Source organism: Hyaena hyaena, unplaced genomic scaffold (genome assembly GCF_003009895.1).
Source record: "Hyaena hyaena isolate Hyena2069 unplaced genomic scaffold, ASM300989v1 scaffold_1089, whole genome shotgun sequence".
NCBI lineage: Eukaryota > Metazoa > Chordata > Mammalia > Carnivora > Hyaenidae > Hyaena > Hyaena hyaena.
This window is the reverse complement of record NW_024081721.1, coordinates 468,908-540,996: the sequence shown is the minus strand read 5'-3', so window position 1 is coordinate 540,996 and position 72,089 is coordinate 468,908. Positions and strand designations below refer to the sequence as shown.

Sequence of the window (72,089 nt, the reverse complement as noted above, 5' to 3'; positions counted from 1 at the left end):
CACACCTTGAAGATTTCAGTCTTTTTAAATTTATGAAGACCTTTCTTACAACTTAGAATATTGTTAGTAACATATTGTTAGTAAATGAGTAATGTATACTTTAAAAAATATATATATTCTGTTAGAAGAGCAGAATGGTTAATGGCAAAATTTCTGGAGGTAGGTGCTGGTACATCTGCACTTTATGGCTTTCTTTCTTTTTAATTTTTTAAAATATATATTTATTTTTGAGAGACAGAGAGAGAGACACACACAGAGTGTGAGTGGGGAGGGGCAGAGAGACAGAGACAGAATCTGAAGCAGGCTCCAGGCTCTGAGCTGTCAGCACAGAGCCCAGTGTGGGGCTTGAACCCACAAACTGTGAGATCATGACCTGAGCTGAAGTCGGACGCTTAACCGACTGAGCCACCCAAGGCGTCCCAAAGTAAGTGTCTTAGCCACATATCTTAAATATTTAANGAATCTGAAGCAGGCTCCAGGCTCTGAGCTGTCAGCACAGAGCCCAGTGTGGGGCTTGAACCCACAAACTGTGAGATCATGACCTGAGCTGAAGTCAGAGGCCTAACCGACTGATCCACCCAGATGCCCCTGCACTTAACTGCTTTCTAATGTGTAATCATAAAAAAAAATACTTAACCTCACTGTGATGTAGTTGTTTTTGTCTGTGAAATGGAAATAAACTGAAGATACCTACTCTATTAGTGTGGTTATAAAGATTAATTTTTTTCATTCATATAAACCTTTGATCACTTTTTACATGCCATATATGTTACCTGCCATCATTTGTATTATGATTATCATGACATTTGTCTTTTTCATTATCATCTGCAGCAGCAACAATTGTGTCAAATAAATTTGAAAAACATATTGATGGGGCTCCTGCGTGACTCAGTTAAGCATTTGACTTTATTTTAGCTCAGGTCCTGATATCATGGTTAATGAGATATAGCCCCACATTGGGGGGATCTGTGCTAACAGTGTGGAGCCTGCTTGGGATTCTCTCTCTCTCTCTCTCTGTCTCTGCTCATCCCCCACTTATGTGCACTCTCTTTCTCTCTCAAAACATATAAATAAACATTTAAAAAAAAAGAAAAACATATTGAGAGGCAATAGGTAATATGTAGACAGAAAGTGAGAAGTTTATAACAGAAGGAGTCTATCATAAACAGAAGAAGTGGATGAATGGAGAAGACATATGACATCAGGACATCATTTCAAAGGTAATCTCTTTTCATGCTATACTTCCTCTATAGCCAATCTCCTCCACATAAATTTATGTAGAACTTCATGCACCATATATACATTTGCTTATGATTCCCAAATGCATAACTTTGAGCCAAATCTCGTTGAACTTCAGCTGTCTTTAGCTACTGTTTGCTAAAAACTATTGCTTAGATCTCTGAAAGTGTCTTCAAGATCAACACATCTATGCTTAATTTCATAACTTTTGCCCTGAAATTGTTTTCCTCCAAAGTTTGTGACAGTATTGAACCATTCACCTTCTTGCAAAGGCCAAGATTTCCAATTTTAAATGTATCCGGAAGTCCCATTAACTTTCCCTTTTAAGTAGTGTTAAATTTAAGTATTGTTACATTTGTACATTACTCTCTTTCCTTAGCATCATCACTTTAGATCAAGAAAGCATTTATCGTGTGGCCAGTTATGGACTCTTAACCAATCTGTCATTCATCTCCTCACTTCCAATTCCATACCTATATTTTAGCCAAATTGGTCATTACAAAATGCAAATGTGATCATATTACCCCAACACAACCACCTCCATTATTTAAAAAGTATTTGGCTTTCAATTTCTTTTAAAGATCTTGGTCCATTTCCCATTCATATTTGTTATCACGCTTTCTCCTTTTCTCCACATCTCAGTCACACCAGCTTTCTGGCACTCAGTCAATGTTTTCCACTCCTTCTAGCCAAAGTACCTTCGCATACTATATCCTGTGCCTAGGCTCTGTCTTACTTTTCTTCAAATCAGACTTCAGCTCAAATGGTCCACCGTCAGGGAGACTTTCCTGACCATGATTCGATGTCTGTGTTCCCATTGTTTCTATTAGATAGGTATATTTATGCATGTGATTTGTGATTAATGCCCTATACTTTAAGTGCAAATGAGTAGGGACAATGTTATTGTTTACTACCATATCACCAGTAACCTGCAAATGGCTGATTGCCATAATAGCCATAAAATCATATTTTTAATGTCTAAAAAGAATATAAAGGAATAAGATTCCAGTTGAGAGTGGCATAAATGAGAAGAATCAAGCCTTACTTAAAAAGAAAATTAGCAAACTATTAGCATTGCAAGACTACTTGTAAGAAGAGCAAGGTTCTTATCATATAATTTTATCTTTGAATTAACATTTTTTATTATGAACACAAAACTCTTTTCCTTAAAAAAAAAAACCACTATATTATAGTGAAAAGAAGTCTAGACAAGAAAAGATAATAGAAAAATCAGGCTCTGGTCCTGACTTTTGACAAAGGAATCATACAGTAGAGTTGCACACAACTCTCATAAACTGAAAAGAGGCACTTCTGGAATGTATCTCCTATCTCGGTACCAGTTTCCTATTAACCTATAACAAATTACTTCAAATAATTAAGTATTTTTTTTTGTTTGTGTTCCACTTGTAGAAAATCCAGAAATAAAATTTTAATAATAAAATCATTTGGGAGATGGAACCACAGAACATCTGAGAGAAAATGTGGAGGTAAGGTAGAGGGAATCTGCAAGTCAGTGCTGATTGTGTACTTCAAAATGATGTTTCCCACAGATTAAGGCACCCGGGGTATTTGTACAAGTTCTGTCAGTCATTGGTGGACTGTTATTCCTGGGGTGGATGTTAATTCCTAGTAATTCTTTTCTGCCTGGCAAGTGGACACTGTGGAGTCCAATCATAAGGAATCTTGAGTAATTAATTGGAAGATAAACCAGAGTGTATTGCCCTGGAAGCTCAAAAGGATATGGATAGAGTATAAAAACTATCAGCTATTGTGTACTCCTTGCACTGTAAAGGCTCACTCGTGTCCCATGAAAATACATTCTTATAGCTCCCAGACCACCCATTCAACATGCACTTCATCCATGGCCAACACGTCCCTTGCCCTAAGTTTATTGCCCAGTGGAGTAACTCAGACCTTAATTTCTAAGAGGAACAACCACTGGTTATGATGTCCTTTCAAGCCACTGTTCCTAAAATTGCCCATTATAGGGCATGGACAAAGAAGCCACAGTGAATTCTCTGATTTCCAGATATACTCTTACTGGTCCTCACTATGTAACATCAACTCTATCTCTTATGATAATACAATTTTCCCTATCAGTATAGTATTCCAGGAGAGTACTATATTCTTTGTCTCCCTGTCTCCTATGAAACACTTGCTGTATCTCTTGATAGATGCTCATGTGTGTGTCTCTGTAAGGGCCCAGCCAGAAGCTGGGCTCTGAATGATAAGTAGATTCTGGCTTCAGAGAACATGGTTTTGAAGCAGTAACCTAAGTGTCTTTGCTGCTAGATTCTTAGACTTTTCTGTGGGACTTGTCAGAAATGAAACTTGGTATTCTCATTATATCGCATGTCATTCATTCCAAAGCCTGAATCTGTGCAGAGCTCTCTCTTGCTCTCTTTTCTACTCTCTACTAGTGGTCTTCTGAGTCATTAAATGTGTTACTGATGTCCCCAATATCCCAAGAGGCCCACCTAGCACTGTGTATCTTCCTTAGAGATGGGAATTACAAGACGCCATGATTTGCTCTTTATCTTCAGTGGGATATGCTAGATCATTGTATTCCTACAATATTCACTAATAAGGTAGTCCCCTGTATCTCTGCAGGCTTTATTTTATAACCTCTGGTACTCATGTCTCCTACTTTCCCATAGTTCTTTCCATTCCTTGCTTCCCGAATATGATTAAAATAAACTCCTCAATATAAGAGAACAAAGTGAGGTTTACTAGAATGTCCAGATGATCAAGTTTACGTTGGACTATATAGTGACAAAGGGCAAGAACACAATTAAAGTTATGGCATAACACAATGAAGATGTATTGTTGTCCATTTCAAGAGAATACAAATTGTTCTCTCCCTCTTCCTTTATAGGGATGAAAACAACACATTCACCAAATCAATAGCTACATAAAAGTGCCAGAGGCTTGTTGATTTGTCCTAGTACCAAATCCATATTCAGCATATCAGCTGGGAGTGGGGCTATCACTTGTTTACCTTAATACAGTCTTCTATTATTTGCACATCTTAAGGATTTTTGGTGAAATAAACAGTAGTATGATAAGACTACCACACCTAAGTCTTCTTCGAGAGTAGCACTAATCGCTACCATTCAACTTGAGATACTGTATTGCTTCTGATTTACTATGTGGGTCAAGGATGTATGTAGTTTCAAAGAATTCCACCTGGCCTCCCTACAGTAAAATCTTGGTTCTTACTCCACAGCTACCTAATGTGAAGGTTCTGTAAGTTGCTAAATGTGTTCATCATAATTACAAACCCATGACTAGAAAAATGACCAGTGTTTGGTACTCATACCCTTTGGATTCACTATGAAGCAAACTTAGGGAAAGAATGCATTTATCATCTGACCTGTGTGTTCCTTGCCTCTAATGGAGGGCCATAATGGTGTTTTATGTTCCTCAGTAGTGCTTAACTTCCTAATATATCTATTAGCCCTTGGAAGATATATTGCAAGTCAGGGAACTGGATTATGATTTTCTACTGTGGTAACTGACATCAGCATTCTGCTCACCAACTGTTTATTCTTTCTGATATTTAGTCAAATAATAACCTCATTGGCTAACCATCTTCTTATCCTTAATAACATACTGGTTTATTCATCCTCATCACATATTCCTGTGTGTCGATAGCCTCCTGCTGGCCATTCGAATCTTGCTACTCATTACAGTAATTGCATACACCTTGCTCTTGACAATTATGTGCTGCTATCTGGCTTCTGCTATTCTTGAATCCAGTCATCTCCATTGATGCTATAGTTCAAATTGCTGTATCTGCCTGGAATGACCTCTTTTGAACCCTGTTCTTTTCTTCCCACAAATCCATCCTAAGCACATAACCTTCTATGTCCACATTAAAATCTCATCTTTGTCATAAAGGTTCCTCAGATTCCCCCAGCCAGAATTTGTTACTTCTATATTTTTCTCATTTTTAGTTTATGTATTAGAGGACTGTGTATTTCACTCGAGTATAGAATCCTTTAGAACAGAAATTTTGTCTAGTTTATCATTATGTACCTTGAAGTACTCTTCCCTGATTTGAGAAAATATGAAATGTATATATAGTATAAAGATTATGATTGTTTATATATTTCAATAATTAATCTTTAAAAGTTTGTTAACACTAGAAATGGAGCATTAAGAACAATTCAGGGTTGTGATTTTTTAAACGTATGTAAGGCAGGTGAATAAGATATATTCTATAAAAATGTATTTATTATATATGAGAATCTCATCCCTAAAGAATGACAGGTAAGATAGGAATTTATTCATTTTAATGAGAATTGATATGTATTACACCAAAACCATTCTACATCTAGTATATTTTCCAGTGACTAATTTAAATAAAGTAACATGGATGAAGTATTTGTAATGATACATGTGTATATATATAGATCTATGAATCTACCTATATTTCTTGAAATGATTAGGGGAAGAAACATAACAATAGTGATTTCTTTATGTTAGCAATTCTGTGCTAGTTTACTTTATCTAAAGATCTCAAAGGCTTTACAAAGATTAACATCTCCCTCTTATCCAGTGAGATAAGTATCATTATCCAAGTTTTATAGTGAAGTGATGGAGGCACAAAGAGATTAAGTGATTTCCTCAAGGTTACTGCCAGTTATGACAAAGAAAAGGATAGAAGTTAGATTTATGAATCTCAGTCTTATGCTTTAACTATCTTTGGGCTCTGTGTATTTGTCACCAAAGACATCCAGATTAAAAAAAAAATTGACACAGTAAACAAAGACCATATAGGTACAAAATAAATATTTGGATATTCGACAACAAATTGATTAAACAGTTAAAAGCATTAAATACAAATCTGGAAAGGTAACTTTATTAAAAAGAAGGAGGTCATAGTTTATAATTAAATGAGACTGGAAGAGATTGTATTGCTTTACATGTCAGTCAATTGGTATATAAAATTATACCATTGTGTCTTGAGAAAAGTCTAAAAATATATGTTTCTATGTTTACATCATCTGAAACTTATTAACATGGCCAGTGGCAACTTATAGACCTAATAACTACATTTGGGTAACATGTTTTCTTTGCTCTTTGTTTTTAACAATCTGTCCTGTCAGATTATAAAGGTTAAATTATTTTTCTAAGTGACCTCTATGTGAAATAAGAACTGCATTGTGAAAGCAAAACAGAATTTATTCTTTTATTCTGGTAAGTCAGGCAAAAGAATTATCATTGTACAGTTTGTTTAAGTATTCATAAATCTACACCTGCAGTATGTATTTATTTATCTACTGATTGTTTAAGAGAAATAACAGTGATGTCAGGTAACTGCTACAAAATTCTGGGCATTCTTTTTTGTTGAAACTGTGTTTCTGAGTCTTTTGAAGACCATCTGGTGGTATTAGTAGAAAATGAAGTCAAGTCATCTGACATTTCTTCACTCTGAGCCAAAGTCCACTTTTGTTAATGGAGGGTGTCTGCAGGTTCCTTGATATTTAAAGTTAGGAATTCCATATCCTCGAATTGATTTTCTTTTCACTCATATGCCAATAACCTCATCTATTCATAGTCAAATGTGAAAGGAAAATAAAAGGAAGAAAGGTCATTTGCACCATGGATCATGGATTACCCAATTTCTCACGAACTGTTTTCCTTCAATCCCTTTGACCCATATCCCTCTGCCAGTGACATATAATGAACTGCACATATTTGAGGTGTATATTTTGATAAATTTTGGCATATGTAAACACCCTTGAAATCACTGCCACTGTCAAAATAGTGAAACTGTCCACTGTGCCCAAAGCTGCTCTGCTGTGATTCTCCCATTCTCCCCTCTGACTCTGCCCTAGCCCCACCTTCTACCCCCACCCCCAAGCAATCACAGATCTGCCTTCTCTCACTACAGCCTAGTTTTCATTTTCTGGAATTTTGCATAAATGGGACCATACAACATGTACTCTTTTTCATGATTTATTTTAGTCCACATAATTATTTTGTTATTAACCTATGAAGTATATATAAAAGGATCTTTTTTTTTGTATTACTGGATAATAGTTCATTGCATAAGTATACTACATTTTTAAATATTCATTCAAATTTTGATAACCATTTGAGTTAATTTCAGTTACAAATAAACCTCCCTTGAACATTTGAAGTATTTGCATGTACATACATTGTCATTTCTCTAGGTAAATACCTGCCGATGAAAAGTCCACATCATATACTAGGTGTATGTTTAAGGTTTTCTTTTTTCTTAATTTTTTAAAGATATTTTTCATTTATTTTGAGAGAGAGAAAGGCAGAGTGCAAGCAGGCGGTGGGGAAGGCAGAGAGAGAGGGAGACAGAATCTGAAGAGGCTCCAGGCTCTGAGTTGTTAGCACAGAGCTCGATGCAGGGCTCATACCCATGAACCATGAAATCATGACCTAAGCCAAAGTTGGACACTCGACCGACTGAGCCACCCAGGTGCCCCAAGTGTAAGTTTAACATTTTAAAAGACTATCAAATTGTTTTCAAAAGTAGTTGCACATTTTTTACCTTCCATCGACCATGTTCAAGAGATCCAGTTTCTCTACATGTTTGCCAATTTTTCATATGACAATTATTAATTTTGGGCATTATAATACATGTGTAGTGATATCTCATTGTGACTATAATTTGCACTCTCTTAATAACTGATGACATTCAGCATCTTTTCATGTGCTTATTGCTATCCATCTATCTTTAGTGAAATGTCTGGTCAAAATTTTTGCCCATTAATTTGATTTAATTAACATCTACTCTAAGCAAATCTGAAAGATGCTATAACTAAAATCTCCTTGAATGGTGTGAGTCCAGATTTTTGAAACATGATGTGCTTACACAATACTTTTACACTATCTAATGACTTTGCAATCATGAGAACAAACAGTTGTTTGGGAATCATATAAACAAATGAATGGCTCTCCATATTTTTATTGAAGCCATTAGCTGGTTAACTTGGTCTTATAGAAAAATATACTACAATCTCTATAATATTGTTTGCTTCTTTAATGCAATAACCATCAGCTCTGTATATTTGTTATTCCAGCAATGAATAGAAAAGCTGGCATTATTTTTTTAAATAAGAAAATAGCTTATTTTCATGTAATTAAAAAAGTAATTGACTAAATAAATTTTAAGACATCTTTTGTGATTGTCTAGTATTCCTAAGGTATTTTTTATGTTATGATAAAAACTGGAAATAAATGCTTGTTATCTGGATATAGATGCAAATCACAAAAGCCAGATAACCAAAATATGTATGCATCAAAAGTAGTTCTTCTAACTTTTCTTATGTTTTCAAAATGTTGTATTTGTGCCAATTCATGCCCAAAGCTTTAGTGCATTATTTTTGGGTAGGCATTATTTAAAGTTATTTATTTATTTAATTTGAGAGAGAGAGCATGCAGAGGAGGGGCAAGACAGAGGGAGAAAGAGAATCCCAAACAGGCTCTGCTGTACCAGCACAGAGCCAGATTTGGGGCTTGAACCCATAAAACTATGAGATCATGACCTGAGCCAATACCAACAGTCGGATGCTCAACTGTCTGAGCCCCCAGGTGCACCAAGTTTTGTTTTAATATGCAAGAATCTGAGTGTGTATGTGTTTCTCTGTGCACACATGCTGGTGATATGTGTATATATACAATTATACATATACGTGTATAAGTTCTTTCACTCTCTCTGTATACATATATATACACACACATATATATACATCATACATATACATACTATATGTAGTATACATACATATATATACACGTCATACATATATATACACATAGTATATATATAATATAATATAATTAATATAATATAATATAATATAAAGTGTATGTATATGTATATATGTATGTATACTATATATAGTGTATGTATATATAGTATACATAGTATCTATAGTATATGTAGTGTAGTATATATATATACACACATATGTATAATTTCCCTCTCTATATACACATATATATACATCATACATACATATATACTATGTATACTATACATACATATATATACATCAGACATGTATAAATATATATACTATGTATACACATATACATAGTATATATAATATAATATATATTATATATGGTGTATGTATAATATATAGTATCTATAATATATAGCATATAATATAAAACAATATATGTGTATATTACATATATAAAGTTGTATCTATTCCCTGAAACTCTTCTCTTTGAACTCTCAAGAAAGGAAATGTAGTATATTTGAAATTCACAAGTTCCAATTCAAAATTCACAAGTTTTTGTGAATTGATAATTTCTCTTTTTCAAATTTTGACAAATTGTTTTTTAAACAAATTTCTCTAGGGAGCAAGGATGATATTATTATTCAATAATCTTCAGAAACTTGACAGAGAATAATACCTACGTAGCATAACCTCATTGATGACCAGGGTTGAATCTGATGATTTGATCAAGTAAATGGAGTTTGTCTTCATCTCTTCACTAGAGGACACACACATTGATGCCTTCTTCTACTTATTCTACCTATCAAACTCCTACTCCACTTCAAGATAAGGTCCAGATTCCACCCATTTTCTTAAACCTTCCTTAACTTCTTAGAATGTACTCTCCATTAATACATACTGCATTATTATCTATCTTCTTCTCCAACAGACTTCTATAAATTTCCTTATTTCAAGTATGGTGCCTTTTTCATATCTATACAGGCATACCTCAAAGCTATCACAGTTTGGTTCCACATTACTGCAATAAAGTGAATATCACAATAAAGTGAGTCAAGTGATGTTTTTGTTTCCCTGTGTATATATGTTTATGCTAAACTGTACTATAATCTATTAAGGGTTTAATAGCATTATGTCTAAAAATATATGTATTTTAATTAAAAATAGTTTATTGCTTAAAAATACTAAGCATCATCTGAGCTTTCAGCAAGTCATAATTTTTCTACTGGTGAAGGCTCTCACCTCTGTGCTGATGGCTGCTGATCAGGGTGGTAGCTACTGAAGGCTGGGGTGGCTATGGCAATTTCTTAAAATAAGACAAAGAAGTTTCCCACATCAGTTGAATCTTCTTTTAATGAGTGATGACTCTGTACATATGATGCTATCTGACAGCATTTCATCCACAGTAGAACTCTCTCCAAATTGGAGGCAATCCTCTCAAACTCTATCCACTGCTTTATGACTAAATTTATAGAATATTCTAAATCCTTTCAACACTTTCACAGATTCTTCACCAGGAGTAGATTCCAACTCAAGAAACCACTTTTGGGCACCTGGGTGGCTCAGTCAATTACACATTGACTCTTGATTTCTGCTCAGAACATTATCTCACAATTTGTGAGACTGAGCCCCATGTCTGGCTCTGCGTTGACAGCATGGAGCCTGCCTGGGATTCTCTCTCTCCCTCTGCCTCTGCCCCTCCCCTGAGCGCTCTCTTTCTCTCTCTCTTTTTCTCTCTCTCAAAATAAATAAATAAAAATTTTTAAAAAATCACTTTGTTTGCTCATCCATAAGAAGTAATTCCTCATCTGTTAAAGTTTTATCATGAGATTGCACCCACTCAAATATAATAATGATGAAATATTCAAAATATTACAAGAATTGACAAAATGTGACACAGAGACTCAAAGTGAGAAAGTGCTATTGGAAAAGTGGTGCAGATAAATTTGCTTGACCCAGGGTTACCACAAACCTTCAATCCATAGACAACACAATATATGAGAAGCACAACAGAACAAAGCACAGTAAAAGAAGATACACCTGCAGAATATCCATAAATATTATGACTACTGAGTTGTTGCTCTAAGTCTGCAGAAGTAGAAAGTCTCTTCCCTTAGGGAGATGGAGATCTCAAAGTTTAGCAGAAAAGATGGACAGGAAAAATAATTAAATAGTCATATAACAGGCACAAATATGTGATATTATTTGAGACTATACCCTGAGGGAATCAAGGAAAGCTTCCTAGAGTAGATGACACCTAACTTCAGTGTTAAAGAGCAATTAGGCATTAACCAAGTAAAGGATGAGTGAAGGGAAATAGTCCAAGGAAAGACGACTTTGAGACCCGGGATAGTAAAGGAAGATGCAGAACCTAAATTGTGAGATTAGGATCAGAAAAGTTGAGACTGGAAAAGAAACCAGACACCAGGCCATAGAAGGCATCTTAACCTGGGCAACCACATATTTCCATTTACTAGGTTTCTGTTCATTTGTGCTGATGCAAACCAGAAATTTCATTCCCCTTCACTCATATGGTTCCCACTTTGAACAATCAATTCTAAGGTCGCTGTAATTTAAGATTGCCTCCTGATTTTTTATTCTCTCTCTCTCTCTCTCTCTTTGCAAATAGAAAGGAGCCTTTGAAAGATGTTAAATAAATATCGACACGGTCAGATAAACCATTTAGAAAGACTAATAGAGCAGCTGGTTGGAAGATGACATTTCAAAGGAGTAAGATTGAAGCCATAAAAACTACTAAGAAACCCCTGGAACCATCCAAGTGGGAAAGGATAAGGTCCTGAATGGCAGCAATGGTAAAAAGGGTTAGAGAGAAGAAATAATTTCAAGAAGTATTTAGGAAGTAAAATAACCATCAGTTTTGAACAGTGGAGACAAACAAGGAGAAAACAACTAGATACTAAATGTGATGCAGAAGAATAAATGCCAGTAAGTGAAGGCATAGAAACGGGGAAAACTGTTAGATGTGTTCTTCGATGATGGAGATAAACATATTTTACAGATAATGGACAGCATGTTTTATGCTATCTATTTTAGATAAATCATAACATGTGTGTGGACATAATAGTAAGGTAACTCTGGAAGAGTTTCTTATACACAAACAGCAGACACCATTAATGTCAGCACTGTGAAGTGTGAGCCTAGAGAGAAGCATGGAATATTCTGGAGCCTGTCTGGACTTGGATGCATGCAGGGTCATGACGGCAGGCTGCCAAGTTTTGCAATAATGTCCTGGTATGAGCTGCCAAGTAAGTCAGCTGTCAGAGCCAGCAAATCAGAGCTGGGATCTGGTAAGCAATTCATCACTGAGGCTAAAGGTTGAAAACGAGATAAATAAACTGAGGATACAATAGGTAATCGGACTAAAGCACAAGTAGGAACAAAATCAAAGACTCCCTGCTGGGGCAGGGAACACTGAAGACAGCATTTGCGATGAAAAGTGACAAACATACAGTTGAAAAGCCTCTCCTGACCACAGAAGCTGAAAAGCGACAAGGCAAGAAGCAGGCAGAGGTAAGACAAAGGAACTGAGTATTCATTCACCGAGGTTAAGTTTTACCCAAAAAAGTAAACTGTCAAATGCTAAACTTAACAGATTAGTTTGTGGATTCAGAAGCAACTACATCCAAAAGCAGTCTATTTTGCTCAGGCCAGGGTCATTTAATTTTTTCGCATGCAGTGAGAGCAATAGAAAAAAAAAGCATTAAAAATGAGATGACTTGGGGCACCTGGGTGGCTCTGTCGATTAAGTGACCAACTTCAGCTGAGGTCATGATCTTACAGTTCATGAGTTTGAGCCCTGCATTGGGCTCTCTGTTATAAGTCCAGAGCTCACGTCAGATTCTCTCTCCTCCTTTCTCTGCCCCTCCCCCACTAGCACTCTCTTTCAGTCTCTCAAAAATAAAAAATTACAAAAAATTAAAAATTAAAAAATTAAAATGAGATGATATAATAAGTGTTGGTAGCTATATGATGAGGTCTATAGGCTTTCTAAGATATCCAGAGTATTCTCTTTTATTTTTATTTATTTTTATTTTATTTTTATTTATTTCTAGGAGAGAGAGAGAGAGAGAGAGAGAGAGCGTGAGCAGGGAGGCTCAGAGAGAGAGGGAGACACAGACTCTGAAATAGGCTCCAAGCTCTGAGCTGGCAGTCAGCACAGAGCCCGACGCGGGGCTCGAACCCACGAACTGCGAGATCATGACCTAAGCGAAAGTCGGACGCTTAACCGACTAAGCCACCCAGGCGCCCCCAGAATATTCTCTTTTATATAGGCATATGTAAAACGTTAAGCAGTTTGACCTATGGTCACATGTAACTAAATTTTGTTAGTGAAATAAATTATGTCAATAAATGTTTGTCTTCTGAAAGAATATCTTATAGATAGCTTTATTTTTTTTTTCCATCAACAACCCTCATATTTTTCAGAAACTTGGTAATTTTCTCCTCCCCTAAAAACCCTCACTTTAAAATGATGTATTCTATTGCGTTGCAGTCACAGTTAATAGTCAACAGGAACAAAATCAAGAACTAAAAGCTATCATGACAGTAAGGTTCGGGAAATTACTGAATAGTAATTTGAAACTTAAAATTAGAACAACTTTCAAAGTGGCATCTGGATGTTAGATTCAAGCTTATATGTCTAATCTTAGATATTTGCTTATAGGATATTCATCACTCTATTTATGGACTTTAAAAATTTTTTGTGCATTATACGTCACACTCAAATAAATGCTGGCACAGTGAAATCTACCCACTTGCGAACAGATACTACATTGAAACAAAGCAAAAAGCAAAATGACCCTTTGTATCATACTTGGAGTAGACCATCTATTTCAAAAATAACTATGGATCTATGGTCAGGAAAGATTATATACAATGAATTGATACGTTAAGGATCAATAAAGACAATAATATTACTATAATCTATAACAAGTCAATATAATTAAGGTTTGCAGAAGTACTTATTTTAAAATTTGGTTAATAAGATTTAAGCAAATTAAGTTACTGAGTTTTTATAAGTAACATAATTAATATGTCATTAAGACCTATTGTTAGTTTCCCTGGGAAATTATCTTTTCATTGCATCTGTCTAGGCTGAATACAATTCATTTTATTGTCTCCCATAACTCACTTCTTATGGTTTTATGAAAGTGTATGTAGTAGTTTCACCTCTGGCTCTACCCTGTGTTATACTACATCACAAACTCATTTAATGGTGATATTAATGATTTTAGAAATCACTACAAATGCTTGGCAGCATCGTCGTCGTTAATGTCTCAAGGGAACCATACAAGTGAGTTTTATCAGCTTGACGCTGAGGTATTTGATGAAGTAATAACAAACTGGCTCTGAATTGTCTTTCATTACCCTTTATCTCTCCTAGAGAGAATATAACTTATTCAAATTATAATGGCCTCTGTTATCAATGAGCTTTACTATTTATTTACCTGCATCCAGACATGCAAATGCACATGCATTCTGGTTTTTCAACCTACCTGTAATGAAATTTCCTCACTATCAGAATCATGCACAATCACAAATTACAAACTAGTTTCTAGTATAATTTGCTTAGCATAAAAAAGCCCTACTCATTCTTTTAATATACTATCTTGATTAAATGAGTAAAATCCAATCATTAGAGTTGAAATACAGTATATGGTAAACAACTTTTAAAATAAGATCACTATTTCAATTAGGAGGTAGTTTTGTTTTTCTCTTAAGCAACGTATGAAGTCGAATGGTGCTGAGCCTAACTTAGGTTGTAGAGAATTGTTACAGACTGGTACTCCTTGGCACAGTTATCTAGGTATCTATTTTTTACTCAGCTTGGTTATCTTTATGACAATATCCTTTATGTTTGTATAAGCTGGATACTTTCAAAGAGCTTTCATACTCCACATCAATTGCACCCCCTTAACCAATTGTAAAGTAGGGTAAGAAGGTATAATGATGTATATGGTTGACAGAGGAGATCCAGAAAAGTGCTTTGATGCCATGTAAAGAGAATAAAGAGAAGAGTGTTACTTGGGTCATTCTTCTTTCCTCTCTGCCTTGTCTGCTTTTGACCCTGAGAATGACTCTGTCTTCCTTGTCTCTCTAAACATATGTTAACTAAAAACGCAGAAAAACCAAATTCTTACAAAGAAGTTAATGGCGATCTCTAAACTAAACCCTTTTGCCATTGATTCACTCATACAACAGATATTTATTGACTACTGCTTTCATGCCAGATACTGTTCTAGATACCGAGGATAATGCAGTGATCGTACAAGGCAGGAATTTCTACCTTCACTGTATTATATTGAAGGTGATAAGTGTCTAAATGCTATGGAAATAATATAAAATCATGTAAGGTGGGAGGAGTTGACTAGAGATTGCTTTTAATTTTAAAAGGAATAATGGAATAGACTTCAATAGCATAGTAATAGACTGGAAAGAGATGAGGTAGTAAACCACCTTATGGCAAAAAAAATCGGGCATTTGTAACAATAACTTCCAATGGCTTACCATTTTCTATTTTGCAAAATATTCTTGATATATCATTAGATTTAATCCTCCGAATAACCCTATGAAGCAGGCAGGACAACTTGGACCATCCCCATCTGAAAGAGAAAACACATTTGAAGAAATTAAATATGGTAAGCAACACCTGCATTAATTTTCTTCTACCAGACCATATTTTAACCCTTTAATTTAATATTCCACATGCCAATGCATTAGCTTCATTGGGTTTTTTTTTTCAACCCAATGAACCTTCTTAAAATTGAGATGTTGGCATGACATCCACAAAGGTAGAATCATGTCTGTTTTATTCACTGATGACTTCAATTCATTAAGTTAATTAGTGCCTAGCTACATGGGATTTCTTCCTGATTTTAATACACCCTTCATTTTTTATTTTTATTTTTATTTTTTAAGTTTATTTATTTTTGAGAGAGAGAGCGAGGGTGGGAAGGGCAGAGAGAGGAAGAGAGAGAGAATCCCAAGCAGGCTCTGCACTGTCAGCCTGGAGCCCAACGCAGGGCTTAAACTCACACACGGTGAGATCATGAGCTGAGCATAAATCAAGAGTCAGATGCTTTCTTTTTTTTTTTTTTTCTTTTACAAATAGTTTATTGTCAAATTAGTTTCCACATAACACCTAGTGCTCTTCCCCAAGAGTCAGATGCTTAACCACCTGAACCACTCAGGTTCCCCGAACCCTTAAATTATTTCTGCTTTCTCTGACTAGAAGTAAATACTTGCTCACATTCTCTTTTTCTGTCTTTCCATTATGACATCAAATATTTCTTTATAGTTGCTGTTTTCTCAGATGGCAGACAACTTCTTATCATTTGGTTCTTATCACATTCAAATTATTTATTATCTACCTACTTTTTAAAAATAATCTTAGTGTTCACTTAGTTTTGAGAGAGACAGAGTATGAGCAGAGATGCTGGCAACATGATCATAGCAATATTTTAAATTCTCAGAACTTTACAAAATACATTGTAACCACTTTGTATTTGATGTTCTAATGAATAAATAATGGCTCTCAAGTCATCTTACAGCTCCAAATATGTTCTTAAGCATCAGTAACTACAGAAAGTACTTGGACCTAATAAAAGTAATAGTCATTATATCAGGTTCTTTTCTTAGCATTAAATGTTTTAAATACCATTACCATTATCATTTTTCATATCAGAGAACTGAGTCAGAGAAAGTGCTTCTACCAGCCAATAACTCTCAGAACCAGGATTTGAGTACATAATCTTAACAACCTCACTCTATGAAATTCTTTGACACTACCCCAAAAGATTATGAATATTTCCTTTGAATTAATATAATTATAGTTATTATAATATTTCCTTTGAAAGATTATGTATACTTCAATACATTGACAGGTCTAGGGAGTGCCATTTGCATTATTGTTATAGAAAATAATGTGAATAAACTCCCTTGGTTCGGCAGCATGAAGGTCATTGTTTTATGCAGAATACCTTGAACAGCATATAATTTTCTCCTATTGTCTTCTGCCCTGTCTGATTGGTAAGTGGGTAAATACTTGTCCACATACTCTCAACATTTTTTTACTCACCACTAGAAGAACTGTTAGGAAAAGTGTAAATGTTTTTTAAAACAGATCATCTTAACTCTACAATGTTTATACGTAAATATACATTGGAAAGCTTGGGTTTGTATCTGGAGGAAGAGGAATTTCCCATCAAAATTGTAACACAAATAGTGGTGGAAGAGAAACCTAAGGAAACTAGAAAATTTTTCTGAGGTATACATTTGTCTACTTTTAAAAATTTTTTTTTTTATGTTTAGTTATATTTGAGAGAGAGAGAGAGGCAGAGTGCAAGCGGGGAGGGGCAAAGAGAGAGGGAGACACAGAATCAGAAGCAGGCTCCAGGCTCTGAACTTTCAGCACTGACCCTGTCACGGGGCTCGAACCCATGAATCCTGAGATCATGACCTGAGCTGAAGTCAGACACTTAACCGACTGAGCCACCCAGGCCCCCTACATTTGTCTATGTTTTAAAATTAACAATTATAAACTCTTATTTCAACATCATAAATATTAGTTATCAAAGAAATTGGATATTAATGTGTAAGGGAAAGATATGCAAGACTTTTCCACAGACTATAAAAGGTGAGCTACTGTTCTCCTCCTTAAAGTGAAAGAAAAAGCGTAAGATCAAAAAGTCACGTGAGGATATATGCAATGGCACCAAGCTTGGAAACTTGCACCCATGTAAAGTGTTTGGGAAATAGCAGAAATGAGTAATGATCCTTCAATGATCTATATTAGTTATTCAAAGTGTATTCTGCAGAGCCCATAAGTAGAATCTTAAGTGTTATACAAAATAAGATTTCTATGGCAGATATATTTTTAAAATGCTTGATGAAAGTTAAGTGGTATTTCTGAAAAACTTCTTGGAACTTTCAGTACACCTATGTGTACTTGAGCTATGAATACTCATGAGTCAGTTACATGTTGCAGGGTTTCCCAAGTTAACTTGAATTCAAAATCACATTTTCATAAAAAGGAATCATGTGCCTTGGAGTTTACTTGGGACTATTAATTATTCTGATTAGCAATGCTAGGAAAAGCAAATTAGCTTATGTCACTCACCAGTTGGTAATATAAAAAGAGTAACTAGTATGGTTGCAATGGGTAGAGAATAAATGGAGAGCACTTATTTAACAGCATTTAGGTATAATTATATTGAGAGTTCCTAGAGACAAGATTCTCTGTATTCAAATGTAGTTTCAATTAAATTGCAATCATTTAGTAAAAAAAAACAAAACACAAAACAACAGTAACAAAAAAAATGGTAGATTAAGCTGTAGTTGAAGATTTTATGATTGTTTCTAAATATGTATTTAAAAGGGGTCTTATTGGGGGCACCTGGGTGTCTCAGTCAGTTACGCATCCAACTCAGGTCATGATCTCATGGCTCCACTCCTAGGTTCAAGCCCTGCTTTGAGCTCTGAGCTGACAGCTCAGAAGCTGGAGCCTGCTTCTGACGCTCTGTCTCTGCCTCTCTCTGCTACTCCCCTGCTTACACTCCGTCTCTCTCTCTCTTTCTCTCTCAAAAATAAACATTAAAAAAATTTTAAAGGGGGTCTTATTGTACCTAAATATGTGTATTTCTTTCAGTTCTGTTTTGAACTAATAGTTGTTTATACATATTATTAAATTTAAAAGATTTGTAAAAGTCATCATTGATTGCAAAAAGGATATGTACTCTAAGTACTATTTTTCACCTACAGGAATTTAGCTTTTTAGATCTGATATCATTCTAAGAATATATACCATTTTATCAAGTAGCACCCTTTCTCAAATGTAGCTATGGATCTCCAGAAAGAAGCAGCATCTGAAATTCTAATTTTGCATATTTATTCTAAAAGTAGGACATGTCAGACTAAAATTTACTAGGTAGGTCTCTTCCTGTCTCTGGGATATGTGACAATAAAATACTAAGGAGATGAGTATAAAATCTACTTCATAGAATTTTTTTGAGTCTTGGAAATGAAGAGGATGATACTGAATAAATGAAAGATCAAATGACACATACAGTAAATAAAAGATCACATAAATGAAAGATCAAATGAGAACATTGATACCTTCCTCTTCCCACCTGGTTCACAAGCAAGCCCACAGGCTTCCTTAAACTAATGTCCAGAGGAAATATACTAAGGGACCACTTCTCTTAGAATACAGGATGTGACCTCAAAAATGATTAAAGATCAATGATGATGCCTGGCAGAATATTAGAGGGGTTTAAAGAAGGAGGTTAAAAAAACATGGTTAAAGAAAGAGGAAACCATAGAACTTGACCAGGTAGTTAATATACAGGTAGTACGTGGTGCAATTTTCAGAGCATCTAAATAAGAAATGAATTTCTTATTTAGGAATATATAAAATGTATTGGAGTATAACACAAAGAGTGGACACATCATTAGTTTGCAGTGAAGTTAATCATCATAAAAAGAACACGGCCATACCATATAATCAGAACCAGGTAAAGATATAGAACATTACTGATGCCAGGGAACCCCCCTTAAATCCCTTGAACAGCTCTCTTCATTCCAAAAGAAATATCATAGCTCTTTTTTTTTTTTTTTTGTCTCCTTTTGAACCTCAAAAAAAGGAATCACATACTAGGTACTCTGCTTTCACTCAACATAATGAGATTCATGTATGCTATGCTACCATGTAGTGACTATATTGATTTGAACTTTTAATAAAACAATAATTACAATTATTACAAATCATAGAAAATAATTCTATAAGCTGCCAAAATTTTAAGACAAATTTCCATTTGAGTGAACCAATTACTTTTTATTTCTTTATTTCAAGTATGGTGTTGATGAATCAAAGAATTATCCTGAATGACTTATACAAAATTATGATAAAAATTAAATACAATATCTATGAACATAGGTATTTTTTCATGCATATAGGAGTATAATTATAATGTGAAAAGAATGATTTTCATGTATGGTCTATAGGATTCCTTTTGGATGATGGAAGTTTCTGAAAATCTGGAGGTCACCTACATAGATCACTCACTTGAAAACTTTCCATGTTTACACACACAACATTTTGCATTTAATTTTAGAGTATCAGACCATCTGAAAGAATTCACAAATCTATTATACTGAGATGAAGAACATTAACTTTAAAGTCATATTTTGCCAACTTAAAAAAAAAGACTGTTTAGAACAATACTGTCTTTTTGTAGAGAAGAAGTCATAGAGGTTTTTGTCATAATATGTTTTAAAATATAATAAGTAGGCAGATAGCTTACCTTTCTGGGTAGTTGAAATTAGGCCACCATGGTTTAAATAGTCTTGCCTATGAATAGACTCAGATTTATTCTCTTGCTCTACTCTAGTCCAGATACAGTATATAAGATAATTCCCCCTCTCTCTCTCTCTCTCTCATACTCTTCTAACATGTAATTTTTTAAAGTCTTTGGAAATTCTTAGATTTTTCTCATTTTATCACTGAATCATTTAGTGAAAACAAGATTAGTCAGGTCCAGCTGTAGCTAACAAAAACTGCTCTAGCAGTACCTCTACCAAAGAGGTACATAAAAGGAATTAGTGCCAGCAAATCAGTATTTGGGCATCCTTGAATAATTACAGAATCACATCACAGAACTGACCTGCCTGTGACACTAATCTGCCTGTGACAAAATCAGGAAACTAAAGAAAGGCACTGATCCCCCAAATTAGATTATAAAATGTTAGCTGGAATCTGGAGATCAGAGAACAACTTTGGTTTGGGGAAAGCACCACCTGCTGTGGTCCAAGCATGAAAAGGCTGGTGGCAGGCTTGGCTACACCAACCGTGTTAAGGGTAGGGCCCTTCTCTCCGCTTAGATTAGCTCTGAATTCAAGATTTACATGAGTGCGCATGATCAGTAGAACCTCCATTATATCCGGAACTCCGGCCACAAGGAAGTCCGGGAAATATAGTGTTTAGTTTTTTGCCGCTGCGGTACAGAAGGAAGACCCCAAAGAGGAATTTAGGCTGAGCGACATTATTTACCTTACCTGCCGCAGACATCTCACAGTATTGGAACAGGGCTTCAGAACAGGGCTTCACAATTATTAGCATGTGATTATCACATGAACAGCAATAAAGCTTCAAAAGAAACATGACTTAAAGGCTATTCTTTTTTTGTTTGTTTGCTTGTTTAAGGAATACGTGGTTTTTACGTGTCAAGGCTATTATATAATAGCAAATAGAGAATATACCACTGAGGACATGACTTCTGAATTCTACACAGTAATTGAGATTGCTCACAATGTCTTACTATATTGAAATTATTTTTGCATTAAATATTGTTTTAAATAAAAGAGCCTGAAATTGGCTTGGGCTGACCCCCTCTTCTTTTCTTTGTAATGTGTGCGTGTGAGCCTGTGTTCTCCTTAGAGTGGAATTTTTCACTAAATTAACATTTTTTGTAATAGAAGCTGCTATGCATATTCCAGATATCTAGAGAGACAAGAAAATAGCAAAGCATTCTTTACTTTTTCTGTATTTAAACTTTTAACTTACTCAGCTTAAGACAAGTATTGTACTGCAAATGCTAATTTTTTTTAAACTTCACCTCTATAATGCTCTATAATAGTGATGTCACATATGTATTCTCTGAAAACAGATGTTTTGTTTTTAATATATAAAAACAAGAGATCAGAATTATTAAAAAAAAAAAAAAGTAGAAGAAAGAAAGAAACCTTTCAGGGTGCCTGGGTGGCTCAGCCGTTAAGCCTCAGACTTCAATTCGGGTCCATGACCTCACAGCTCATGAGTTTGAGCCCTGGAGTCATGCTGACAGGCGGAGCCTGGAGCCTGCTTTGGATTCTCTCTCTCTCTCTCTCTCTCTCTCTCTCTCTGCCCTTTCCCTGCTAGCGCTCTGTTTCTGTCCCTCAAAAATAAAAAATAAAACGTTAAAAAAATTTTTAAAAAACCCTTTCCTTAAACTTCCAAATAGGTGAGCTAAGTGTCAGTTTACTTTTGAACTCTAAGGAATGGCACTCATATTAGGGGATTTTTTTGGTAATTTATGCATAAAAAATAATTCTGGTTGAAATCTCTAGCTAGAAAAGTCTTTGCAGTCCAGCATGGTACAATATAGGGAAAAATAAGTTAGCTACTGAGGCAGGCGTCATATGTCAACTATAAAGTGTCAGATACATCCTTATATCCTCTGTTCGTTAAAACTAAAAAAAATAAAAAATTAAACAAACAAACAAAAACCTCTTTGGCATGTTAATATAAAACGTTTTAGGACATATTCCTGTTAAATTGACCTCTATCCATTTAAGCCTCCTTAATAGGTGATAATACTCTTGACAGTATCACTTAAAATGAAATTCCACCCAGAAAAGCTAGGAAAAGATGCCATCTTTTCTCCAAACTACACATATATAAGCTTTGTTAAAGCAAGATTATAATCAATAATATAACAAATATAAAAAAATGTGGATGTGTAAATTAAGCTCCATGTGCCCAGATCCTCAAATATACATATATATTTGTGCATGAAATTATTTATATATATATATAAAGGTCTCTGCATTTCTCACGATTGTGTCTTCCTCTCCACCTCTGCTCCCCTCCAGTTTCAGCTTTCAGTGATCACTCAGCCTCGGGCAGGAGATACCACAGTAGAAGAGCACTAGCCACTCAGGCTGGCAGCTCGGTCCCTTCTGCCCTTCTGGCCAGTCTCACCCTGAGCATCTCTGTGGGGGGGGTGTGTGTGTGTGTGTGTGTGTGTGTGTGTATGTGTGGATGTGTGGATGTGTTGTGGGAGAGTCGGAAAGCAGCGGGGACGTAACAGAACACTCTTTCTTCCCAGTGTCATTGTAATTCTCAATTGCTCCCTGCTATCACATCAGCAAGGTCTCTAGGGAGTCATGATAGAAGCCTAGCTGAAATGCTGGCTTTCTAGCTCTATCACCTGGAGCCAATCACAGCCTTTCTCACCATCGGAAAGGCTATTTATCCTTAAATAAAGAAACTTGACCTTCAGAACTTTTGTAAGAATTGCATAATTGCATGTAACATATGTAAAAACAGTAAGCCTCAAGGTCCACAGCAAGTGGCTTCTGGATACATGTTAGTTCCTTTCTGCCTTCTCCAACTGTCACCGAGCTGTGTTTGCTCTCCTCTAGTGGCAGACGCCCCACACTCACATTTGCATAAATTACTCCTATCAAACACTTTCTTCTGCACAATCCGCCCAGAAGGTCAAAAGAGAAGACAACATTACATCCACATTAAATACTGTGGAAAAACAAAACTCAGACTTATAGAAATAAAAAGAGTCCAAGTACTAAATGGGATACTTCCCTCAGAAAAGACTATTAAAATGAGAAAATAAACAGCATAATTACAGAGAAGGAAGAGCACGTGCTGCTTGCCCAGCCTGGATATAATTTTTGGTTCTGCTTGTCACAATTACAAGTTAAGTAGCATTATGTTGTTCATGCTTAATTTACTTCTGAGCTACTTTAAAGGACCAACTCTTAGTGTGTTTGTTTTGTGAACACACATCTGTTGATGCTGCCTCCATCTTACAGTCAAAGCACAGAAGTTGATTACAGAGTCAATCCTCTGCTTAGAAATAAGACTGCCTTCAAAGAGACATTTGTTTCTATATTGCAAAATTCCCCTAAAATTTCAAATATTGCAAACTGTGTTGTTTTTTTTATAGCCAGATTTATATTTCTTTTAGTGTGCTTTTTCAGGCAATGTTAAGCGTTAGCCACAAGGCGACTTCTTTGTTCTTATTGCATATAAGGTTAACAGTGTGTTACCTATCCATTCACATATGCTCTTATTTTTCTTTCCAAATCACTAAAACTAACATTTAACATTTTTCTAGTGGGTGCAAATGGATTAAACTTTCTATTTACTTGTGACTTGAAAGTTGGAGTCTCTTAGGGAGAGTAAAGTGTAACCTCATATATTTTTGAGAGATGAAGAGACTTTGGTACCACCTTTTGTATCTATATTCAAATATCTCTTAGACACCATGAAAAATTTATATTGATTAATTGATCTAATGCTTATTCAATAAAAGTTTCCTGAAAAGAATTTCTAGGACATAATTAACGTTGAAGTTGTAGTTTAGCTATTTAGTGGTGACTTTATTCCCGTTTTCCACCTTTTTACCTTTGCTTATCTTCATTTGTTGTCTTTCACAGATAAGAAACATTCAGGTCAGCAACATCAATAGGTTTTATTACCAAAAAACCCCAGATGTTATCATCACCTATTCTGTCAGTTTAATTAGAAATATTGAAATATGCTCCTTCCCTGTTGAGCTTAAGACTGGGGAAAATAGCTTGTTTTCGAAGTTCATCACATGCTTATACAGCTACTACTTTAAAAAACGAATCCCTTTTGACATTTTGATGAAGACCATTAAAACCATTAAAACCAAAAACTTTGGGCATTTTTATTTTCAAACAAATAACCTAGGATGTTTTAGTAGAGACTGACCACATTTAACATTGGTTTTAATGGTACGGTACGGATCATGGTACTATATTAGAGGCATAAGCTCTATTTTTTCTGCAGCAAAATAGGACAGTTAGGTCTCAGTATGTTACAGTAATAAATGAACTGAAAATATTACAGGTGGTGTATCTAAAGACCAAATTCATCATTTAAAGACCAAGTGGTTTATTTTCTTTCATAGGTAATACTTCAGGGCAGTAATCTTGGCATAGTCCTTTAGAAACTCGAGCTAATACCTTCTTTTCCTCTTCAGTGAGTAACTTCCAAGATCCTCTGGGCATCATCATCTCAGTCCATCAGAAAAGGGAGGGAACATCAGACCTATGAGGGATACAGCATTTCCACTAGAAATGAGCCAGAGCTCAGTCCCATGGCCACAACCACCTGTGGAAGGAAAACTGGGAACAGGCTAGTTACACGCCTGTGAAGGAATAAGCATATATGATGAATAGCTACTAGCATTCTCTGCAATAGCCTGACCACCAGTAATGAAATATCCATTTGTATATTCCTTCCCATACAGGGAACAAGCTGACTCTCCTTTTTAAGGAGAAAACCTGAAGTCCTATTTGGTTCAAAGTCCGAAATCACTTGGTGACGCATAGATTTCCCCATCACATTCAGAAGCGAATCCTATAGCCAATACCTTGGAAAGATAAGTTATGTCTCCTATTCTAGCATGGACCGTTGGGATCACTGGAGAAGGTTGCTTGACATCAGTCAGTCTCCAGCAGAAATTTGCAGAACCTCCAGCAATTCTGACTAATGAGCTCTTTGTTGTCATTTTTCTTCTTAGCTACGTCTGAACAGGGTGTTTAGAAGCACCCCTGCTTTTGTAGTTGCTCACATTTTGCAGCCTGCAAAATTTCTTCCCAATTCTTCCCTTCTGGAAATTGGGAAGCCTGGATTGGTTTTAAAACTTGAACAATCTGAAGTGTGTGAGAACACAGAGGCGGTTTCCTTGGGGTGAGTGGTAGTTTTTCTAAAATTAATTAATCATTCTATTTGTGTCAGTGACTTTCATGTGCACAAATCACAGAAACAGTTCTTCCCAGATAGTTTCCAGCTCTTACAGTTTTGGTTTGTCTTCAATATACCTGCTCAAATTAATGGCAGCCACCCAGCAACATTGACTTCATCTAAACAGGCTTAGATAGGAAGGCACATTTTTCTATGAATGACTTGGTGATATATATAAATGATTTATTCATTGTACTTCTAATTCTAAGCTATATTTTGAATTAGTAAAGTTGAAAGACAAGAAAATTTGAAGAATTTCAGTGCTATAAAAAGTTCAGCTCAAATAGGCAAAGAATCATTCATACACATGCATATACAGAATAAGTGTTTTATAGGTATTTAAGTATGTGCATTTACACAATGCTTGCAGAAGATGTGATTAATATTCTCTTTAATTAAAGTTATATCTTGCTCAGAGGGCATATTTCAGAGGGCAAATACACATGTATTTCAACTGTGTGTACTGGTATGCACATGTGTAAGTCTAGATCAAGCTGGAGAAGACCAGCACATTTCATTTCAAATATCCTCTAATTCTCTATTGCTGTTAAGTAGGAAAACAAGTAATTTAATGGAATGAAGTCACTGAAGCTACAAGACTGATACAGAACTAATTAGTAAATAAGAAAAAGACTATCAAGTAAGGGAAGAATTTGTTTGATAGTCTTGGATACTAGGTGTAATAAATGGTAAGTTAGGATTTGAAATGATCAAAATTACGTATTTAGGGTACAATATTTAAGATACAATAAAGTCCTGGAATAAGTACAAAAATGGAGATTCACACACACACACATACACACCCACGCACACACACAGGTGTACACATACTACACACACACATAATTGTGCAAAAACAAAAAGCATCATATGCAAAATTGGCTCAAACAAAAATATATAAAATCTATTTCATCCCATAGACAATATTTCCAAAATGTCTCCTAACTTACCAACAAGAAAATTAGTCTTTCTTATGGATTGTAATGAGACCATGCCCAAGGAGAGCACTTTAAGTTCAGAGAATGCCATTTTCATATGTGTTCCCTCATGAAAGTCGGCATTGCATTAAAATGTCAGAGTTGAGAACTGTGACTTGAAACCAGGAATTCATTTCTCTAGCTTCAAATGCTGGTTAGAAAAATTGCCTTAGAATTCTTATTAACTTAAAATCCTTTAATTAATTGTTTTCTAGTGATTGATGCTTATCATATAATTTAACTCATTGAAGGATGTCAATAGCTAGTTAAGACATCTTCTCTACAATATTTAAAAAACTAGTTTATGGATGTTGTGTTGTCTTACTAAAGACAAATGTGCAAAATAACTGATAATGAGAATGTGTTCATGCCCAGAACAACCTGGGAGTTTTCAGCATCAAAATAATAATATATACTATATATTAATATACATAATTTATATATATATATATATATATATATATATATCTCCCAGTTGGTAATCTACAGGCTCAAGTAGGACAACATATGACTATAAATAAAATTATACTGTGGAATTATACTGTGGAACATGATACAAGGAGACACCCAAGAGTGAAACTCCTCTGAAACATGCAACAAGAGAATTTAGATATCGGAAAGACTTAAGTTCTAACTGCTGCTTCACTTACTGCAACCTAAGTGATTTTTTATTTCTTAAAGCAGCAGTTCTAACTCCAGGCCTCAGAATCTTGATCTACAAAATGAGAATAATAACACTAAAACATAATTAGTAATTATTATTTAGCTCAAAGTAGTGTGGGTGAAAACAGATGTGAATATAATCCAGAGCAATATTACAGTTTAATTTTCACACCCAAGTATATTCATTTTTCTGAAATATATATATGCAAACCTCATGTGTTCTCTTCCTGGATAGGTGAGGACTAATTGTGTCCCTGAGTTTGGATCCCAGGAGAGAAAGAAGATCCTCACTTTCCTATAAAGATGTTCTTGGGAAGTATCATGATGAAATGCCCAAGGTCGAGGCAGTGTTAGTCTATGAATTGCCCCAATACTGATATCAAGACTGGAGTATGCTCTTTTATATGTGCACGCAAGGTGTTTCTTTCCTGAATAATATCAGAACATTCTGAATACATAGTTCCTGAAGCACTGTGACCTGAAATAAAAGCATGATGTTCTGGGGCTACTAAAGGACTCAGAAAGGACAGCTGCATTTTTGTAACAAGATGACAGCAGTAGGACATTAGCGGTGATTCTTGGAAGAGAAAAATCCCAAGCAGAGAGGCTGTTCTTGGTTGCTTCTCCAATACCCAGTTCCCCTTTCTCTCTTCTTAATAAGCCCTGAATTTCCAGAGGGTGCCTGCTGACTAGACTAACTCATTAGTTATATGCCAAAACCCTTAGCTGCAGTGACTGATAGAAGGGTGGTCACTTTAGCCACAAACAGTTGTCCAGCTTCAAATCAGGCAAAGGGAGATTTAAGATTTGTTGTTGATCAAGGGATGAAGTCACCTCTTTCTCTGTGAAGGAGAAAGCCTTTAATCCTTGGATTAGCAGGAGTCATCTTCTTACCTTAAAGACAAAGCCAGTTCAAATTGGAGGGCAAGACTGTGATTCATAGAAAAGCTTCATTCATGAGCCTCTGCTCTATGATCTTTGGTCATGTGAACAAATCCCAGTTTTAATTGCATTTTTCTATATCTTGCTACTGAAACAATCATAACTGATACACAAGGGTAATAAATCGGCCACAAAAATGTTATACTTCATAATGTCATATAATGAAATCAGACTTATGATGATTAATTTAAAAATAGTTGTCTGTGAAGTAGAGAAAGATATTAAAAATTGAAAAAAAAACAATATGCAAGTGTGTAGTAGGAGAAGAGCAATGAAAATTTGCAAAGTCAAGTCAACCACATTCATAGTAACATTATTCATGACACCTATGAGATGGAGGCGCCCTAGAGGTCCATTGGTAGATGAATGAATAAGAAAATGTAGTATAGATATGCAACAGAATACTATTCAGCCTTAGGAAAATCAGAAAATCCTGGCAGAGGCTCCTACATGGATGCACATGAAGGATATTAGGCTAAGAGGAAATGGGAAGAGCTGTTGCTCAATGGATATGGAGGTTCAGTTTTACAAGATGAAAAAGTCCTAAAATTGTGTTTGCACAACCATGTGAACACAGTGAATACTACTGAACTATACACTTAAAAATAGTTAAGATGGTAAATTTTATGTTGTGTGCTTTTACCACAATTTTTTAAAAAATGGCTCTGGATCAGGGGAGAATGGACATAGCTTACTTAATGGGTATGGTGTTTTCTTTTGGGGAGAAGAACGTTTTGGAACTAGATGGAGGTGGTGGTTGCACAACATGAAGAATGTACTTTTTTAAGTTTATTTATTCATTTGGATAGAGAGTATGAGAGCAGGGGAGGGGCGGAGAGAGAGAAAGAGAGAGAATCCCAAGCAGGTTCTGCACTATCAGCGCAGAGCTTGACGTGGGGCTCGAATTCACAGAACTGTGAGACCACGACTTGAGCGGATGATGAGTTGAACTCTTAACCAACTCAACCATCCAAGTGCCTGGGGAAATGTACGTTTTTAATGGTTAATTTTATAATAAGTGAATTTCACCTCCATAAAAAAATAAAGGAAAAAAAAGGTGTCTGTGAAGTTTATGCAAAATAGGAGCAAAGTTCACACATACTTCAGGTGTACTTAGGTCCAGCCAAAATATAAAGGATTCACATGTACTTTAATCATTTAGTTATCACAAGCCAATGGTGTGGGGGCTATTATCATCTGTATTTTACAGAAGAGGAAAAGGAAACTATCTTCCAAGAACACAGAGATCATAGGTCACTCCACTGAGGATTCAAGTGAAGCCATCTTCACTGATACCACACATCTTCACTTCTTGAGAAAGAGACAGAGTGAAGCTAGTTTCCAGAGGTATTTCGTTTACTGAAGAAATTCTTCCAGATTCAGCCCATGGGATTCTTAATTATAAACCACATATTGATTTAAGCAGCTTGAATGAGTTCTATTCTTTGCAACCAAATGACACTACCTAGATCTCAACTTGCTGATATGGAGAGGGGACGACAGAACCAGACAGGGCCCTTGTGCTCAGAACAGAAGCCAGGAATCAGGCTTAGACTACCAGCGAAAGAAAAGTGATACTGAGTAAAAACACGAAAGAAATGAGACCTGGGAAGAACCACTGGGCAGAATGTTTCAGCTTGATGAGGAGAAAGTTGTAGGAAATTGAAATGAAGGGTAGCCTGGTGGTCAAACTTAAATCTCAGATACTGCAGATGCAACTCTCACTGATAGTCCTTGGAAACTAGACTAGATTAATTTTGCCTTCGGCTGCACGTGCAAAAGTGATCATAAAGTTCAGGTATGAAACTATTGTTTTGGCCATGCTATTTTCTTTCAGTTTTATTAGTTACAGGTTCATGATCTGTCATCCTGTTTAAAAATGTGAGGGCTTGGAGTTAGAATACTTTGAGTCTTAATTTGCCACTTTCTAGTCAAACCAGTTAGATATGTCACAGAGCAGCAATTTCCTCACATGTGGAATGGAGATAAAAATACCTTCCTTGACATATGTGGAGAAGGATAAAATGGAAAACATGTAAATCAACCACCCCGGTACCTCATTGGTGATTCCAAGTGGTTCACTATTATGTTACCATAATAACCATGATGACTATTGCATATATAAAATATTTAACCACATAGAACAAATTCCTAAAATAACACAGCCTCAGTGAAAGCAAGTTCCATTTTTTCCTCACATATACTTATTTTAAATAAGTTTCTCCTCATGCAAAATGTTCACAGTGATTGATTTTTCAGGAACTCTGAATTTTCACATTAAAGTGCTTCAGGACAATCATAAATTTAATTTAAATATTTGAAGTTTACTGAGATTTAGAGTCTCCTTCTCATTAATATCACAAACATAATCCTGCTGTTTATACTTTTACTTCAGACTGAGTTTCCTTTTACTTACTTATTTTTAATTTTTTTAATATTTATTTATTTTTGAGAGAGAGAGAGAGACAGAGCGCCAGTTGGTGGTGGGAGGTGGGTGGAAGAAAGAATGGGAGCCATGGAATCCAAAGCAGGCTCCAGCCTCTGAACGGTCAGCACAGAGCTGACCCGGGACTTGAACTCATGGGCTATGAGATCATGACCTGAGTTGAAGTCAGACCCTTAACCAACTGAGCCACCCAGGCATCTCTCCTTTTATTTAGTTATTATGCACTTAGGATTTCTTTCATCACTTTAAACTTTTAATTGTAGCACTCAAGAGGGCATCTCCATCTTCTCACAGCTTTGCAGTTAGCTTTCAGCTCTCCCTAATTACTGTGCCCACACACTTTCTATCTCCTCCAACACCCCAGCTCTTTTCTCTGTGATGTGTTTCCTCACCACAAGCTAAATGTATCATTATCTCCCTTTCTACTGGTGGGAAAACTGTCAGCACGCATTCTTACTTTTTTTCTCTGCCTTGTGACTGATGTTATAGACTCTGGGATTTGGGTTCTCCAAACCTTGGTTCTTCATAACTAAAGCCAAGGTTTTGGAATCCCAGAAGAACTTTTCTGGCTCAGGAAAACCAAACGCATACAAACATTGTTTTTAAAACTCTTGCCACTGTTATAAAGATATAAAATCTGTGCAGCATGAAGGGTATGTATGTTTTATATGTATACGAATGTGTTCTAAATGACATTTTTCTGCCATTAATATAATAACCTAACTCTCCTTTAATTTAAACTGCAAGTTTCCTTTAATTTAATATTTAATTTAATAGTACACTGCAAGTATCCTATGTCTTTTTCCACATTTTACTTATCAGCTATGTGGTTTTTTTTTTTTTAATATGAGATTCTTCTTTCCAATATACAGCAGGGTCTTGCTTTAGTTTTTATTTTCTATTTGTCTCATCCATTCTTTCTCTTTTTCTATCTTTAGATTAACCAGTTATTTTTTATGATTTTATTTTATCTGTTTCTTTTGTTATTTTCTTGATTGGCCTAGGGTTTATAATGTACACTTCTAACTTATTGTAGTCTGTCTTCATGTGCTATTATACCACTAAAAGTGCTATATAAGGATTTCATATAAGTGTACCCCCATTTTTCTTTTCCTGGCCTTTGTGATACTGTTGTCATATATTTTAATGTTGCATATGTTATAAAACAGACAACACATTACTATTATTTTCATTTAAGCAATTACCTTTTAAAGAGATTTAAATAATAAAAAAGTCACATATTTAGCCATGTAGTTATTTTCAGTGTTTGTTACTCCTTTGTGTAGATCGAGATTTCTACATGCTATCATTTTTTTCTGATTGACAGGTGTGCTGGTGATGTGTTCTTTTAGTTGTTTTGTGTCTGAAACAGACTAGTTTTTGGTCTTCCTCTGCCAAATTTATTTTTGCTGGATATTGAATTCTATGTCGCCAGTATATATTTTTTCTTTCAGCATTTTAAAGATGTTGCTTCAATTTCTTCTTGCTTATACTGTTCCCAGTAAGAAATCTTCTGTCATTTTTAGCTCTGTTTTCTGTAAGTAATATGATTTTTTTTCCTTCAGACTGCTTTTAAAATTCTCTATCACTCATCCTGAACAATTTGATTATGTACGTTGTTTAATTTTTTTCTTTATGTCTCTGTGCTTAGGATTTATTGAGCTTCTTGGAAAACATGAGTTTATATATTTTAACAAATTTGGAAAATTTGTAGCTATTATTTCTCAAATATTTTTTCTGCCTTCTTGTTCTCTCCTTTCTTTTGGGATTCACCTTTATACGTATATAGGTTTCTTGAAGTTGTCCAAAGTCCATTTTTACAATTTTACTTTTTGTTTTTCTCTGAGTATTTCATTTTGGAAGGTTTCTGTAGTTATGTCTTCAAGTTCTCTAATTCTTTTCTCCTTCAATGTCAGATCTGCTCTCAATGACACACAGTGGATTTGTAATCTCAGAAGGTCTTTTTATTATCTCATCTATATCTCTACTTAAGTATTTTAACATAACTGTTTTCTACTAAATCTAACATGCATGTCAGTTCTCAGTCTTAATTGCTTGGTATTTCCTCCTCTTTTAAGGCTTATGCTTTCCTGAAATTTTTTAAAATGTTTATTTCTTTATATTTAGAGAGAGAGCGATAGTGGGAGAGGGGGAGAGAGAGAGGGAGGGAGAGAAACCCAAGAAGAATCTGTGCTGTCAGCACACAGGTCATGACCTGAAACAAAATCAAGAATTAGACGCTTAACCAACTGAGCCACCTCCATTTTCTTGTATCTTTGCATACCTGATCATTTTTAATTAGATGCCAGACATTGTGGATTTTACTTTGTTAGGTGCTAGATTCTTTTTTTTTTTGTTTCTAAAAATATTCCTTTTATGTTTATTTTATTTATTTTGAGAGAGAGAGAGAGAGAGAGAGAGAGAAGGGAGGGAGAGACATAGTGGCAGAGGAAAAAGAAAGAGAGAATCCCAATCAGGCTCCGTGCTGAGTGTGGAATCAGCAGGGCTCTCATTCCATCACCGTGAGATCATGACCTGAGCCGAAATCAAGAATTGGAGGTTTCACCGACTGAGCCACCTAGGTGCCCCATATTCCTACCAATATTCTTAAGTTCCATGCTGGGATTAGCTTTGAATAGTTTCCCCACACATATGAATCAATCAGTGCTCTGCTGACTGCCTCTAAACACTTTTTTTTAAACTTTTTTAAAAAGTGTGTATTTATTTTGAGAGAGAGCGATAGAGAGTAATCAGGGAAGAGAGAGAGACAGAAAATCCCAAGCAATCTATACAGCTGTCAGTACAGAGCCTGAAGCAGAGCTCGAACCCACGAACCCATGACCTGAACTGAAACCAAGAGTTGGACGCTTAACCAACTGAGCCACCCCGGTACTCTTTTTTCTAAAGACCTTTTAAGAGTTCTCTTGTGTATTGTGTAGCTCTCTTCTATTCTCTATTTTGTAAATGCTAAATGATTTCATTTTGCCTTTTTCTAATCGCCAATGATGAGCATATTTTTAAATGTGTGTTTTCCATCTGTATATCTTCTCTGGGAAATGTCTGTGTGTATCTTTTACCCATTTTCTAATTAGAATATTTGGTTTTCTAATGTTGACATTTGAGAATTCTTTATATAGTATGGAATAAAGGATTTTTTTGTCAGATATGTGACTTGAAAATATATTCTTCTGTCTTTTCTTGTAACAGAGCAGAGCTTTTTAATTTTGCTGAGATCCAATTTATCAGATTTTCCTTTTATGGATTGTACATTTGGTAACAAGTCTAAAACTGTTTGCTTAGCCATAGATCCCAAAGGTTTTTCCTATTTTTTTTTTTTTTAGAAAATGTACTGTTTTTTGTTTTACCTTTACGTTCATGATCCATTTTGAGTTCATTTTTGTATAAGGTGTGAGGCTTGTGTTGAGGTTCTGTTCTTTTTTTCTTATGGACCCCCATTTGGTGTAACATTATTTGTTGAAAAGGCTCTTTGCCACATTGAACTGCTTTTTCATCTTTGTCGAAAATCAATGGAACGTATTTATGGTTCTATTCTGCGCTCTCCGTTAGGTTGTATTGGCCCCTTGTCTCTCTCCGCCAAGATGCCACATTGTCGTCATCCTTCTAGCTATTTGGTAAGCCCCAGCTTCATGGAGAGTCACTCTTCTCTCTTTATTCCTCTTTTTGAAAATTGTTCTGCCTATTCTAGAGCCTCTCTTGCAATATAGATTTGCCAAAAGCTTGCCTATAACTACAAAAAAACTTGCATAAATTTTGATAGAAACTTTTTTAGTCTATGGATCAATAAGAATGTCCGTCTTCACTATGTTCCGCCCTCCAGTGCATAAACCTATCATTGACCTTTTAATACTTTTTCCACAAACATAAATTTAATTTAATCTATAAAATTAATATTATCATTGAAATACATTTTTAGTTCAGTCATATAGATCGTTAAAATACTTGTCACTTTGTAAGGAGAAAATCCCCCATAAATACCAGCTTATCATTTTAGCATATTGTTTAAAATCCGTAAGTGTCTCTATGTGTCTCCATGAAAGAGGTCTAAAATCCTGAAAAATCTGTGAACCCCTACCAGTATAAATAAATATACTTATTTTTTTCACTCCGTGGCATTATAATTTTTATGAGTATTTTCTTCTCATATACAAATAATATTGAATACTGGAGTTTTCTCTGACAGCTATTTCTACCCTATTTTATCAATAAGCATTTTTAATGAGCAAAGTGGCCTGGGAAAAATATGAAGGATATCCCCGCACAATATGTCATCATATTATTCTACCTATCCCTATTCAGAATACTCTACAAATATTCAGAATAATATATCTTTAGTATAATGAATTACACATAACATAAATAGAAGTGCTAATCATAATTTATTGTGGAAGACATAATGAACTTTTGGATTTTTTCATAATCATTTTTAAACATTATTATAAAAACATAATAGTACTTTTAAAAATATGAAATATCTGTGAATATAACTTCTAATTTGCTTATTTGAAAATATGTTAATAACTATTGTATATATTCATGATATATACAGAGAAAATTAATGAAATATGAATAAAGGCAAGAAATAGAATAGGATTGGTAAAATAGATTTACTACATGGTTAGTTCTTATTGTTAAGGAGAACTTTTGAAGGAAAACATTTCATTGTTATTAAGCTTTTTTACACATGTTTTGAATATTTTATTAGATTAAAATTTAGTATGGTAGGTTAACGACTGTCAAAATATGTATTTTGATTAAAGTGTATAACATCTTATTTTTTGAAAGTCCAGTATATTTCAGGTTATTCTAAAAAGACAAAGAAATACATTAATGGCTGCCATTATTGCTTTTATATATAAATTATTTTTCAATTAGAATACAGAAGAAAATAACTTTCTACTGCTGAACATACATATATACACATGTGTGTCTATTTTTTAAGTTTTCTTTCTAGTATATACTATGTTAAGACATTACATTGAGAAGGAATAACAGGATGGTTTGAGATGAAATTTCTTTAAAAATTTTCTACTTAAATTTTGCATAGTCTGTTGTGAGTACTGGCAAAAGAAAACATTGCTTCATGTTTCAAAGCCAGCTACTGAGAAATGCATTGAGGCTAATATTAAATAGTTTGAAATTCACAAGCAGCAGCATCCATCTTGCTGGAGTAAATAGATTTCAGATATAAACTTGAATTATGATTTGATTACAGTAAATGGGTTGCCCTCATCTTAAAATGGCATTTTTTTCCCACAGAAATGAGGTATGATCTGTACACCAGAAAGAGATATACATATACATTTACATATTCATATACATATGCATTCATATATACATATACATTTACATATTCTTATACATACATAAGAGACAGGATCAAAAGAAGCAGTTTCTTCTTATGTAGAATAATTACACCAAATAAGTGTGATTATTATCTTTTCTCTTTCGCTTTTACAAAACAAAATTAGCCTATAAATCTGATGCATTTGGGATTTAACACTATTCCTTCAGGATCCCTATTTTCTGTTATGTTTAATAAACTTAATTTAAATAAACAGTCACACGGAAAATATATAGTGTAATAGCATACAGCTTGATGAATTTTCAGAAATGAAGCCATAATGTAACCACCCAGATAAAAAAGTTTATTTTTTATTGAATGGGTGAATTTATTACCCAATCCCCCCAAATCCTTTTTATTGTCTTCCAGCTATATCACCCAAGTTTATGCATTCTCCTCACTTACAACAGCATATAATGTGTATAATATGTGTGTACACTTTGTGTTACGTTCCACTCACTCAAATTATATTTGTGAGATTCCTCCATGTCATCGCTGTATGTTATTGTGGGTAATCACCCTTTCATGTCATTGTGGGTAAATGTGGTTTATTCACTGTTATTATGGTACCCTATTCTATTGAATGAATAGACCATGATTTATACATTCATGTATATTTGAACATTGGAAGTGATTTCAGGTTTGTGGCTATTGAGAATATTGCTGCTATAAGTATTCTTGTTCATGACTTTTTGTGTATAGACATGGTTCAAATCAATATTCAGTAATAGCAAGAGCAGTTTCCTTTATTTTCAATAAGTCTTCATCAAATATATATTTCTGTTTTGTACAAGTTATTTGTAGAAATTTTCTTTCATATCAAGGAAGTGTCCTTCTACTCCTGATTGTTAGAAGTTTTTTTTGTGTGGATTTTTTTTGGACAATACACTGTAGAAAGTATATTGGATTTTGTCAATTAGTTTTTCCTTTCTTTAATGTTTATTTATTTTTGAGAGAAAGACAAAGTGTGATTGGGGAGGGGCAGAAAGAGATGGAGACACAGAATCTAAAGCAGGCTTCAGGCTATGTCAGCACAGAGGCCAACATGGGGCTTGAACTCATGAACCATGAGATCATGACCTGAGCTGAAGTCAGATGCTTAACCCACTGAGCCACCCAGGTGCCTCTCAACTATCTTTTCTGTAACTATCAAGTTGATTGATCAAGTTTGGTCCTTTTTAAAAATGTGATAAACTGTGTGGACTATTTTTTCTAATGATAAACCAACCTTTCAATCCTACAATAAACCTTAGTTTGTCAGTGCTTCATGTATTTGTGTGTGTGTATACACATATATAGTAGATTTTATGGAAGTGTTCATACATTATATATATATATATATATTAAGCATTATATATACATTATATGTATACACATTCATACATTATATATATATACTTTAAATATACACGCATATTTTTCTAAATTTTATTACTATTCTTTTGTTGAGATTTATTTGCATTTACTTTGCTCAGCAACATTTGTTAGTAATTGTCTTCTTTTAAATTCCTTTGTCAGGCTTAATTGACCCCAGAAACTTAGGAAGTGCTCCTTAGTGCACTTAGACTGTGACATTAGAATTATTTTAAGAGTCATATCATCATTCCATTTGCTTTAACTTTTTTCCAATTTCTATTACAGTTCCTTCAATGACCCCTCAGTTATTTACTGGTATTTTGTTTCATTTCTGAGCAATTGATAATTTTTTTATTATTTCTTTGGTCAATTTCATTACAGTCAGAGACCATGCTCTCAATAATTTAAATTAGGTTTTTAAATAAATTAACTTGGGGAAGTACAATATATGTTCTTGAAAAGAATCCACACACTATCTGTACATGTAATAGCTTGAACTCCTTCATTTTAATAAAGTCTTCCACATATTTCCTCATTTTTCACTTGTTTATTACCATCTTCCAGTATGATTGTGCATTTGTCTGTCTCTTTTTGTTTGTTTCTTGTAATTTTATCCTTCAGAGTTTGAACTGTGTTATACATATATAACAGTTTAAAGCCTTTTTTTCTTAAGTCCTCTTTGTCCGGTGTTTAGCTTTCTTCTAATTAGTGTTTTCATGATTTGTTGTTTTCTGTCTTATTACTTCAATCACTCTGTGATCTTATATTCAATAGATATCTTTGATTGAATTCCAAACAGTGTGTTTCTAAAAAACAATCGTAGTTTATATAATATTTTTCATAAGTTATTTTCTGTATCTAGGAAAACTCTCATTTCACAGTTCAGAGAGAGAGAAGTGTCTAATCATCTTAATCTTACAAGACACGATGATAAATCAAAACTGGGTTGAAGTTCTTGTAAGGCTCAATCCATCTCTGATTTATAGTGCTTCTGGGTTTTTGCTTTTAACTAAGAATAGTATGTATCCTGTGCATCTTTCTTCTATCAGTAAAAACCTCCAATCTCTATCCTCATGAAAATGGTGAACACTATCTTATGTTCTTCAAACTTTTTCTGCTAAACTTTTAGCCCTGCCCTCCATGCGGCCTCAGCATTTAGCAAAGACACTGCAGGAAAATTAGCTATGTACTTGAATCTCTAAATTTCCATCCATAATTCTTCTGCTGTCCCTGTCCTTTCTCATCCAGCTGCTTCAAAGGCCTGAGTCTAGCAGATGCCCCAGGCTTTAAGTGTGAAGAAGCCATCACTTATCTCTGAGTTTTCCTCCCTTCAGAATTCTCTCTTGTTCTTTTTACTCCAGCAACTGTCTACTTCCTTCAAACAGATTTTTTTTCTGTATTTTACTTTGTGTGTGTTTCATTCATTTTTATTTTATTTTATGTTTGTTTTTATCTATACTAGATGGGAATGCTGATCTACTGATAGCTACTCTCTCATCATAGGAGCTAAAAGTCTCTACCATAGAATCATAAATGTATATGTAATGATATATGAAGTTAATAGTTTTCTTTCATTTTCTGCTGGAAAGGCATGCTCTTTTCTAGAATTTTTAGCTGTGTTTTGAACTTTCATCTACTCCATTTATATAATATCATCATTGTTTTACATTCTCCTTATTTGTCTAGACTCAACCACATTTACAGTGTATCTGATGCATCACTGTTACACCTTGGGCTTTCCTTTTGGGAAGCTTTTTTCTCTCTGGATGATATATATGAATTATAACTAACTGATTTTTCTGCTGTGTAACTGCATGAGTTTTTAGGTATCACTTTGTTCCAATTTGATATCTAAATGAGAAATAGACAACTGTAAAAAATATTAATGGATGCAAGCCCTCAAAGTTGGTTTCAGAACAAAAGAAGAGCCATATTCAAAATTAAACACAGTATTGTCTGTCTATGTCTTTGGTCCGAGAGCTTTGGTGTTAGTTTGCAACTCTGAGACTCCGTGAACTCAAAAGTCAACTTATTTCTCATCTTTTTGTGAAACCAGAGCTAATGACGCTGCTCTTTAAAGTGCAGCTGAATCCATGTTAATAGAGTGCAGATTATTATGGAGGCTATAATCATCACAGAGAAATTGATAATGACTTGAATCAGTGTCTGGCTTGTTAATTGTAAAAGCTTTTACTATAAAAAGAAATTATTTAACAACTGCACTTAACTAGTTATGAAGTTTTATTAGAAATGGAGATTAATGATATAAAACATCATTGTGTGTAAAATAAAACTGATATTAAGATGTTGGTCATCTCTAACCAGGCAAAGATTTGGAAACCATAATGTTTCACTTTTCTTTCATGTTTCATATATTTAAATGATTTTATTGACACGAATACAGTGAAAGAAGCTTTGTGACTAATAGAACCAAATACTCAGGTATTATCATCCTCTCCAACACATAGGAGTCACTGAAAGAAACTATATCTCAAACTATATTCTACCAGCTCAAACATTTTAGAATCCCCTTTATTATAGAATAAATTGGTTACTTTTCTATTACTTAAAAAGCTTAAAATTTGAAGTCTCTCAGGACAAGCAATTCACTGACAAAACTTCTCCCTTGAGTGTAGCTTCCTGATATTAGACCCTTTCAGAAAAATATATTTTAATAAGGAAAAGTAAGTGAGGAGGTAAGAAACACGTATTGACTGGTTTTTGTTCGCTCTACAGTACATGAAGCACTTTACATACACTCTCTGACTTAATGCCTCCAAGCCTATGAAACAGACATTGTTATTTTTATTTTCAATATGTGACAATGGCAACAAAGAAAGGCAATTTATGGCTGGTAAGTGTGATGCTCTAATTTGAAAGGAGGTGTGTCTAAATTCTTCCACCCAGTAAGCATTACATGTAAAAGTAACACAGACAAATAGAAGGTGGAAAGTTTCAAAGAACACAGGGAAAATGAGTGCCAAAAAACAGCCTCATTATCTTCACGGCCCTCCTGTGAAGCAGCTTTCTAGATCCCAGAAATCCAAGGATCGTTTGTGTATTTTTTTCACATTTTTTTCTTTCGGTTTTATATATGGTCCATTTACTCTTAAGAAGCATCCATCAGGAATGAATGATGGATGAACTAAGAGAAGTGGAGCGGAGACAGAAAGAGAAAGACATGCACAGAGAAGAGGGAGTGTGCGTGTGCTTTGGGTTTATTTGGTGGAATTCTATGACAACAGTATTTACTACCACCCGCAATTAACACCAAGAATTGACTGCAGTTCCTTCTCAGGGGCTTTGCATCCTGTAACTAGATGAGGTCCAGTAAGTCGGCCCAGGGAAGGTAATGTAGAGAGCATTTCAGGCTATGGTAAGGATTATTGGCGCTATTTTAAGTGATGGCTAATTTACAATTTCACTCCTGTGAAATCTTCTGTGATCTACACGAGGACAAAACAATAAAGAAAAGAAGACATAAAGAAAATGAGCAATGGAAAGGGGGGAAAGAATAGAAAATTAAAGGGAAGAAAGAAAAGGAAACCAAAAGAAGAGAAAACTTACAGTCCCAAGACATTTTTATACCGCTAATATGTCATGGCTAAAGTGCAAACTTTTTCCTCCCTCGCTTTGTTGATTTTTTTTTAAGTTTATTTATTTTGAGAGAGAGAGAGAGAGAGAGAGAGAATCCCAAATAGGCTCCACACTGTCAGTGCAGAGCCCAACTTGGATCTTGAACTCAGGAACCATGAGATTATGACCTGGGCCAAAATCTAGTATCTGCCGCTTAACCAACTGAGACCCCCCAGTGCCCTACCCCTCACTTTGTTTCATAAGGAAATTTCTAGCTGAAACTATTGAGTCATTTGTGATAATGGATAATGATGAGTTTGCCTTATCAGAGAGTGATTAAATCAATCTACAAAATAATATAAAAGAAAGAAGGAATAATATTATAAAGTTGGAATTAGTGTTTTGAGAGAGAAGAAAGAAAAGAAAAAAGAAAAAAAAAGAAAAATCTGAAAGGTTAGTCAGTACTGGGGACTTCTGTAATATTTAGGGCTTCAAGGAGGTTAACAAAGGTATGTGAATTTTTAACATATTTGGCTCTGTGCCAGGTCGTATACCTGAGAATTTCTTTTATCTGAGAATTTGTTTGCCAACTTATTTAAGAAATTTTAGAAAAAAATATTGCTTTTCAGTACTTTATAGACTCTAAACTGATGACTCTTTTGAACGTAGGTGCTAAATTGAGTCTCAAGATGGCGTTATCACCTATACCAACAGTAGACCTAACGTATCAGCTGTGTGTGTGTTTCCACTGGCAGTGAATTTTTTGAGAATAGGTCAGATGCCATGGTGCCTATTTTCTCAATCGTTCCTCTTCTATACTAGAGGTGACATGATTCCTTCTTGCAGGCTCATGTATACCCATGAGTAGCCCCAACTATGACCTCAGTTGGTAGGAATTTAAGAGACTGTCAAGGGTTTCTTATTACTATGCGAGAGAACCACACATGCATGTAATCTGTTCTTTATCTAAAATTTGCAGTTGCTTCTGTAACTCACTATGTCTCCCTCCTTGTGAGGCTAATGACCTTTATGTCAAGGTATTTCTCTAAGGAACTAGTGACGCTGTGAGACCCTCCTATGAGTGAAACCATAAACTAGCAAACATACATGCAATAGCAACCACAAAAATACTTTTTGCAAGTGATATGTACATAAGATTTTAATTAAAACCTGGTGAGTGTATAGATTACATAAGAGCTAGGTTATCTGCTCTTTTTTAAATTCCAAGCTCTCAATTCTTAAAGAAATATATGTTCCATTAATAATAAAACCACTCTTATTTCAAGACTACAGTTAAATTATTGGTTGATATAGTTCATTTTGTGGCAACCACAGTAGGTGTTTATCTCTTTTATGGTTGTGATCAGTGAGTACTTTTATAAAAGATTTCCCCTTGATCCAAGGGTCTTGTAATCTTAATTCTACTACATAAATATGTGGTCCCTATCTCAGTTTGAAAGGATGAAAGAACACTGAGGCCTAGGAAGAGAAAAGAGTTTCATTCTAAATAACAGAGAATTATTCTTCCCAAGCTGAGACAGCCATCCATTACCCATAGCTTCTCACCCTCACTTGTCAAAGCAGTGGGTACGCTCTCCTATGTGCTTCTTAATCCCTGTATCAAATACATATGCCATGAGATTCTTCTAGGAGTAGCAGCTAACACATTTTGCATGCTTTCTGATAATTCAATAGTAACAAAGAAGGCCTCTAGCATGGTTTATTCTGTCTTATGTATGGATATATCCAAAATGAAACTTCCTTGCAAACACTGTCACCTTTAACTACACATAATGCAATCATCCATTCACTACTATAGCAGTCATACCACTGCAGAGTGAGGATGAAGTGTTTTATCAATCTTCAAAACTGCTATTAAGCAGCTGGCTCTGGTACACCAACAGAAAGTCAAGAATATGACGACTGAAATACTCAAATTCCTTACTCTTCTATAGTGCGTTCTGCCATTCAAAATATACTCTCATTACTGGTCTTAATGCCCAGAACTGCCATGAGATACAGGAAAAAATCTTATAAAAATAATGACTTTTCCAAGATGAGCAAGTTCTAAAAATCACCTGTACAATATTGTGCTTTCAATTTTTTTTAACATTTTTTCAATTTTTGAGAGAGAGAGAGAGAAAGAGAGAGAGAGAGAGAGAGAGAGAGAAGGGGCAGAGAGAGAGGGAGACACAGAATCCAAAGCAGACTCCAGGCTCTGAGTTGTCAGCACAGAGCCTGATGCGGGGCTTGATCTCACAAGCAGTGAGATCATTACCTGAGCCAAAGTCTGATGCTTAACCAACTGAGCCACCCAGGCGCTCCAATATTGTGCTTTTAGTTACCAACACTGTACTCTACACTTAAAAGTTTGTTAAAATATAGATTTATGCTATATATTTCTTAACCAAATAAAAAAGTGAGTGACTTGTCCAAAATTATATATTAGTGATAACATTAGGGTCTAGTACCCTGCCTGCTGAAAATATAGTTCCTTCCTTCCTGCCTGCCTTCCTTCCTTTCTTCCTCCCTTTTGCCTTCCTTCTTTTCTGTCTTTTTTCCTTCCTCTTTCCTTAATTCCTTTCCTTCAACTACACCTGCCAAATTTCAAGCTACAATTATATTTTGTCTTTACCCCACCATTTTTTTATTCCTACAGTAAAGTTTATCAAGGGAAGAGACATTACAATGTCATATTTCTCTGAGGAATATAAAATGTAATTATATCATATTACATTCTATAAAATAACAATATTATTATTAGATGTTTGTCAGGTGTCAATCACTTCTTAACTTTTTTTCTGAGCTAACAATTCTATGGAATTAAGTACCATTTTTATTGACATTTTACATGAGAGATTTTGAGTAACCAGCCCAAAGTCATGAAACTAAACAATTAGGGGCATCTTAACTTCAGACTCTGGTCTTATAACTACTACTTTACACATTAAGTCTATTATTCTTATCACCATTTTAATAGTACATGCAGTCCATAAGAAAACAAACAGTAGACAAAAAAATATAAAATACTGATCTTCATTTCCATTTCAGACTTTCACTTCATTTACATAGGTATATGGGTCTTCTTGTGTGTTTTTCTGAAAAATTTTAGGTATTAGTACATACACACACACAAATACACAAACATATAAGATTTTATAAAAGTGTGTGTTGAGTAAAGCAGTGTCTTCTTTTTCTACATTTAGGATCATGCTATGCACACTTTTATACCTTCTATTTTAAATGCCATATATTTTCTGAGATCTCTTTAATGGCTTCAGAGTTTTCTTTTACCTCTTAATAGATATTTACATTTAAAAAGTTTTGCTATTACTTTACACAAAAAGTTTTGCTATTACTTTGTACACTTGCAAACATTGCACAATAATTACTAATTATTACTGGATGAAAGATCACTTGTGTAAATTTACACAGCCATTAGTACATTTATTCCCAAATCTCTGTCTATTGGTTAACACTGTATGTTATTAAAATTCTGCACACAAAACACCTAATAAAGCTTAAAATGCATTTAAGAGTATTTAAGTGTACTGGTGGAAAGGTAAGAAAGTGTCATGTGAGAAATTACCTTCATACAAAGGTAACCTCCAAGTACTAGTATGCCACCAGAGAAGCTACCCCGGAGATGAGGGAACGGAAAGGCTCACGGAACAAGTGGAATGACTTAAGTTAATTTAGAGCACACAGCACAAAGAAGAGTGAAATAGATGGGTGCTTAACTGGCTTAGGATAGAATGCAATTAAATTGAATGGGCACTACCTGAATCTTGGGTTTGCAGTGTTCATGCTATGACGATGGGATGGAGACAAGGACAAAAACTGAGGTTGGAATGTTCCTTGCAAGGGCAGAGGACTCATGGGGCCATGATGGCAGTCGTCAAAGGTTGGCTGAATTCAGACTGCAAGAATATTGAATATCTCATGTATATTTAGTATGTCATGAATATTTAGTGTCCCAGGTGCCTCATGTATATTTAGTGCCTTGTGAATATTAGTTAGGTATTTCTGCTTTCTCCCATCCCCTTCTATATTCACAGATATATGATCTACTCTATCTTTCTAACCCGCACCACAGTTTAGCATGTAAGTTATTATATTCATTTTCCTTTCTTCCGTAGCAGAATGAATATTCTCAAATATAGAAGATGAATTTTGTGGTCAGAAAAGGTCCCTTAAGGACCAAATGCAGAAGATGTTGTAAAACCAAAGAAATAATGGACAAGCAAAGGTACTATTAATACCTTCGATAGTACTAGAAATGGTATAAGTTGGAAGACTTTCCTGGAAAATAATTTGGCAATAGGTATCAAAAATCTTAAAACATTGCAATCATTTGACATTTCTTCTATTCTAGAATGTTATCTTATTTATATAATAATGCTATGAAAAATATGTGTATAATAACACAGATAATAGCAGTATATAACAACATTGAGAAAACAAATATATGACTACAGAACATTCATTAAATAAGTGTTAATACCTGCAAAATAAAATGACCAATTTAAAATGATTATGTCAAAAAAGTATTACCACATCGATGGTTAAAATCATGAAATATAATTTTATAATTCACTTTGTGGAACTTTTTATTGTATAAAACTGAAATAAGAAATAACATTTATGCTAAATACATGCATCTAAAAATTAGTAATACAAATTAATTGGATAATTAGTTGAAGACCTTAAATTTTCCTACTAGTCCCATTAAATAAAAGCAATTTGTAAAATGAATCCTGAAATACTAAGTATATGATGGCAAAAAGAATTCTCTAAATTTAATAATAATTAAGCAATTATGTCAGAAAAAATAAATAATGTGGCATTATCTAAAGCATTATTGCCTTTTTAATGTGATTTTATTTTTTAATAAAATGTACTAAGTCTACACAGTGCCGTGCACACAGAGAAAACGAGATTTTTCATGCATAGCTGTTGATACCTACCGACAAATTAATTTCCGGTAGAGTTTACTAAATGTGCATGCTACCATCAAGGTACAGGAAATGCAAACCTCACTATCCTGGTTTTTGCACTACTATTCTCATCTTCACATTTACCCATGTGACAAACCAGACTGAATCTTTTCAGTATTTTTATCTTAATATTTTTGATTACTAGAAACTTGAGTTATTTTTGATCTGTTCCTTGGTTATTTATATTTTCTTCTTTGTGAAACTACTCAGTTTATATGAAATAGCTGCTGTTTTTATTTTCCTTTGATTAATGAGACATTAAGCATTGAAGACATCACATTTGTTACATCAAAAGAAATATGCCCTGGGAGTTCACAAATTTTGTCTATTTTATATCACATATCAAATATTTAAATTTTAATTATATTCCTACTCATTTTTAACTTTCTTTTGCAGCTCTAGATTTTTACATTGGTTTTAATACATATGTGAGATAGAATACTTTCTGATCAGTTTCTGTTAAAAGCTAAACCTATACAATGTCTTTTGTTACATTTTTCAATATTTCTAAGGATATAATAAACTTTAAATTAGAAGAAGTTGCTATAATTACTTTGTGAGATGTTTTGATAATTAAAGTATGTTTACATGGTACTTCTAATACTTTCGTAAATAGTATCACTTCATCTATCTCTTGATAAGATTCATTCAATTGCCCAAGATGGTACAGTCCATTTTGGAAATCCCCTGAAATAATAATAACAAATGCAGAAAAAAAGAGCAGGGCATTTTAATATCAAGCGTTGTTCTATGACCTACCATGGTAGGTTATGAGGCCAGCTTAAAATTTCTGTATCTTCTTTATACAAGGTATTATTCTATACTTGAATAATTCTTAAATTTAATCCCTTCAATAAATGTTTTTTGAATGTTTATTATGTTCTTAAGCTATGCATGTTAATGTCCTGCACCATTATGGACCTCACAATATATTATGGACAAAATACATATACCAAAGGTTAATATTTCCATGTATATATTTATAAAAACCCAAGTATATTCATAATAGAATAAAGCAAGCATGACGAACAAAGAATATTTAATGTGTTAAGAGAGCATTATAAAATAGTCCAAGTGATGAGGCACCTGGGTGGCTTAGTCGGTTGATTTTGGCTCAGGCTGTGACCTCACGGTCGTGGGACTGAGTCCTGTGTGGGGCTCTGTGCTAGGTGTGGAGCTGCTTAAGTTCTTTCTCTCCCTCTCTCTCTGCCCCTCTCCCCCATTTGTTCTCTCTCTCTCTCTCTTCAAAAAAAAAAAAAAAGCCCAAGTGCTATGTGGGAAAGAATAACCACGAATACTATAGGGAATGAGAAGGGAGAAACAATAGCCTCTTTGGCTAGAGTGTGCTGGAAATGTTTACTAAGGAGTTACTAAGTTACTAAGTTACTAAGTGATGTTACTAAGTGATGATGTTCCTCTTCTAATAAGAGACATAACTGATCCTGACAATATTAAGTCTCCATTAATTCTAAGAAAATCATATCAGGAAGTTCATACCAGGATACCAAAATGAAATAAGACTTAACCCACAATTTGAAATCAAGATTGTAAAAATGTTGCTCTCTGAAATAAATGCAAAAATAAATAATGATAGATGATATCAGTCATCTGTAGAACTCTTCCAGGGGATGTATACATGAGATCATTTCCAGATCGCAGATGACAAATGGGGCAGCCTAATCATCACGGTTCCTTAAGTGGGTCTCCAAAAATGAAGATATTGTAACACCTTTCAAAAAATAATATGTGTTATTGTAAGTCTTCACAACAAATGAAGAACACTAAAGAAAAGAGATGAAACTTTCAATGAGATAATCATTTAAATCCAGGTAAATTTTTATCTTTACGTAGAATATTATACGTCGGAAAGCCAGAGAAGACAACTCTCTGTAAGTGATTTTTCCCTCTCACAGCGCCCACACTGGGAAGATGGAGATCATGACTGAAATCATGGGCTTCCTGAGAGCAAATATGTTTATGCACACGTAAGCCTTACAGCGATGTTGTAAATGCTCCTGAATTCAATGCTAACACTGATAGCTGGTTTTCTGCCTGCCTTTTAAAATGCCCAGTCCTTTGTCTCTTTAGAGAAGGGAGGCTTTATGTCCTGGCTGGCCTGGGCAAGAACTCATTTATGCCCATCACCTCACAGTAATTATTACCAGTGTCTCCATTTACTCTCAGAGAGACCCAGTTTGGAAAGATTTTGTGGTAACACTCTTCAGTACTTCCTCCTCTCTGCCTGTTAGTGCTCTTAAGGTGTGCTGGAAGCCTTCTTTTCTTCGCACTGTATTCAAGGCTTGGGATATTAGCATCCCTCCTTAAGACCTTGGGTTTCTTCTGTGTGCCTCTGACTCTTCAGAGATTTGTATCTCTGAATGCAGAGTCCTAGAGAGTTTTGTATCACAGACTCCAAAATGTTGTATTCATCTGCCTATTGGACGTGTCTACGTGGATGTTCCTGAGGCATCATAAACTCATAATCCAAAACTGAATATAGTCTCTTTCTTTCTACTGTATTCGCTTATGTCAGGGAAGAACATCACAATCCACCTCAAGTTCCAGGCCTCATCTCAGGCCTCCTTTCTCTTTTGTCATATAAGGAACCATTGATCCTGCTGATTTTGTCTTCTCTGTGGCTCCCTAATCCGCTGCTTCACTTTTTGCACAGTAACACAGCAGATAAAATACGGGCAGCTCCGGGGCGCCTGGGTGGCTCAGTCAGGTAAGCATCCAACTTTGGCTCAGGTTATGATCTCCTGGTCCCTGAGAGTAAGCCCTGCGTGGGCCACTGAGTCCGACAGATGAGGATCTGTGTCAGGCTCTGCACTGACAGTGCGGAGCCTGCTTGGGATTCTCTCTCCCTCCTCCTCTCTCTGTCCCTCTCCTGTTCTCTCTCTTTCTCTCTCAAAATAAGTAAACAAACTGTCTTTAAAAAATTAAATTGTACTTTTTGATCTGTGTGTTCATTTTCCCTCAGGTCACAAGTAATTTGTTTGCCAAGTGTGTGTCTGTGTGTGTGCCTGTGTGTGCATTAGAGAGAGAGTGAGAGAATTTGTATGTGTGTGATTTATTTTTTTAAAGGCGTCCCTGTAAAATCTCAGATTTTGCTTTTTTTCTCCACACATTTGACAGATATAACATGAAGATAAGAATCATGATAGGCTGCTGAATAGTTTATCTGTTTGTAGTTTAGCTTCAAATATATGACTCTAAAATTCAGAATAGATACATCACTTGGTGTAGTTCAGATAATTGATTCATAAGTCAGCTACATCAGGCAGTTTTTGATGGTATCTTTATAAATAGGCTGGAGCTTTCAAATGCCTGATGGTATCTCTCATGCTGACATGAAAGGCATTTAGAGGTTGGAATATGCTACCCGTACAACTTGTATTCTGGATACAGTTCATGAGGCCTATTAACTTCCTATTGTACAAGGAACAAAATATCACTGAAACATAATAAATTTAATGGTGATACAAGCAATGCTTTTATAATTGTGTTTTAAAAGGAGCAATGTAAGACTTTTATAATAGATGTTTGGAAATAAAAGCACAAGCAGTTTTCATGTTTAAGACAAAAACAAAAATAATAATAAAGTAAACAGATTAAAAAATCCAGAGACCTAGCCAATATGCACAATGCTAAGTGTCTTCTCGTCCGTTTGTGAGTTAGATTGAGCCTGCTTTTGCAAAGTGCATTCACTCAGTCTGTCTTCATAATTCCAGATGCGTGCATACCTCTTTTATCCTAAAATCAGGTAAAGAATTAAGAGTTTTGTAGCAAGATATTTATCAAGCAACTGTAAACAGAAAAGATTCTGGGCTAGAAGCAGTATATTAAGGATTCGGTAATTCTAAGCAGGTCTCCTGTATACGTTGTGAATTTCGTTATATATATAGTTAATGATGCTGATATTTTTAATGTTTTATTTCTTTTTGAGAAAGAGAGAGAGAGACATATGCAGGGGCAGAGGGAGAGGGGGTCAGAGTATTTGCAGTGGGCTCCTTGCTGACTGCAGAGAGGCCAAGGTGGAGCTCGAACTCTCCAACTACGAGATCATGACCTGAGTCAAAGTCAGAGGCTCAACCAATTGAGCCACTAAGGTGTCCTTCTTTATATGTTTCAACTAGGGAGGCCGAGCATTCCATAGCACACATTATGCCATCATCTTCCTCTGACTGCGGTTCTATCCTGATTTCCCCGTCAGCTCTCACACACACACACACACACACACGATTTTTTTCACTAGGCTTGAAATACTTCTTCTAGGTGCTGCCCCCCTCACTCCACTCTGTACCATAAAAACAGACACCCAGCCCCTATAATCCTAGAAAGTATCTATATTCCTTTGAAAGAAATCGTAATTTGTCACCTCAAAATCTGACACGTTGGCATATTAATTATTCTGAATTGAATGCAGGTAAGAAACAGATGAAAGAAGGGCACTCAGAGCTTCCTTTTCCTGCCAAAAAGTTCCTTAGCAAACTATCCTCTAAAAATTGACAGCAAGAAACACACTGGGGAGAGATTCTTCCAATGTCCCAAATGTGTGCAAGGGTTTTTGGAACAGGAGACACTCTCGGAGCATGAAGCCGGAAAGTATATGAGCAGCTGGAAGCAGGTCTTCCTGGGCCCGGTGTGTTGGGAGACCTTCCGTCGGAGGCTGGAGCGGCAGCTGCATCTGGCATCCCCCACCGGGGAGATGTGCTCATGGGTTCTTCCTGCACCCAGCAGTTCACTAGGGAGGAGTGGAAGAGCTATGTGATCAAGCTGCACCCAGCTGCCAAGCTCCATGCCTGTCCCGTGTGAGCCAAATGCTTCTTGTCCCAGGAGAATTGCAGCTGCATGAGGCTTTTAAGCATGTGGGGAGAGGCTGTTTGTGTGCAAGGAGTGGGGGCTCCAGCAGAAATTGCCCTCAGATGCACATGAAGGCCAAGCACAGGAAGGAGAGGTCGTGTGGCTGTGAATTCTGCAGCCACGCCTTTATCCAGAAGGGCACTCTCACCTGGCACCTGAGCAAGCACACAGGCGAGAGGCCCTTCCAGTGCCACCTCTATGGCGAGACATTCTGTACCCAAGCCAGACCAGACAAGCACAACCGTACCCATATGGGCGAGAGGCCCTTCGGGTGTGAGTTTGGTAAGCAACGCTTCACCTAAAAGGGATCCTGCTGAGGCATATGGCCAGCGGCCACCAGGAGGGTCGGTCCCACTTCTGCCACACCTGCGGGAAGACCTTCCAAGTAGTGGAGCAGCTGCGCGTGCGTATCAGAAGGCCCAACGCGACGAGGAAGTTCACGTGCGCAGAGCAGGTCCATCTGCAGAGGCACATGGAGTCCCCCCCCCCCGGGTGGAGAAGTACAGCCCATGGCAGCGCAAGCCCTCCCTGAAGACCAGGTGACGATGGTGGTGGCGGCGCTTCAGCCTGCAGAGCCGGAGCAGGGCTCGGTGGAGGTCATCGCTTAGTGTCTGCCCAGGCCTGCCTGGCCTTACAGCTCGCCCAGCAGAGACTGCGGTGGAGAGCTTGCCAGACCGGAGCGCAGGCATCCTCCGCTCATCGCTGCTGAGGACTGGGGCACGGGGCCCCTCCGACCCATCAGAGCCCGCATGGTCCCCACCCCCAATAAACCACATGGCTTTGGACTGGAGGCAAAATGCTGTTTTACTTTTTCTATGAATGCTTCTCTCCTGATGTTCGCTCAAAGGATCTGCCCAAGAACTCCTTACCCAACTTTCCTTTAAAATGGCCACCGCTTTTGGGGGCTCAGTGGGCTAAGCCTCTGACTCTCGATTTTAGCTCAGGTCACGATCTCACGTTTGCTACGCTGTAGTGGACAGCACACTTGGGATGCTCTGGTTTTCTCTTTGCCCCTCCCCTGCGCTCATGCACTCTCATAAATAAATAGATGAATGAATGAATGAATGAATGAATGAAATAGCTACCAGTCTTTCTCTCACTGGCCCTCCTGCAGCATGCCTGTCCTTTCAGGCTGACTTACTTCTCATTACAGTTTTCATGCACTCATCATTATCGAACACCTTGTATGATGTACATATTTCGTTTATCATTGTGTCTTCCCAATAAAATATAAACCTTAGGAAGGTACAGGCTTTTATACATCTCATTTGCTGCTCTATCTCCAAAGCTTAGAGCAAAACTAGGCCCATAAAACATTGTCGACCAACATTATTTTATTTGTTTTTAAAATGTGTATGGTTTCACACATACTAGGCCCTAAAAGTTTCACTAGTTTCTTAGAAAAATACTTTGACATAAAGGTCATTAGCTGCACAAAGAAGAAGACATGTTGAGTTACATAAACAACTGCAAATTTTAGATAAAGAACAGGTTACCTGTGTGTGTGGGGGTCTCTCCTATAATAGAAAACCATTGAGGTCCCATAGCTAATAAGCATTTGGTATATTTCTTTGTGACCCTTTTTTGGGGGTGTTTGTCTTTAAGTAAAATCATACTTACCTGTACTTTTGTATTTTACTTTTATATTTTTTTATAAAAACATAGGGAGCACCTGGGTGGCTCAATGGGTTAAGCGACTGACCCGCTCAGGTCATGATCTAGAGGTTCATGAGTTCATGCCCTGTTCAGAGCCTGGAGCCGACTTCTGAATCTGTGTCTCCCTCTTTCTCTCTGCCCCTCCCCTGTTCATGCTCTGTCTCTCTGAAAAATGAATAGACATTAAAAAAAATTATCAAAACATAGGCATCTCCTGGTATAATCCAAAACCATTTGTAGAAAAGATTTAAAATGTGTATATATTTTTCAGTAGTATTGAAGGAAGGTATTGTGGTGGGTAGAGCAGTTTAGAGCCAGCTACATTTATTTGTGAATTCTAACTTAGGCAATAACTGGCCTTTATGTCAATTAAACTTTTTATTTATATTGAGGTGTATAAAAGATTTAACTACCTAAGCCATGTAAAATAAGATAACATTTTCTTTGCAGGGCACTTTATATATTTATATAAAATATATTTAAGCTATCTGGCACTGTGTTACATACCTAGCATGTACTCAATAAATGTTTATATGGTCTACAGATCATAACTATTTTTATATCAAAATTATTTTAAACATATTGTTAGACAAGAATATTGTTAAATGTTTTCTCTGGTCTAACAAAGTCTACATGAGATACTTTGTTTTTCTGATTAATCATATGATTAATCATATCCTAGGTTTCTACACGTATCACTGTAGTCTTTGATAATAAATAATATCACATACATCATTCTATGCATATAATTAGGCTTACCACAATTTCTTTAATAGCTTTCTATTTCCTAAATCCTTAATTTTGATTATTCTTTATATTTTGGAATTGTAACTTTGATAATTTTTAAGTAACATTGAGTATATTTTTTCAGAGCACCTGCATATCTGAAAATATCTTTTGTCTTCATATTTTAACCAGAATTTAGCTGTCTTTATAATTAGAATTTTGTGAAATTGTTCCTCAAGACTTTTTACTTTTCTTAACTAACTTCTGTTCATATAATTGCAAAGAGTTTAGGTCATGCTGAATTTTTTCGATTGATTTTTACCTCTTTTTCTTTCTGGGAGACGAGAATTTTTTTTTTTAAGTTTATTTATCTAACTTGAGACAGGGAGTGAGAGCAGAGTAGGGGCAGAGAGAGAGGAAGAGAAAGAGGATCCCAAGCAGGCTGGACACTATCAGCAGGGACCCTGACAAGGGGCTCGAACTCATAAACCCAGAGATCATGACCTGAGCAAAAATCAAAAGTCAGACATTTAGCTGGCTGAGCCACCCAGGTGCCCCTGGAATATGTTTCTTTTTTTTTCTTTCTGAAACACACTGAATCATATTTGAGATGTAGAATTTTATCTCCTTACACTACCAGGATGGAGATGATTGCTTCTATATTCTAAGAATATGTATTATTATTATTATTATTATTATCGATTCTAATCTTTATACCTATAATAGTTATAGTAAATGCTTCTTAATATATTCATTTATGTGTCTTTCTTCATGTTCTTAAAAAATCTTCTGTTTCATATCAATGCCATTTAACTGATTTTCTGTAATGCCAATTTGACTCATCATTACCAAAAATGCAGATTTTAAAGTCTGCTCTAGACTTTCTATTTTAATTTTTACTTTTAAAATTATTTTCAGATATATACTTTCCCCTTTCATATTACTATTGCTGTGTTTTTGTCTTAAGGAATATTTTCAAGAATCCATTATTTTTAATGTATGTGTACGGTGGGGGAATTTAACTGTTTGTTTTATGTGTCTTGATCCCTCTAAAAAAGAAAGATGTTCTATGGTCTGGATTGCCAACACATGATGCTCCTTTCTTTCTTTCTTTCTTCTTTCTTTCTTTCTTTCTTTCTTTAAGTTATTTCAGAGAGAGAGAGAGAGACAGCGTGAGCAGAGGAGGGTCAGAGAGAGAGGGAGATACAGAATCTGAAGCAGGCTCCAAGCTCTGAGCTAGCGTCAGCACAGAGCCCGACGCGGGGCCCAAGCCCACAAACTGCAAGATCATGACCTGAGCCAAAGTCAGATGCTTAACCGACTGAGCCACCCAGGCGCCCCATGGTGCACCTTTCTTATCCTTGTCTTCGTCAACCTCTCAATCATTATTTTGGGACGGGAGCGGTGTGGTTCTCTCTAGGCTTAACTCCAGCAGTCTGGCTATTGTGTTAATCTCAGCATAATTTCTATGAATAAACAGGATTGATGTAGTTGCCTGTGCTTTTGAGGTGGGAGGTGGTTCCCTAGCTTGCCATCTTCATATTCCAGGGAAGAAATTAAATGTGGTAGGTAACATGACACAAATTGTTTGTTTTGTTTCCTTTCTAAGCAAATGCTTCACACGCAAACCACAGTAAACATCTCTGAGCCTCTGCCCTAACATTTCCCACAACCACATCTCTATTTCATCGTGGTTGCTCTTAATAAGCACTGTCCTGGCTACTGCTTCTTTTCTTATTCTTCTAGCTTTGAATATTGATTGATTGATTGATGTTTATGTGTTTTGAGGGGAGAGAGAGAGAGAGAGAGAGAGAGTGAGCAGGGGAGGGGCAGAGAGAAAGGGAGACACAGAATCCGAACCAGGCTTCAAGCTCTGAGCTGTCAGCACAGAGTCCAAAGTGGGGCTCAAACTCACGAGCTGTGAGATCATGATCTAAGCTAAAGTCAGCAGCTTAGTAAGCCACACAGGTGCCCCTTTTATTATGTTTTTTAAGTGTTTATTTATTTTTAAATGTATAATTTAAAAAAATACAAATTAAAGTTTTTTCATAGTTACCACTTACTAGTGGCTCTGTAAAGGTAAAATAAAATTACTAAAGCTATGTTGTTTTGTATTTTCCTTATAAGAGGATATTAGGTTATTTAAGAATATTTTAATAAAATAACATCATTAGTCAAAGTTCTGGGCTTTTCTTTCATCATTTTCCATCAACAATGTTTGGTAAATGTCCTCAACTAAATAACTGACACAGCGGTAGGTGTTAACATAAAAAGAAGTAACAAAAGCATTTGCTGCTCTATTCCTGATTTTTAGAACATTGAATATCGCAAACTAACATACTTATTTTAACGAGTGAAAATGTAGTAAGAGAAAAAATATTTTCCAGAATATCTTTTTTAAAAATTTTACACAGTTTCTTGGTTACATGTTATTCAGTACCCAAATTGCATATATTTTGGTTTTGGTACAAAATTCTCCCTTTGTAAACTTCTCTTCTAGATTTAATTCTCTAATGCTTGATAGATGTCCACTAATTCTTCTTCAAGTTCTGAGGTTTGCTAAGAACAATGGGGACAGTATCTCATATCTCAGTTATATTTGTGTTTCATCTGAACTGTTTAATCTCATTTTTGTCTCATGCCCAGTTATTTTAACTTTAATGCTATACTAATGAACAATTATTCAGTTTTTGTAACTACAAACCTATTGTTCTAACATTTATATGTATCCAGTCATTCCTCATTTTATAATTGCACTGTGTTTTTTTCTCTTCGTAAAGGCATCTGTCTTGGAATCTGTCCCCAATTTTAAAATTTTGAGTGCAACTTTTCTCACATATATTAACCCTCCTTTTTTCCTATTATTTTGCTATTGACTTTATTTCTCTGACTTTAACTCACTTGATATTTTTTATTCCTTCTGACAGAATGGGTTATTATCAGATTAACAACATAGCTATATATACATATTATATACATATGTAGTAGTATATCTATATGCATATATATACAAACATGTATAATATCTACAAAATGTTAAGCTTTAAAAAGACAGTATTAAAATAATAAATAGTAATTTAGAATGATCAAACCCATAATTTTTAAACTACTTTTTGGCAGGTTTTGCTCAAAATCTCTTATTGTGCAATATGACAATGTAAGTAAAATATAGACTTCTTATAGGCTAGGCTTTAAAATTCTCTGACAAAAGTCATCTGACTGGCTATTTTTAAAAGAATTGTTCGAATGAATCACACATTCTACCTCCAAACCAGCTCATGAATTTTAACCCTTAGATGTGTTTATGTGTAGAACTATAGCCAAATTATCCAAAACTGAATAATGTATTACCTTGAAAATAAATTTATATCTGGAAAAAACACCTGTTTGATTTAATACATGTTTGAATGTTTCCAAGTCTCTAGATATTAAATAATCATCTTTAGTCCTAGAAGATGGTTTAGACATTACAGCAGTAACTCATAGCCATACTTTCATATAATGGCAAGTAATTTCATCTCTTACTCTTCTTCAATGTTTTGGGTTTTTTTCTCTTAATTCTTCATACCTTAGTGGCTCCAGGATTACTAAAATGTTGCTCAAATTCCACTTTGCAAGTAGCACTTTATAGTCTGCAAATTCCCTCTTTAGAGGGACTTACATTTCCATTATTAAAAGTAAACGTAAATTGTATCTCTATCCAAAAGAAAGAAAAACAATCTGTTTGGTAGTTTATACATTTGAAAATTATGATGACCTTCTTCTTTACTTTGAAATAATATGTTGTCATTGTAAAGTATATTTCCAATTTATAGTGTGTCTTTTTTTTCGTTGGGAATTTAAAATACTTTAAATAATTTGGGCTTTGCCTGATTCCCCCAGAATTGTAGAGTATGACTGATAACTGCCTTTAGAATCCCTAATAGCTAAATTACAATTATTATGCAAAGTCCTACAATAGACAGTTATATGGATTATTAAATGACTTTGCCTTTTTTGCAAACTATAATCATTTTCCTTTATTAGCTGAAGGATTTCATAATTTAAGGAAGATGAGAAACCTATAAGTCACGCTTTCAAATAAGGAACATGGATATTGCAAACATTAAATTCCCCCATAAAAATGTTAAGGCATCATTAAACTAGGTTCAGATTAATACAATTCAGTCAACTCTAGATAGATATCTCCCATAATAAGCTGAAACAATACATGGTGATCTAAGATGTAAAATATTTTACTACAGCCAATTTATAAACCTATAAAACATACAGGTATCATTCAACCTCTTTATTAATAGTGCATGCCTTGTATTAAATCAAAACCATTTTAAAGGCCCCTCCCTTTTGGCGTTCCTTTCCTCAGCTGTTGCCCCTCATTATGTGTTATCTCACTGAAGCTCATCCAAAGTGAATGACAGCATCTTTTTTACTAGAAGCAGCGTAGGCAATTCCCAGCCTAGTGATACAGCTTAACCATCTCCGAGATTTTTAGACACACTTGCTATCCTAAACCTACTATATCCTATGTCTCATGTTGATGTATTTGTTTCTCTGTAAGCAAATGTGGTTTTCTCACTTTGGAAAACTATAATTTCTTCATTTTTTAGGTTCTTGCAAGTTGCTTTGCATGTGAATTACATTCCCCCCAAAACACTGATGTTGGGATGACTTCAGGTTCTAGACTTGTTTTGAAGCAGGTTGAAGCAGGGTTTTGTTTTGTCTTCTTCACAGAATAAGAGAGCCCAATAAGAGAGCCAAATATTTTGTACTGTCTGAACTGCCAAGAGTTTTAATAAGTTATCTGTTCTGGTTATCTATTATTATCACATAGCAACCCCCAAACAATGGTTTAATAACCCCCAAACGATGGCAATATTAATTATGCTCACAACTCTGTAATTGGGGCAAGATTCTCTGGGCTAACTCGTCTCTGCTCTATTTGGCCTCAGCTAGTCCACAGTTAGAGGATGGATTTGCTCATATATTGAGTGACTTGTGTGGTTACTAATCCCACGTGGTATCTCCCGCCCAGTGCCTTCAGTGCAGCCAGATTCACCATGTTGACTCATGGCTCCCAAAGCTGAATCCCAGGGAGGAGCAGATGGGAATGGCTGAGAACAGATGACACAGGAACAGATCGAGCCCAAACTCCTTTCCCAACCTGGTCCCCTTTTTTCCTGGTTGAGGTAAATTGAAAAACAAAGTTGTAATAGATTTAGTGTACAAGATGATGATTTAATAAACATATATATTGTAAAGTGATAACCACAATCAAACTGTAATCACGTTAATTAACATATCACCCCACAGTTATCTTTCGTGTGTGTGAGAGAACGTTTGCTTGCGTTACTCTGTTCCACTGACTCCTTATAGCAAGATGTGTCATCCCAAATCACGTTGACCAAAAAATCAAGGTACAATACATAAAATTGTAAAATATATTCAAATATTCGTATCCTTAACAGAGGGATTTTGAGTTTTGATTCATCATAGACATGTATACATGGATTAAGCTATTAAAGAATTTTCATACCAATTTGATATTAGAGTTCTTGCATATCACATAAATTAGTGTGTTGCTTTTCACACCAAATCATCCCACAAGATCCCTCAAGAATCTTTCTTGAACTGGGAAAATATTTTTAAAGAATTAAGATCAACTCTCTAAAATGGAAATTATCCAAGAGAATAAGAACAAAATAAAACAAAAAATTAAAGTACAACAGTTAAACTGATATGTGTATATATTTACATATGTACATATACATATGATGACAATATTGAAGCCATAAAATATTAATAAAATATAATAAACAGTTGGCTAAAACAAAGTGTACCATTGAATTTGATAGAATAACATTTATAATAAAAGTTTTTTTTTTCATTTACATAGCAATCCAATCTGAATGTTCCTAGTTGATAGAGAGCTCTCCTAAGCTTGAGATTTTAGTGCCAGCCATAAGAGGACTGTGCTTCATTACACAGAGGTTACCATGAAGTTCTTTAGTGGAAGGAAATTATCTCATTTGCCAGAGTTTCAAGAATTGCACTATGTTGGGGCACCTGGGTGGCGCAGTCGGTTAAGCATCCGACTTCGGCTCAGGTCATGATCTCACCGTTTGTGGGTTTGAGCCTCACATCAGGCTCTGTTCTGACAGCCAGCTCAGAACCTGGAGCCTGTTTTGGATTCTGTATCTCCCTTTCTCTCTGACCCTCCCCTAATCACGCCCTCTCTCTCTCTCTCTCAGAAATTAATAAAACATATTAAACTTTAAAAAATTAAAAATTTAAAAAAAAGAATTGCACAATGTTGTCTACCTTTTGTATGTTACTAAAGGTGGCACATGGTACAGATTTCTAGGCAGTAATCAGTAGTTTTGCTAGTTGGCTAGAGATCAGTATAAAGTAAAACTGGATGACAACGATAAGAAGGATTAGAAAAAAAATGTGTGAATGGATCTCTTAGAGAGACGACATAAAATATACATATCTTTGTGTATCATGTTAATGTCCATCAGAGGGCATCCACCAGTGAGAAGTATCTTTACAACCAGAGGGACAGGATGGCCTGTTCTGCAGAGATCAACCTGCCTGTTGGCCATCTTTTTGCTTACAACATAGATCCAGGATAACAGCCGTCATAGTGGCATGGATGGAAGCAAGGCATGGGTTTATGATATGGACTTCGTCTAAATATAGCTGATTGAATATGTCACTTGTAAGTTTCCAACCAGCCAACATTAGAAATGGAGACTCTTCCCTGAATACAGCACCATTTCTTTGTGGGCTGAGTGGGTGGATAATAGGAAAAATGTTAAATGCTGGCATCCAGGGGCGCCTGGGTGTCTTAGTTGGTTAAGCGCCCAACTCTTGATTTTGGCTCAGTTCATAATCTCATGAGTTCGTGTTTTTGAGCCCCCAGTCAGGCTCTGCACACACAGCTTGGAGACTACTTTGGATTCTCTCTCTCCCTCTCTCTCTCTGCCCTTCCCTAACTTCCACCCTATCTCTCTCAAAATAAATAAACAACCTTAAAGAAAAATGCTGGGACCAGATTCTGCTGTTCCAGGATTCTATCAAGGAGCACAGTTTGATGGCATCATTCCTTGGGAAACAGTTGGCAAACTCTGATCTGTAGAACACAGTCACTGTTCAGCTTCCCAAAGTTGTCTGTGCCTCCTCACCAGTGCATTCCTCACTTCCTCAGTAAAGGAAATTTCTCTGAATTGTCCCAGGCAATGCCGTCACATGGTGGGTTCCTGGGCCAGTCTACCTTACCAGTTCCAACTCCTCTACTTTTATGAATGTTCTGAACTATTTTGTATTCTACCATACAATGGTCTATTATTTCCACTACTTTTACTCTGGTCTGTCATCAAGGCCAGACTTCTAAGGAACAGCAACTCCACATGGATGAGCTCTACGTGTCCCTCCTATGATGTGGAATCACAATTCATGGTGAGTAACCCCAAGCCAATGAATTCTCTCCTATGAAGCCTAACATACTGTGTCACTGGCCCCCTAGTCGCCTCCCCACCTCTACTCAAAACCTCCTTTCACCTCGGCCCCCAGATTCTCACCAATATATGTTAACCAGTGTACGTAGCACTGCTTGAACTTCCAGTCTGATTTCTGGGAGACTTGACCTTAATTACCAATGATTTGGCTGAAGTTAGGCCTAGGGCCCAACTTAAAAGGCAGCAAGGTCAGCGGCAGGGGTACTGAAGTTCAGAGGGTAAACAGTTGATTTCTGAAGGAAACTGTACTCAAACCTGAGAAAGCCCAAAATATTTGTCTAATACCATATTTCTTTCAATACAATAAGGTCTTCAAAATGATATGTTTACCAACCAGTTTTTACTTTTTCCCTGTGATGTATGGATGAACTACATTATGAACTCTATTATGAACTAAAAACAACCGATCCTTTTTATATGAAAAGGATCTTGGATATATAAGTTAATTTCTCTGTGCTAACTATCTTTCTTACATGGAATACAATGAAAGGCAGAATTTTTCATTATCAGACCAAATACAAACTATACGTACAGGCAAAGAATTCAACTCCTTAAGGCCTAAATTATAAGTAAAAGAAGTAGTATGAGCAATAAGTAATATCAAGATGTAAGCGATATCAAGAACTCATTGAATTACTGTAAAGGCACTTTAAAAATTAAATTCATGCATTTCTACTAAACTGGCTAAATATAACTATATATTTCTTTCCAAAGAAATAAATATAATAAAAGTAAACTGAGGCCTGTGGAGTGTAGTTTAATAAAATCATTAAGCAGAATTTATACAAAGCAAACTCTACAGCGATGCATCCTAAGTTATAGTGAGTGCTATTTTGTGTAATAAAGAAAAGACTGAGTGTGAAGCATGAGTGTACAAGACAGAAACAACCAAAACGGCAAACTATATATTTGAAAACACAGCTGTGGTTTAAGTTCGGTCATTTCACATCTCTAAGAGAATTATTATTTATTTTAACTGCATACAAAGGGCCAATTTCATTATCGTGTGAATATTTGAGACTCTCTGATATAATAAATCCCCTAGGATACATGTCCACTAAACTGATTTCCGTCTCTTTCCAAATACATTATTGATCAACTTAGCCATGGATTTAGATCCACTGGGTCTTCGCTTTTCTTTGAGTTTGAAGTTTGTAAGGATGTCCTTGATGATTCTGATAAACATCATCTCTACCTCCAGACACTGCTCTGCGGCAGACAATTCACAGAACCGGCAGCGGTTATCCATTGCCAGCTTTTGTCCTTCTTCCCAGCCAACCTCTCGCACATGACAGAGATCTTGCTTGTTACCAACCAAAAGCACCGCTGATTCCACAGCTCTGAAAGATAGAACACAACTGGCAGGAGTATTTTACATCTCTTTTTCTTTCATTAAGTGGGTTTATATCAAAATGAATTAAGGACAAAAACATTATTGTGTGTGTATGTGTGCTCTGTATAGTCATATATAAGCGTATGACACAAATCTCCATTGATTCATAAAAATTACAGAATGTAGCGGGTGACACAGAAGTAACAAGACTATTAAAGCATAGGATTCGCATTGATACAAACCTATTCTTGAATTATGGCCCTGTTTACAACAAGGCATGATTATGACTTTTCTCACGTTCAATTTTCCTATACGTAAAACAATGGTAAAATAGCACTAGTTACACAGAATTCTCATAGAGATTTAATTAAATGATGTATATAAAAATACCTGGCACAGCGCCAGGCAGCAAAAGATGCCTACCAAGTATTATTTTTCATTTCCTTATCAATTGAAAGAGAGGGACTAACTAATGTCTCTTTACTGAATAGTTACTGTAATTGAACAATTTAGATATAATTTTCCTAGGGGAAAATATTACTCAATACTCATTGCTGTTTGTTCTTTGCTATTCTGCATTATACCATACTCTAGAGATAAATGTTATAATCTCATGACCTTGTACAATTTTTCTATTTATTTAAGAAATATGTTTCCAGGGCTCCTGGGTGGCTCAATCAGTTAAGTATCCAGCTCTTGATTTCGGCTCAGGTCATGATCTCGGGGTTTGTGTGATCGAGCCCTGCATTGTGCTCTGTGCTGACAGTGTGGAGCCTGCCATGGATTCTCTTTCTCCTTCTCTCTCTGCCCCTTCCCCACTCTCTCTTTCAATGTAAATAAATGTTTTTTAAAGAAAAATATTTCTTTGTTAAGATAATGTCTTCAGCAAGTATCAATAGTTTCCCCTTAGTTACAGTGACAAATTTCTAAAACAGGATTTCATTTGAAGGATAGAATAAGACAGCTAGTCCTTAAATGCCATGGAACTCTGCCAAGTTATCTACTATAGGGAAGAAATGAATAGATGCAGTCTTCAACTCTATCTAAAAAGATACTGTCTTTTAGATTCTGCTGAAAGTCAGTTTCATTTGCATGATGGTGTGAGTGGGGAGGCACAAAGCACTGTATCTGTTAGACTTTTCAGGTTATTAGCATTTCTTTCTATAAAATTCAGAAAATTATTGTAAAGGAACAATGGCAAAGGGTTAGTGAAATATTCTGAAGGGCGAGTCACAATCAGATGTAATTTTATAAAACAGTAATATATTTTGCTATCCCAGACTATCTACAGATTGAGAAGAGGAAATACTCTAAAAATTACTTAGTACATTAAGAAGATTGCCTGAAAAATGGCAAGTATAAGTGTTTTCATTTTTATGTTTGAGTATTCTTAAGTGAGTTTTTTGATTTGGAGAAATAGCGAAAGAATTTTATTATTATCCCTTACCTAAGTCATGCTGCTTAAATATGAGGCATTTAATGCTTAAAACAATGAAGTTCAAAAAAATCTGTAATACGAGAGGAAGTCAGAGCTGTAAGATACCTTAGTAAAATCATCTTTTCTCCTACCATACTTCTATCAGTTTTATAATCAGAAAAATGAGGTCTAGAGATTAAAGTGATTTACCTAAGGTCGATCAGATAAACAAGAAGTTACATCAACTGATTCCAGGGAAACACCTTTTATCAATCATTATCCCATGGTTTCTTGATAGTGGGCATTTAAAGTAGATATAAAAACACATATACCAATTTTCAGTAATAATATTGTGCTTTTTGCTTCCCAGGTTAGAACGTTATTTCAGATTTTAAGGTCAAATCTTATCAAGAGCACAAAGAATCATTTATATCAGCATGTTGAACAAACATAAATATTTTAAATGGGGGAGGCTGAAACAAAAAAATAAAGAAAATGGGAAATTCATAGGTTTAAACTTATATCTACTAATACAAGAATGGTTTAAGGCAGGTATGTCTTCTCTCATAGTTTCTTTGTGTCAAGACAATTAACAACGGGGAATCATTGATCAATTCTTAATTTTAGGAGGTGAAACAGAGAAAAATGTATTCTCACACTTAGAATTTATAATGGCTTGATTATTCAGTCTATTTTGCTTTGATAGATTGAACAACCCAATGACAAGGAATTGGATGCCAAATGTAACAAATTTGGATTTATTTAGTATCCTTAACATTTTTGTGGGAATGAAAAGGTTGGAAAGTGAACTATCTTGTGTACAGAGGACCATTTTGCAAGTGAGTGTCATGTTAACAATGGAAGCTGTCTTGTAAAATAGCCATTTACTCAGAGCAAGTAACTGTTTATGTCAGCCAGGATATAAAGTATTCTCATCTTATTCCTTTTACTACATGTGTAACTCCTGTGGAATGGAAGGTGAATTGTTCAGGGCTGTTAAATTTTGTAATTGGAAGGCTGTATTAAACTCTTCCTAATGATGCTTATAGCTATGTGATGATTTACTAAAAAGAAAGGGGAGAGGAATGGAGAATATCTTACCTTTTACAGTGACTAGTCTGTGGCTCCCGAATTCTGTAGACCAGTGCTTTTGCAAAAGCAAATGAGGACCTGTCACTGATGTCATACACAATAACAAACCCATCTGCCCAATGCAGTTCACTTGTGAGGGAAAATTTTGCTTTCTGTGGCTGAAAATAAATCAAGCACATTCAAAGTGGCATGATATTCCACCTGTATTTGATACTTTAGACAATTAATTAATGGAAACCCATTTTACCCCAAAAAAAGACTTTAAGAAGTCAAAGACTGATATTTTGTAAAATGTAGTCTCCTGTTTCTCTCTTCCTTATCACTCTTTCTTTAAAATGTGATTAAAATTTTAAAGTAAAGAGAAAGTATAATACAGATTTATCTATCTCATTGTACATCATTTCACTGAGGAAATATCTTCAAGTTTTTAAAAATTTGGTAAACTATAATAATTGCCCTTTAAATTAATATTCACACATTTGTTTGAAAAGGGGAAATATTTTCTATCAATATTAGTAAATGGGTTATCTGTTGATATTTGGTACTTGGTTCAGGTCAGAAAAAAAAAAAAACAACAACCACTGATAATCTAAAAAAAACATTTGAGGGATAATTTGATAATTTTACTAAATGAATCTTTCCCATAGAGTGGTTTTGAAATCATGAACAGCTCTCCATTCCTTATATTATTTATATAATCGTCTGTTAACATTCTTGTCTTTGAATACAAAGGGGTTTGTCCTAAAAATATAATTACTTATGCTTTATTGACAGTGGTAAGTTACAAATGCAACTTAGTGAAAATATAAACTGAATTGATAAGGCATTAAACTATTAATTTCTAATAGCTGCACTGTGATTTCCTAGAAATATATTATAAATACAGCTTAATGTTGCTATTTTAAATAATAATATTTACAATGATAATTTCCTTCATAACTCTACAGAGAAGCTAGATAGCGGAGCTTATGATATTAACATAATCTCTTAAAATTTTAATTAAAATTAAGAGCAAATTTCAGTTTTAAGACTGGCAACTTTACATTTACTCTTACCCAACATTCTTCAAATCATGATTGAAAAAATAAAAGAAAAGAATACTTCATTTTACTTACTTGAGAACAAGGGTCATATATTTCTAGGTTCAGTTGCTTCCCTTCCAAATACAAATGCTTACTATAGATAGATTCTGCAAAATATACATAGATTCCTTGTCAGTATGGAAATATTCTAGTATTAAAAAAATAAGCTGACACTTATATCACAGTCTTGCAAATTCAACTGGTCAGATTTTAGTGGAATATTACAGTGACTTTTTTTAACTGTTAGTGATCAAATACATGTATTTGTTATATTTGCTCATATATATATAAATATACACATGTATATTAAATTTTCCCACCGTATCTATTCAACTACATGCTTTTGTGTTTATTTACATATCTTCCATCCTATAACTATGGATGAATTATCTGTGTTTCTAAGGCTGATCCATTCATTATGAACTAGTTACCATTTCCTCTGATCTACTGAAGGACATAGCTGCACCAGTTCTAACTCTTCTGCATCAAAAACCATTCCTCTCTACTATACTATTACTAACAGCTGAATTTCTCCTAACTTAACAATCCTTTAGAACCCTCGTATCTTCAACTATTGCCACATTTCTCTGCTGGCCTTTTAGTAAGTATCTATACCCTTTGTGTTCAATTTCTCTCTCCATCAAACTCTTTGAATTATTCCAATAAGGCTTTAGTTCCAATAACTTAAATAAAACTGTTCTTATCAACGTCATGGTTTTTCATTCAATGGCTATTTCTGCGTCTTGAACTTACTTGCTCTAGTAGCATTAATACAGTTGATCGCTCCTGTCTCCTTATAATGCTTTTTCTTTATTCTTTGTTGCTCTCTATTAATATTTTTACTTGTCCCATCATGTCTTCTTACATTTCAGACATGGGTTTGGTTTATAGATCTCTTCTCTATCCATCCTCCCTTGCTAATCTCATCTAGAGTTTTATACAACAGTTATTGCTGATGAGCCCTATTTATATCTATAGCCTAGACCTCTTCCTTGAACTTCAGAAACAAACAACTACTGCTATTGGACACTTTCCTTTAGATACTTAATGGACATTTCAACTTGAAATTCCTTAAAATGGAACCCTTGATTCCCCCCTGAAAATGCTGTGTCTTCCACAATTTTCCGTTTCATTTAATTACATACCCATAACCTCAATTTAAGTTTAAAAGGCTTAAGTCATTCATGATCCTTTCTTTCATCTCCCATATTTATCTTATTAAAAAGTTCTTTTCACTCTATCTTTAAAGTATATTTTGAATTTATCTGTTTCTCATCATCTCATTGCTAATACTCTGATTCAAGCCATCATCATTTTTTGTTTAGATTATTACAAAACCTCCTAATTTGTCTCTGCTTTATCCTCTTCCTAACTTCCTTCTTATGCTAAGTCGATTCTCAACAGGAGTAAAAGTGAACCTTGGAGCCAAATCACATCCCGTGTTTGATCAAATCTCTTCAATGGCTCCCCATCTCACCTGGATAAACCAAAGCCTTTAAAATGCCTGAAAAGTCTCCCTTCACTTCTATGACTTCTCAGGCTATATTCTCTCAAGTTCTTTGCATGCAAACTACAGCATCCCCCATAGCACTCCTCAACATTTTTTCAGAAATTTCCTGACTCAGAATTTTGGTAATTGTTATTTCTGCCTGGAATGTAACCCTCCAGATATCTTCATGGCTCAGTTTCATCACCTTTATTTCTCTGTCCAAATATGACCTTCTTAATAAAGTCTATCCCGACTACCCTATTTTAAGTTTAATTTTAACATGCCATATTAGTGCCATTCCCCCACGATGTTTTTTTCTTCATAGCGTTTATCATCATATGACATAATTTATACTTAATTTTTATAATTGACTCTTCCTTCCAGAATACAAATCTTATAGGGGCTTGGGTATTTGTCTATTTTGTTCAATACAATAGCTTTTCTACCTAGAAGAGTATCTGGGACAAGGTAGGTGCTCAATAAGTATTTGTTAAATGAATAAGAGACTTCTTTTCTGTAACTGTTCCTCCAGTGTTTGATAAAAGACCTACTCCTCTCCAAAATGGCACACTGACGGAACATCATCACCCATTATGGCAACATAATCCATAGTTAAAAAGAGATAGCAAGAGGGGTGACTGGGTGGCTCAGTCGATTAAGCGTCCAACTTCAGCTCAGGTCATGATCTCACAGTTTGTGGGTTCTAGCCCCACATCAGGCTCTGTGCTGATGGCTCAGCCTGTTTCAGATTCTGTGTCTCCCTCTCTCTCTGCCCCTTCCCCACTCATTCTCTGTCTCTCAAAACTGAATAAATGCTAAAAAAAATTTTTAAAAAAAAAGAAAAGAAAAAAAAAGAGATAGCAAGAATTGGGGAGCTAACTGTAAATCCTTTTCAGTTACATTTAATGAAATTTATTATAGTGTTATTAAACCTTAAAATATGTTTTCAAACAGTTCCTTGGAACTTCATAGGTTTACTACTGACTGAACTCTATAAGTTCCTTATTTTTTTTATTTTAAAGAACAAAAATTTTTTTTAATGTTTTATTTATTTCTGAGAGAGAGAGAGGCAGTGTGAACAGAGGAGGGTCAAAGAGAGAGGGAGACACAGAATCTGAAGCAGGCTCCAGGCTCTGAGCTGTCAGCACAGAGCCCGACGCGGGGCTGGAACCCATGAACCGTGAGATCATGACCTGAGCCAAAGTCGGACCCTTAACCGACTGAGCCACCCAAGCGCCCCTATAAGTTCCTTCTTGACACTTAAAAATATCTACTCAAAAATCAAAAACTACCAGAAGGGGTCACTAACTCTTAACTTTTTACAATTTTATCATTTCCCCTTCTGCCCTTCATTTACAAGATGGAATCATTTTTTGCCAGTTTGTCCTCATGCAGTGATGACCTTTTGCTCATTTGCTTGTCTTTTCAAAATGTCTTTAAGTCATATTTTTTTAATGGAAATGTACCAGCCAGTAATGTATACACCTCGTTTGTGTATATTTTGTTGTTGTTGGGTGTGGTTTTATTTATGTTTTGTTTTGTAATTCTGAAACATTTTCTCATGCTTGACTCTTACTTTGTGTGATATTGACTTTTCTGACAGAGGTTTTGACCTGAGAAATTAAACAATAAGAATTTCTCTTTCTATGTATTTCTTCTTTCTTTAATCAGTTTTCAAGCGCTTTCCCTAAAATGTTCCTAATGTCATATGGATTGAAGTAGTATGTTACATACATGTAGAAAGCAATACAATGTAATAACTTAACATTAGTTTCTAAAATTCTGAAATAATGCTACCTCGTGAATGAAGGCTATTTTTTTCTTTCTGTGGAGGAAATTATTTCTTACGAAAAAATATGCTTTCATTTATAACTTCCTCTTAATCTAAGTAAGAATTATTAAACAAAAAAATTCAAAATCATTCCCCTTTCTTCCAGTTCTCATAATTCTTTTTTATAAATCTGTAGTTCTTGTTTAAAAAACAAAAAGCAAAATCACTTTTCCCCCATGCATTAGACCAGGTGAGATATTAGTACCAATTAGTACTACTGATGATTATTAATACTGGTATTAATATTGATTAATTGCTGAGCCAAAAATAAACTCAAAACTCTGGCAAAATTCCTTACTTTTTATTAATGCCCAACTGTGTTATTTCCCATATGTCGTGCTAATTCTGATCAAAATAAATTTAGAGCAGAGTTGGTAAATGATTCTAAGATTATATTAAGACACCTGTTTTAGAATTTCTCTGAAACTTAGATAAGCAACCTAGATAATTATGATATGATCTTTGATCAAGGTATAATTTTCCTGTTATTTTCACACAGGAATAAATTAAAATAAGCTTTATTTTGTAGTTACTAGTACTTTTATAATTAATTTGTCCTCATCTTTCAAAAGATGTTTATTTAATTTCAAAACTGTTTCATAGTTTACAAAAATATTCACACTGACATGCCTCACAATATTAGGAGAGGGGGATCCCAGTTTTAATGTTTTTCTAATTCTAAACAGAAACAAGCTGACTTCCCAATCCATCTCTTTTAACATCAAATTGGGTAACTTATCATAAAATCACATTCTATTAAAGTACTCATTTTGGTATTTCCAACCAGAATCTGAATAAATAAGTTGCTGAAAAATGCAAAAATGGAAAATTCTACCAAAATGCTTCTGTGATCTTAATTGTGGTTTAATTACAACAATGAAATTTTAAAGTAAAAAAGAAAAGTCTAGAGTAGTGACTTACCAAAGTTAGAAGCATATTCTCCAATGAATCGCTTGGTAAGAAACCTTACTGTTAGGGCTACAAAATAAAGAGGCTGGACTTAGGGTCTTTTCTATTTTAGGACACAGATAACTTATTTATGTACATAAGGTTTTATCTTTCAGCCCCAAAATTACCAAGCATTAATGCAGACCTTAAAGCTTTATTAAATTCTAGTCTAAATAATAGTCAGCAAGATTTTCACTGTACAACCATAAAGATTAAAAGACTAGAAAGAAAGTGATCTGCCTATTCAAATCACTATGTAATTAATTCATGAATGCAAACAGGTAAGACAGCTTAATTTATGTAACAGAAACAGAGTTCATATTAAGTTTGAGATTCAAGAACTGTAACATCTCTGTATATTCCTTAACAGATTAAATCAGTCTCTAATAGTAACATGGACAACATCACACATTTACATTTGTCTGTGAGGATATAGGGACTTCAAAACCCAGGAAACAGAAAAAAGACCTCTTGTGTTGGTTTATCTTGTTGCAGCTCCTGGGGCTGGCCAGTTGTCCAGGTTCATTAAGATCAGGTGGCTGTATTGGTGGCATCCTCACCACCATCATAATGGAACCAAACCCAAAATCCAGTAAAATAAAACAAAACCATGGCTTCCAAAGTCAGGGCACCTGCTGCTCAGTCCCCAGGCAACTAGAAAGCCATGCCCATCCTAAGGTTTTTTTTTTTTTTTTTCACCTCAGTAATGCTGCTTTTAAAACATAATCCACAAGTCTCCCTGAATTCTCCTCCACCCTTAATCTCAGAGGAGAAGAATCAGTTCAAGGCCATTGTTTGGCCACTAGTGGATGTGAGGGCAGGTGTGTTAGAGTGAGAAGTAGGTAGGATAGTGACGGAGGGATTTCCTGTTATTCCTACACATTAATACTTCAAACAGTTATCTTTCTCAAAGTGTCTATAGTTCTATAAATATACAGTTAATTGCATTACTTCTTCATAAAAATGAAAACGCCCAATGAAAAATAATATACATAATTATATAGCTACATTTACATATTAGGTCAATATATTTCTCACTCGTTTTCCACTCTGCACTATGCCGTAGGGCACAACACAACTCACCAGATTTGCCTGTTCCTTCGCCACCCAAGACAGCAAGCTTTACCTCATTCATCTTGTCTTTCTGCTCTTTCTCAGTCAGACCTGTCTTTGGAGCTGTACTGACTTGAGTCCCCCCAGCATGTGCTTTTTAAAATCCTTTTTACTAATGCTGCTATCGTCTCTCTAAAGCCAACTCCGCCCCATATTCCTCCCATCCAATAATAACTTTAAAAATGTTTTCCTGGATTCTTTTTAAACATATTCCATTTAAAAAAATAAACATTGCAGTTACTATTTAGACATAAAGTCGTCTTAAGTCAATAGTTAAGAATTTCACGGAAATTCTGCAGAAGATTCTTAAGTACGCTAAGAAAATTTAGCTCCCAATCCTCTATTTTGGTATACCATGAATTTACCTTTCTAGAACCTAGAGAAAAGATTTCTCTAAATGAGAAAATGAGTTTTTAGAGGATAAGTATACACTCCTGTAAATCTACGCTGACTGGATCAGTTTTGATTTTTCTATTAATACCTGAGTCTACATCTTTTTGGGCGTTTTCTGTGAAAGACAAAGGGAATAAGTTTACTCAGTCATAAAAAGAAATGACAGAAGGAAGATGATGGCTACCTCAGATGTAATCGTCTAGGGGAGACGGCAGGGCACATGAATACACAGCTCATGTTTTTGAGTCACGTGAGGCTTTAATGAAAAATATGGACAATACAGAGTTTTCTCTCTACAATGTCTTATTTAATAAGCAATCTCTCTCTCTCTCTCTCTCTGTGTGTGTGTGTGTGTGTGTGTGTGTGTGTGTTTTAAATTTCATTCCAATAGACAACAGGAAGGTTCTAAGAAAAAAAGCACACAGCTTCATGTTGTTTAAAGAACAAGAAGCAGAAACCTATCAGTTTCCTTCAATGGTACTATGGTACCCACATTACTTTCCTCCCTTTCTCCCATTTGTATATGTATAAATTGCAGAATTGAGAAAAGAGTACAACAACAAATAGAAGAACTCAACCTTGTGCACTAAATTTTGAGGCCCAGGTAAAGGAGTTTCATTTCTAGGCTGGGTTGATCACAGGTACAACATGCTTTTTAAAGATGCATTTATTTAACAAACATTGAACCACTACTGCTTTTTATTGAAGATGTGTTGGGTTTACAAGGTCAAGAATTAAAGAATTTTCTGCCTTAATGAATCTAAGTCTACT

The 72,089-nt window shown here is 35.2% G+C and overlaps 1 protein-coding gene and 1 pseudogene across 2 annotated transcripts; one reads left to right on the top strand and one right to left on the bottom strand.

Annotated features, from left to right (window-relative positions):
- The first annotated feature begins 12,419 nt into the window (after window positions 1-12,419).
- Window positions 12,420-51,264, top strand: LOC120224017 (annotated as a pseudogene).
- A 10,413-nt stretch (window positions 51,265-61,677) lies between these two features.
- RERGL (RERG like) lies at window positions 61,678-70,947 on the bottom strand. Of its 2 annotated transcripts, none has more exons than XM_039222253.1 (5): window positions 70,896-70,947; window positions 69,786-69,842; window positions 65,578-65,651; window positions 64,472-64,620; window positions 61,678-61,960 (listed from the first exon to the last, which is right to left on the bottom strand). In XM_039222253.1, the coding sequence occupies exons 1-5, from the start codon at window positions 70,945-70,947 to the stop codon at window positions 61,678-61,680; spliced, it is 615 nt and encodes a 204-aa protein (XP_039078184.1). The 2 variants fall into 2 exon arrangements, with proteins under 2 accessions (XP_039078184.1, XP_039078183.1); XM_039222252.1 differs by lacking the exon at window positions 70,896-70,947 and adding an exon at window positions 70,113-70,162 and having other exon boundaries at window positions 69,786-69,847.
- Between the last annotated feature and the right edge of the window lie 1,142 nt (window positions 70,948-72,089).

What these genes read in the sequence shown, in the direction of transcription:
- RERGL (XM_039222252.1), bottom strand. Translation starts at nt 70,162, where the DNA reads ATGTTACAGTTCTTGAATCTCAAACTTAATATGAACTCTGTTTCTGTT. An exon ending in TATATGACCCTTGTTCTCAA is followed by an intron (nt 64,621 to 65,577) that starts GTAAGTAAAATG and finishes ATTTATTTTCAG; the next exon opens with CCACAGAAAGCAAAATTTTC. An exon ending in CAGACTAGTCACTGTAAAAG is followed by an intron (nt 61,961 to 64,471) that starts GTAAGATATTCT and finishes TCTATCTTTCAG; the next exon opens with AGCTGTGGAATCAGCGGTGC.